The sequence below is a fragment of the Cnephaeus nilssonii genome (assembly GCF_951640355.1).
Source record: "Cnephaeus nilssonii genome assembly, chromosome: 22".
Classification (NCBI taxonomy): domain Eukaryota; kingdom Metazoa; phylum Chordata; class Mammalia; order Chiroptera; family Vespertilionidae; genus Cnephaeus; species Cnephaeus nilssonii.
Genome location: NC_137093.1, coordinates 21,747,504 through 21,809,272, shown reverse-complemented (window position 1 = coordinate 21,809,272; position 61,769 = coordinate 21,747,504). Strand labels below are relative to the sequence as shown.

Here is a 61,769-nt window from a genome sequence, read left to right as displayed (position 1 = left end):
ACGGACCTAGGCATATGCCCTCGACCGGAATCGAACCTGGGACCCTTCAGTCCACAGGCTGATGCTCTATCCACTGAGCCAAACCAGGTAGGGAAAGCGTCAGTCAACACCAAAGGAGAGGAATGTGACCATATCTAACACACCTGCATGGACATGATGAACCCTTTCCCCGACAATCCAAAATCTTTCAATCTATCCACACAGAGAAAGGCCCAAAATACAAAAAGACTCCTTCACAAAGCCAAGTGACTGCCGTGGTAGGAAACTTAGAACATACTTGTAAACTCAAATGTCTGTAAAGTCATAATTAAAACCAGACCATGGAAAAAAGTGGTGTTAGTAATTGTGCAAATAAAAACTGTGAGAACTAGCAAGAAACATTACACGGAGAGACATGCAGCCTTACTTACATTAAAATGGGAATAGCTGAAAATTATTGATCTAGAACACCCTGTTTAAGTAAAAGTAAAACCTTAATAATGTCAATAGAACAGTATACAAAAAAAGAAAGTAATGAAATAGAAAATTAGGATAAGGGTAGGAAGAAATGGCAAAGCCGTTTAATTTTTTAATAGAACGTACAATGGACAAATGTGTAGCAAGATGAAAGAAAACCTGGAATCTCAGAGGGAAAGCTGGGGTTGGGTGGTTGGGTGGGAAGAGATCAAGGCAAGAACTTGAATGCATACAGGCATAACCCCTGGGCTCAATCAATAGGGCGTTAAAGGCCTGGAGCAGGGGGGCGGGGGGCGGGCTAGAAGGGATAAAATGGGGGGGAAAAAAGAGGACAATATATAATACTTTCAATAATAAAGATTAAAAGAAAAGAACAAAGTTTTATTATAAATGAAAGGAATACATAACTATAGGACAGCAGAGATAAAATGCAATACATAAGGAACAAATTCAAAATGTGTAGAAATTGAAGAAAAACAGAGTAAATATAACATTCCCGAATCAACACATGAAGACATGACGACCCTCCGACAGGCAGGCGGTTGGTCAGTGGGCGCGGGCTCTCCATCTTCCCTGAGCAGCGCACGCGGCTCCTCCAGGTCCAGGGCGGCGGCTGCACCAGCCTCAGGGAGGTCGCCACGGAAGGCGGTCACGGGCAGCACAGTGGCCAAGGAGCATCATGTCCAGGGTGGCGGCGGCGGTGGCAGCAAGCAGTGGGCTGAGGGTGGCGTGGGCCAGGGGAGGGTCCCCAGGCTGTGCTCCCCCAGCCTCTTACCCCAGGGGAGGGCACCCACGGCCTGGTGTGCTGAGTGCCTGCGCCCGGCCACACCTGCCCAGCCCCCTCTCAGGCAGAGGATGCAGGCCGTGCCTCGCCTGTGCCCGGGCCTCTGGCCCCCTCTGTGCTCCACACCCGGGGCTTCTCTGAGGCCCCACACCAGGGCTCAGGGCTGTGCCCGGGCCTCTGGCCCCTCTGTGCTCCACACCCGGGGCTTCTCTGAGGTCCCACACCAGGGCTCAGGGCTGTGCCCGGGCCTCTGGCCCCTCTGTGCTCCACACCCGGCGGCTTCTCTGAGATCCCACACCAGGGCTCAGGGCTGTACTCCTGGGCCTGTCAAGGTTTGGGGGTTGCTCTTGGGAAACGCTTGTCACCGGACGTAGATTGCAGGGTTTGTCTGCAGAAGGCCGCCTGTAAAGAAACACCACCACCACCAGGCATTTTAGGAAGAATAAGGGGTCCTCATGGTCACCCACCTTGCGTTCCTGGCCTAGCAATCATCAAGAGGGGGAGCCATGAGCACCAGGGGCCTGGGGCAGGGGAGCCTGCAGACCCCTGGTGTCCAGTGGGGCTGTTGCTCAATGTGCTTAGTTCTTGCCTTTATTGGGGGCCGTTGGTTAGTTTCCAGACAATATCAAGCTTCTTCACCCCACCCGAACCCACCTTATGCTTCATGATGATCAGTTAGGAGAATGCCCAGGACCAACAGTCTCATCTCCAGGGGTCCTCAACTTTTTAAACAGGGGGCCAGTTCACTGTCCCTCAGAGAGAAGGAGGGGAGTCGGAGAGTGCGGGCGCACATTCCACACATGCGCACTGTGGGCCTGGGACGAGTCGGCTGCTAAGCAGGACAGGCAGTGGTGGTGGCGGCGAAAACACCCGGCGGGCCAGATAAATGTCCTCGGCGGGCCGCATGTGGCCCGCGGGCCGTAGTTTGAGGACCCTTGGATTAAGCATTCGTTGATAATGGTTAACAGGTAAGCAATGGATAAATCATCCTGTAACACGAAGTACACAATAGATTAATTAAAATGAAAAACATATTCTTTCTATTCATATGTAATGATTTGTATCATAAAATAGCAGTTTTTGTGTTTGTTTTTCCATGCATGAAGCAAACTACATCAGTTCATGGATATTATAAATACAACAGCCAATTCCACAGTGAATTGGGAAGAAAGGATATTTTTGTGCATCTTAATATATATTTGTTTAAAACGCCCTGGACCAGAATCGAACCGGAACCCTTCACTCCCAGGGCCGACACTCTATCCACTGAGCCAACCCGGCTAGGGCTGCATTTTAATATTAATGAACTCCCACAGGAAGAAAGAATTGATTACATGATGGGGAGCAGCAAAAACCTAATAGAGGCTCCTGAAGTCCATGGAGAATGACTCACTGGTCTTTCAAAACCCAAATTATCCTGTTTTTGTGTGTGGAGAATAAAAACAAAAAGAATTTTCTAGACTGCCAAAGAAAGGCCAGCAGCGCTCCGTGCTCACCTGAGACAGAGGTGGGGGTTGGGAGAAGAGAAAGGCAGACATGTGGGCAGGAGACTGAGGCTCAGTGACCCCATTAGCTTTACGAACCTCCTGCGACCTCCAATGACCGAACGTGAGAAACCCTGGGAATCCGAGCCCAGCACCTAGGACACAGGGAGGAGTCCATGACCACCACCTCCCGTGTCTAACCGTTACGGCATCAGACGTCACACCCCGTGACGCCCAGCCCCTTCGCTGCAGTCCCCTAGTGTCACGTGCAGAATAAAATCCAGAGCCCTGCGGGGGCCGAAACGGACCTGCGTGCCCTCCCCTCCCACCACCTTTACCACCTTGTTCCCTACCGCTGCCCCACTTCTGCGCAGGGCCACCCTCCCCTCCTGCTGCCTCACCCGCCCACAGGTGACTGGGGAGCACCAGCACTCACCGCTCCCCCCATTGAGCCCCGGGGCTCCCTCCACACTTCCTCGGGGCTCTGCTCAGGTGCCTCCTCTTCAAGGAGGACTCAGGGAGCACCTGTGCTAGCTAGCTGCCATCCTGCTCTTTCATTCCCTCCGAGGGGGGCCACTGGAACCACTTGTCTGTCTCACCCCCAAAGACATACGTAAGATGCCGTGGGGAAGAGAAGACGTCGCTCACAGGGGGAGACCAAGGAAGGGCCATTGGGTTATCACCGACACTAAAAGGCTCTGTGCCGACCCCCGTATGGCTATGAAGGAGACGCCTGCAGCGGGGCCTCCTGGACTGCAGGCCAGCACTTTCCCAGCACAGACCCTGAGGGCTTACTGTTCCCAGCTTACAGCCTTCGCCCAGACCTGGGCAAGGGGAGACCTTGGAATCTCCCAGCCACAAGGGTTTGATGTACTAAATCGATCATCATGGTCACCCACAAATCACAGTCTTACAGACAGGCGGTCCGTGTTCCCGGACCATCTCTCACCGAACGCCCAGCAGTGCCCGAGGAAGAGTGGTCTGCACAAGCACTGCCCTCCGGGGTGCCCTGAGGGGGTCCTACCTGGGTGCCCGCTGACCCCACTCAGTGAGAGCGCCGAGGAGGACGGAGGTTCCGGGGTAAGAGGAGAGCAGCAGGACTGCTGTTTGCATTCCGCCCGCCGTCAGAGGCTGTGAAAGAAGCATCGTTTGTTAATTTGATAAAGAACCGTCCAGAACACTATGCCCATCCACTTATTATTGTCTAAAGATTCTTTTCTTCCACAGACCATGATTGAGAGAGGCTTTGAGAAGAATGGCGTTCTCGGGTGTGCAATTTTCAGTTAAGCGTAGACACTCATTTCTGTAGTCGCTTCCTGTTGGGTGACCATCTGCACAGTCTTTCCTTCTGCAAGGGACGCTGCAACGATGTTTTCCCACTAAAGCGCCCAGTTGAGAAAACCTCGTGTGGGCTCAGTGGATCCTAATGACTTTCTCCCAAAATAATCAGCAGCAGTGATGAGCTAATTGAGCTTCTACTTCCTTCATTCTTCATCATGAAGAAAAAGGATGATTTTTTTAAAGAACGGTTTCAACACAAGAGCTTCCTCTCAGCTGACGCCCAAGTTAATGTACTTGAAGCAACATGACCTGAAGGCAGTGACATGTGTTGCGATGGTAGACATGCCTCGGAGTGACGAGGCAGTGACCGTGTATCTCAGAAGGCCGCCTCGGTCCAGGACGTCACCAAACTGCCACCCCACCTCACTTCACTCCTATTCGCCCAGTTCGGGCTCATGCTCTAAAGTCCTCTTCTTGATTCTAAGGCTTTCTTAAATCCAAACCCTCAGCAAACCAGGACACACACAGACCCAAACATCTGCAAGAGTCATGCAGAGGCATAAAAGTTCTAAGTGAACAGAGCACCAGGTGGGCCAGAATTCCTGCCTCTGAACCTCTGTGTGACCCGCTCCTTCCCCCTGAAGTTCTGTTTCTATGTTCCTACGAAATGAGTTCTGCCCTGGCCGGTTTGGCTCAGTGGATTGAGCATCAGCCTGTGGACCGAAGGGTCCTGAGTTCGATTCTGGTCAAGGGCACATGCCCCATCCCAAGTAGGGGGCGTGTAAGAGGCAGCCTATCAATGATTATCTCTCATCATTCATGTTTCTAGCTTTCCTTCTTCCTCTCCTTTCCCTCTCTGAAATCAATAAAAAAATATATATATTAAAAAAAAAGAAATATGTCCTAACTCATAAAGGTTTCACAGCCTGTTACAAACATACCTCAGGATGTAAACATGAAGGGGGAGCTACAGGCATCAGACTTGCCTGTGTAAGGACGCAGCTCAGCATCTCCTAGAGGAACACGGCCAGCAGCTCAGGGGACCACGCACGAGGCAGGAGGCCTTCACCTGAAACGTGTCCTTGCCCGAGAGGCAGCTCCGCACAGTAACCTACAGGAAACACAACACAGCATGAGACCCCGGGAGGGCGATTTCAGAGAAGGCGCGCCTCTCCTTGGCGAGTTCCATGTTACATGGACGTTGTTATGGACCCTGAGCATAAATGTGCGTAGAAGTAACCTCAGAACTTGGATCCCTACTCCTCTAAGTTGATGACTTGACCCCTGTGATTCTCAGGTTTCTCATCGCTAAAATGGGGTGATGTCTTGCAAGTCATGTTGAGTATTTGGTGCCCGACCCCCTGTCCCACCTAGCCACACACACATTAGACTGTAATTATATTATTGGCAAATATACTAACGTGACGCTGAATGCAGCAATCAAGGCTATGGACATATTTCTATGTACATTTTCTTACGTGGACAAATATTTTTAGTTGTAGAAAAGGTGAGATTGGAAGAAGAAGTGAGATTGTTGACTCATTGTTCATGAGGCTTTCAAAATGCTCACCAGCAGCAACGTTGGAGAGCGGGCGTTCTTTACACTCTCACCCACCCTGGGCATTATTCATATTAAATACATGTCAAGCTGAAAGTCACACCCATGCATGTCATTGTTATAATTTTATTTCTGTTACTGTCCCTTTTCCAGTGTTCATGTGGTAGCTGAATTCCTACTCGCCCTGATCCAGTTTCAGCCCAGATGTCAGCTCAGCTGTCTAGTTTTTCTCAGTCTCTTAGGCAACACAAATTCTTCTCTATCTGGGTTCCTATCCACAAGGGTGGAGACGGCCCTCCGAATGCATTGTGGAGTTATTTGAGTAGAAGTCTCTTTTTTAATTGTGTATTTCTTAATTCACTGGTGCTTTGCTTATCCTAGGTGCAAACTGTGCAGCTGAATGACTAGATGGGAGTATTTTTGGTTTCTTCTTGTTCTAGTTTTTTTTAAAAAAATCCATTGTCCTAGGACTTGGAGTCTACTTGCAGTGCTAGAAGGCAAAGGACCCTATTTTCAAAGGAACATAAGTTATTGCTCATTACTCACACGCACAACAGGAATGGGTTTAGTGACCATGAAACGTCCCAGGACATCCAGGACAGACATCGGGATGTGATGATGGCAAAGTACAGGTAGTTCATGCCACAGATACCCCGAGGACAGACTGGCAGCCAGGCAATCCCTTGCTTCAGAGATGAGCTCTGGCATCATGTGAATGAGGCCAACCACAGCCCAATAACTGCACCCAGAGCACGACCCCCTGTAAAAGAAAAATATAAAAGCACAGTTTTAGAAAATGGGAGAAATTTATTCTGTTAAGTCATAGCTGTCACTGCCACACTATCAAAGTGGGTGGGTTTCTAAGACCTGTCTGTCAAGAGAGGGAGGGTGTGTGAAGGGGCTGCTCCCACGAGCCTGACATCACTTCACTGTTGATTTCCAGTTCCAGGACACTACAAGGTTCCCAGACCCAGGCTGACCATTTCCATTATTATTATTACTAGAAGCCCGGTGCACGAAATTCATGCACTTGAAGGAGGGGTCCCTCAGCCTGGCCTGCACCCTCTCGCAGTTGGGAGCCCTCGGGAGATGTACGACTGACGGCTTAGGCCCACTCCCCTGGTGGTCAGTGCACGTCATGGCGACTGGTCGACCAGTTGAATGTTTGCCTCCTGGTGGTCAGTGAATGTCATAGTGAGCAGTTGAGCGGCCTCAGCATGTCATCAGCATATTATGCTTTGATTTGGTTGAATGGCCAACTGGACGACTGGACACTTAGCATATTAGGCTTTTATTATATAGGATTATTATTATTATTTGTATCTATATTTCTAAATATGTTATTTAATTTTGTGGGATAAACAGAGCTGAGCTTTGATCATTTTGACTCTTCCATTACGTTTCTGAAAATATATGGAAGCATTTAGTGTCTCTGAGAAGTCAATAGACGTGGAAATGTGTGCCCTGTATTTCCTGCTCAAGATATTCCCTTTAAGGACAGCAATATGGCAGAGAGATCAACACAGGCTTCCAATGGAGGGAGACCGGAGTCTGAATCCCTGTGACCTCATTACGAATATCAAGTACATGTGCGAGGGTCAGAGAGATGAAACTCACCACACATGTTCTGTGGCGGGAAATCATAGCAACAGGGACCACTCAAGAACAATGAAAAATTAAATGGACATGGTCCACAGTAATCCTTGTACCGTGCATTAATCACAATGTAATGAGCATATTTGGAATACTTGTGTGCTAGGCCTTCTTCAAAGCACTTCACTTATTTTATGTGATTCAACCTTGTAATCCTATATAATAAAAGCCTAATATGCTAAGTGTCCGACTGTTCGTTCCACCTTTCGACCAGTTGCTATGATGCACACTGACCACCAGGGGGCAGATACTCCCACTGGTAGGTTAGCTTGCTGCGGGGGTCCTACCGACCGGGACTGGGTGAGAAGGGCCAGACACGCCCTGGAGCAGTCCCATGGTCCCTCCCTGGCCCCGATTGTACACAGATGGAGTCCCTCGGCCTGGCCTATGCCTTCTCGCAATCCGGTACCCCTCGGGGGATGTCGGAGAGCCAGTTTTGGCCCAATCCCCACAGGCCAGGCCGAGGGACCCCACCGGTGCACGAATTCGTGCATGGGGCCTCTAGTAACCTCATAAAACACATTTCGTCGTCATTTTATAGACAGTCAAGAAATAAGCTTATGGACATGATGCGATTAAGTCACAGAGCCAGGATTGGATCCCGGCAGCCTGACCCAGACCCTGCGTTCTTCAGCATCGTCCCATGTGTAAACATCACAAACACAGACATCCCACGAGTGCCCACTATGTCTCTGCACACTTCAAATGGGACCAGGAACTGAGGCTGACCGAGACTAGAATTGGGATGGACTGTTGGTTCTATGAGTACACAAGGATGCAGCGGCTATCCTAGCAGAGTAAGCATTGACATCGTTCTCACTCGGGCAGGGAAATGCCCGCTAATTTTCACTTACCTCTTCAGTGCCTCCTCACAAAGAGGTGGGACGCGGAGAAGCACCCGCAAGTGGACCAGAGACGATTTTTACGTCTCGCTTTTATGACAACGACTGCATCCTCGGTGGGGAGATAGTTCCTAGGAGGATAACATGGCTGTGAGAGAAACATAATCAGGTAAGTACATGTATTTTACATTAGAATCTCCATTGTAGTGTAGTTGTTTCATTCATTTCCAGGGCCATTCATTGGTTCCCCCCAACAAAATCCATCTGTTTGGCCTTACCTGTGCCAATGCTTAATGACTCTAAGAAAATAGCAATAAATCAACTCTTTTGTCTATAATATACCGGAACATGTTATCTATGCGATCAAATATAACTTTTTAAAGATAATTCCAATGTGAGCGGTTTAACCGTTATTTAATGAAATATACATAAAATATGAATTAGAAATCAATGTCACACTCTTTGTTTTAATTTCTATCACATAGAAAGCCTTAAATTGCTGTACTTTGCCAGTTTCCTATCCTCACTGTTAAAACAGCCTTTGTACTAGAATGCCGAGGGAATTCGCAGACAATACTGACTTGCACACATGGTCGCTGCGGGTTCCGGCAGGAAGGCGGAGCTGGGGAAACGTTGCTGAAATGTGAAACATTAGAGCTTCTCCAAGTCCAGGGATCATGGCCCGTTCCCCTCGCTGAGCCCCAGTCTGTGCTGAGCTTTTTGCACAAATCAATCCAAGCGTCTGTGTCCCCTCATCAGGAAGGTTGTCAATGAAAACCTTCAGGAAGGTTCTATTTGAAAGGTTGGATATCTCATATAGGTTTTAAATGGACACAAAAGCATTCAGCTCTCAAGGAGAAAAAAAAACAAAAAACTAGGACGGGTTTATCTTCTGCTCAGAGCACCTGACAGTTTACAAACTTGATGCCAAAAATAAACCACGTTAAAACCAAAGGAGAGGGGTGTTTTTTATTTTGTTTTTATTTAATCCCTGCTGGAGGATGTGTTTACAGAGAGAAAGCAGGAGAGAGAGAGGTTAGGGGTGAGGGGAGACAAACATTGATGTGAGAAACATCAATTGGTTGCCTCCCGTACGCACCTACCCACTGGGGATCACACCTGCATCCTAGGTATGTGCCTGACCTAGAATCGAACCCGCAACCATTTGGTGTAGAGGATGACGCTCCAACCCATGGAGCCACCCGGCCAGGGCATTCTGTCCTTTTTCTCTGTCCCCTTCTACTCCAGGTCCTCAGGGCCCCACAGCTGCTCAGGGCCACTGGGGATCGAGCCTGTAACCTGGGCATGTGCCCATGCCAGGAACTAAACTGTGACCTCTTGGTTCATGAGTCGATGCTCAACCACTGAGCCACACCAGCTGGGCTCATTTTAAAGTGTAGTTCAGTGGCCTTAAGGACATTCACCTTGTTGTGTGCCCATCACAACCATTCATCTCCAGCACTTTTTCACCATCCCAGACAGGCACTCTGCATTCCTATATTAGTATCATTACCCAAATCGTATCATGTATGAGCCTCTGTGTTCTTATTGGACAATAGGGTTGATTGAAAGAAAACTCTTGCTTAGCAGATGCTAATGTAAGTAGAGTGACCAGTATAAAACCTAACAGAACTGAAGGTCACACATGACAACTCTCCTTGCCCCCAAATCAAACTTATACTTAAAAAAAATATTGGACTAGCTCCAGGTTACAGCATACTGATTAGACATGTATGTACCGTACAAGCAATCACTCCAGTACGACGAGTCCCCTCCGGTCAGCATGCATAGTTTTACAATATAATCGACTACATTCTTAGGCTGTACTTTATGTCCTGGGTGCTGTCACTTTAAGACGTCTCCTCCTATCAGTGATGAGCCCGTGAAAGACTTCCCATCAACACTCACTCACAGGACCTAGGGCAGCGTGCATGTCTTGTGCACTCACCTCGTCAGGTTCTTGTTTGTGAAGTGGACTTAACAGGGAGACACTATGAGAGCAACATTTCCATGGAACAGAACGAAGGGGGCTTACCGGAGGACCCGCTCTTTTTCCTCGAGAACGTGCCTCCGAGAAGGTCTCAGATGGAGCTAGGGGAACACAGAACAACGGTCAGCACACGGGTGGCTGCTCACCATGAGTTCCTTAGGGAGCTCGGCTTGCTGTGGACAAGGGGCCATGGTGTAGGGAGGGGGCTGGGTACCAAGTATGGATGAACCACTGCTGGGTCGTCGTACTGGGTGGGAAAGATGGCAAGGAAGAAGAGAAGTAAAGGTATGAATTGAGAAATCTTTTTTTTTAATGTATTTTTATTGATTTCAGAGAGGAAGGGAAAGAGAGAGTGATAGAAACATCAATGATGAGAGAGAATCATTGATTGGCTGCCTCCTGCACGCCCCCCACTGGGGATGGAGCATGCAACCAGGGGATGTGCCCTGACCGGGAATCGAACCCTGACCTCCTGGTTCACTGATTGATGCTCAACCACTGAGCCACACCAGCTGGGCTGAGAAATCTTGTTATAGATATTTTCTTACACATGGGAAACGGAATATGTGGCAGTTATTAAAAGTGTATCAAGTTAATGATGGAATTCCCACAGTACCTTGTACTTGATCCATAGGGTAGACCTGGATCGTTCGCCAGTAGAAATCCTTATGGACAGACTGGATTTCGTTGTCATCTGGATATACCTTACCTAATAATAGACAAACATGTAAATTGACTGTACCTTCGCTACGCCTATAGCCAATCAGAGTGACTATGCAAATTAACCCAAAAAAGGTGCCGGTTAATTTGCATACATAGGTGCCCAGGGCCTGTGTCCCAGGAACATCCTGGCACCCAGGTCACTGTGATGTAAGGCATGGTGCACGAGTGGACCCCCTGCGATCGATTGCAGGGAGCTGGGGGTCACTTCGGCATGGTGCAGGAGCGGACCCCCTGTGATCGATCGCAGGGATCTGGGGGTCGCTTCGGCCTGGTGCAGGAGTGGACCCCTTGCAATCGATCATATCTGAAAACAATAAGTTAGACACTTGGTGTTGGTTGAATTTGCATAGGCGCTTGGCTGACTCTAGGACAGTGGGGAATGGACAATTCTCTATTTTTCACAGGGATGTGAAGTGTTACAGCTCGTGGAGAAGATCTGGAATCATCTCCTGTGATCCCATAGCAATCCTGTGGGGTGGGAAAAGTAGCCCTAACATTATTCTTGAGGTTTCTTAGAGAGGATGAGTGACTTTCTCAGATTAACAATACTAATTTGGGATTTATCCCCAAGGGGATATTAAAAAAATATTTTTATTGATTTCAAAGAGGAAGGAAGAGGAAGAGAGAGGTAGAAATATCAATGATGAGACAATCATTGATTGGCTGCCTCCTGCAAGCCTGAATAAACACCTATCCTCCAGTGGAAGCCCCGTGAGTGAGTGACCTCGGTGAGGGCACACAGTTGACCTTTTCCTCTCCTCTCCTTACACTATCAGCTGCCTCCTGCTGTTTATGAAGATTAGTGACCACTCCTAGGGACCAGGGCTCTTGTTTCCCAAGGGCACATGCCTGGGTTGCTGGCTTGATATCCCCAATATGGGGCATGCCAGAGGCAGCCGATCAATGATTCTCTCTCATTATTGATGTTTCTCTCTCTCCCTTCCTCTCTGAAATCAATAAAAATATATATATTTTTAAAAATTCAGACATCTGCTCAAGTTCAGGATTTAAAATTCCTAGGCCATTGTTCTTTGTATAACAACCAGTTTACCTGAAGCCAACCCCACTTCTACTGAATCAGGCAAAGGTGTCAACAATGCTGTTGGTGAATGCCCCGCCCACACTCAGAGGTCACAAACACGCACAGTCATAACCAGGTCCTGACACGGTCGCGGGCTGTGTGTGCAGAGAAGATGGACCCCAGCTTCCTAGAGGAGGAGTCTTATCTATGAAAAGTCTGTATTCTCAGACCCGTGAATCAGTATCACCATGTAGTATTTCTTCCGCCCTAACAGGAGTTTTTCTGTAATGAGACAGGTGACCAGCCATAGAAAAAGCACTTGAAGGGTGAGAATGGACATAGTCAGGCATTATTTTAAGATATCCTTAAGGGAGACCCCTTTTTTCTTAGAGCTACAAATGTATATAAAACAGTAGGCAATTTTATACTTATATAACCTTTTATTTCTCTCACCTGTGGACATTACCTACTTTTGTCTGTGTCTAACCCTCTATCTATTTGATCATCTATCTGTCCCCATCATTTCACGAGCCTATTTCTCCACCTGTCATTGCTTGTTTAAAACACTGGCTATTGGTTGGTAATTAAGTAAAAACAAACACTACATTCTCATAATTGTTACCTCTGTGGAAGTAAATAAGTTGAGTGATAAGATAAAGATATCTCTTAACAGAAGAATTTTTGACAACATGGAAGGTAAAAAAGGAAATGCATTCCATGTCACCAACTGACACCTAGACACACATTCTAAGGACACGAATGGGAAACTATCACAGCAATGGAAGCAACATGCCCCAATTATCCTGAAAACAATAAACATTCCAGGATAAAACAGAGATAAGGTGGGCTAAACACAATGTCAATTTCCCTTTACTGCGTGAAATGCTTACCCACCTACACATCTCTACAATTCTGGATTCACTTAGGGCTTCTGTAATTCATGATTCTAATACATTTTTTAGAAAGTAAAAACGTACATGTCATGTTTTCCCAATGAGCATTTTTCTAAGAGCTGAGGGTGCCGAACATCACAGGACACTAGGTATTTACAACTCTACATGACAGCTGTCAGGAAAGGAATGAACACGCCGAGAAGACAGGGAGAGAAGTATCGCCTCGCCCACTGGAAGGGACAGCACGCCCTGGGCCCCCACGGACATACCTCCGAAACACGAAACCAGGTTCCCCATTCCAAGATTTGTCGCCACACAACTAGCAATGTCTCCTGCTAAACACTCAGCACAGAGAGTGGCCGTCAGGACCAGGCACCAGCTAGATATCACCCAGGACCATTGTGACAGGGCATCCCGGGCCTCCAGTGTGACGTCACAATGCACCCGTGGGCACAGCTGCTGGGCTCAGAGCCAGAGTTTCACATCCTGAAGGCCAGAGGCACCCAGCATTCCGCTCCGCCTTTGAGGACACGATGGATTGAAAAATGGCACAACCCCAAATACAGTCAATCGTGAGAATTTCAAGTTGAGAAAAAAATAAAGCAGACACATTCACTCTCCCACGCGAGTCTCAGACAATTCTTTTTCTCCAGCTATCTAAAGATTCCACTTGCAGCAGCCCCGGGGGCAAAGTTCCCCCCACTTCATCCGATAACAGTAATTTCACAAAGACCAATGACTTTTTTTTCTTTTTAATCCTCACCTGAGGATATTTTTCCATTTTAGAGAGCATGGAAGAGAGAGGGAAAGACAGAGAGAAATATCGATGTGAGAGAAACACATCAATTGGTTGCCTCCTGCAGGAGCCCTGACCAGGCCGGGGAGGAGCCTGCAACCGAGGTCCATGCCCTTGACTAAAATTGAATCTGGGACCCTTTGGTCCACAGGCCCAGACTCTATCCACTGAGCCACACCGGCTAGCGCTAGACCAGTGACTTTTAATCTTTTTATCTCAAAGAACGGCCAGCTCTGTCTCCTGTTTCCTGTCGCCCAAACCGATTTCCCAGGACTCTAGACCCTCCCCTGAGCCTGAGCCCTGTGCTTCCCATCTCAGGCTGTCACTCTTCTGTGTAAGAGGGACCCCACTCTCTCCTGCGGCTGCCCCAACCACTTCCATGGTGAACAGGCCCTTGTTGAGGGCTTGTTATATGCCAGATGGGTTTTCAGGCGCAAGGATCCAATAGTTAACTAGACACTCTTTGTCCTACAGAGAATAGATTTGTGGGAATTGAGTATTTTCCTTTTGAAAGGAAGAGGTGGACAGCATGATTTTATTGAAATGCTTTAGTGCAATGTTGGAAGAGCTTAAAATCTTATAGTCTAAACCAGTGGTCGGCAAACTCATTAGTCAACAGAGCCAAATATCAACAGTACAACAATTGAAATTTCTTTTGAGAGCCAAATTTTTAAACTTAAGCTTCTTCTAACGCCACTTCTTCAAAATAGACTCGCCTAGGCCGTGGTATTTTGTGGAAGAGCCACACTCAAGGGGCCAAAGAGAGGCTTGTGGCTCGCGAGCTGCAGTTTGCCGACCACTGCTTTGGGGGGTTAACGAATTAGATGTGCAAAGTCAGAGAGGTTCCTTATTGTGAAACGCATGCACTTAGATCTCACAACTTTAGAAGATTCAGCCCTAGCAGGTTTGGCTCAGTGGATAGAGCATGGGCCTTCGGACTGAAGGGTCCCAGGTTCTATTCTGGTCAAGGGCACATGCCCTGGTTGCTGGCTCGATATCCCCAATATGGGGCATGCCAGAGGCAGCTGATCAATGATTCTCTCTCATTATTGATGTTTCTCTCTCTCCCTTCCTCTCTGAAATCAATAAAAATATATTTAAAAAAAGAGATTCAGACATCTGCTCAAGTTCAGGATTTAAAATTCCTAGGCCATTGTTCTTTCTATAACAACCAATTTACCTGAAGCCATCCCCACTTTTAATGAATCAGGCAAAGGTGTCAACAATGCTGTTGGGGAATGCCCCGCCCACACTCAGAGGTCACAAACACGCACAGTCATAACCAGGTCCTGACACGGTCGCGGGCTGTGTGTGCAGAGAAGATGGACCCCAGCTTCCTAGAGGAGGAGTCTTATCTAGGAAAAGTCTGTATTCTCAGACCCGTGAATCAGTATCACCATGTAGTATTTCTTCCGCCCTAACAGGAGTTTTTCTGTAATGAGACAGGTGACCAGCCATAGAAAAAGCACTTGGAGGGTGAGAATGGACACAGCCAGGCATTATTTTAAGATATCCTTAAGGGAGACCCCTTTTTTCTTAAAGCTACAAATGTATATAAAACAGTAGGTAATTTTCTACTTATATAAAGTTTTATTTCTTTCACCTGTGGACGTTACCTACTTTTCTCTGTGTCTAACCCTCTATCTACTTGATCATCTATCTGTCCCCATCACTTCACGAGCCTATTTCTCCACCTGTCATTGCTTGTTTAAAACACTGGCTATTGGTTGGTAATTACGTAAAAACAAACACTACATTCTCACAATCGTTACCTCTGTGGAAGTAAATAAGTTGAGTGATAAGATAAAGATATCTCTGTAACAGAAGAATTTTTGACAACATGGAAGGTAGAAAAGGAAATGCGTTCCATGTCACCAACTGACACCTAGACACACATTCTAAGGACACGAATGGGAAAAGATCACAGCAATGGAAGCAACATGCCCCAATTATCCTGAAAACAATAAACATTCCAGGATAAAACAGAGATAAGGTGGGCTAAACACAATGTTAATTTCCCTTAACTGCGTGAAATGCTTACCTACCTACACATCTCTACAATTCTGGATTCACTTAAGGCTTCTGTAATTCATGATTTTAATACATTTTTGAGAAAGTAAAAACGTACATGTCATGTTTTCCCAATGAGCATTTTTCTAAGAGCCGAGGGTCCCGAACATCGCAGGACACTAGGTATTTACAACTCTACATGACAGCTGTCAGGAAAGGAATGAACACGCCGAGAAGACAGGGAGAGAAGTATCGCCTCGCCCATTAGAAGGGACAGCACGCCCTGGGCCCCCACGGACATACCTCCGAAACACGAAACAAGGTTCCCCATTCCAAGATTTGTCGCCACACAACTAGCAATGTCTCCTGCTAAACACTCAGCACAGAGAGTGGCCGTCAGGACCAGGCACCAGCTAGATATCACCCAGGACCATTGTGACAGAGCCTCCCGGGCCTCCAGTGTGACGTCACAATGCACCCGTGGGCACAGCTGCTGTGGCTCAGAGCCAGAGTTTCACATCCTGAAGGCCAGAGGCACCCAGCATTCCTCTCTGCCTTTGAGGACAAGATGGATTGAAAAATGACACAACCCCAATACAGTCAATCGTAGAATTTCAAGTTGAGAAAAAATAAAGCAGACACATTCACTCTCCCATGCGAGTCTCAGACAATTCTTTTTCTCCAGCTATCTAAAGATTCCACTTCCAGCAGCCACGGGGGCAAAGTACCCCCCACTTCATCCGATAACAGTAATTTCACAAAGACCAACGACTTTTTTTTTTCTTAATCCTCACCTGAGGATATTTTTCCATTTTAGAGAGCATGGAAGAGAGAGGGAAAGACAGAGAGAAATATCGATGTGAGAGAAACACATCAATTGGTTGCCTCCTGCAGGAGCCCTGACCAGGCCGGGGAGGATCCTGCAACCGAGGTCCATGCCCTTGATTGAAATTGAATCTGGGACACTTCGGTCCACAGGCCCAGACTCTATCCACTGAGCCAAACCGGCTAGCGCTAGACCAGTGACTTTTAATCTTTTTATCTCAAAGAACGGCCAGCTCTGTCTCCTGTTTCCTGTCGCCCAAACCGATTTCCCAGGACTCCAGAGCCTCCCCCAGCCTGAGCCCTGTGCTTCCCATCTCAGGCTGTCACTCTTCTGTGTAAGAGGGACCCCACTCTCTCCTGCGGCTGCCCCAACCACTTCCATGCTGAACAGGCCCTTGTTGAGGGCTTGTTATATGCCAGGTGGGTTTTCAAGCGCAAGGATCCAACAGTGAACTAGACACTCTTTGCCCTACAGAGAATAGATTTGTGGGAATTGAGTACTTTTTTCTTTTGAAAGGAAGAGGTGGACAGCATGATTTTATTGAAATGCTTTAGTGCAATGTTGGAGGAGCCTAAAATCTTATATTCTAAACCAGTGGTCGGCAAACTCATTAGTCAACAGAGCCAAATATCAACAGGACAACGATTGAAATTTCTTTTGAGAGCCAAATTTTTAAACTTAAGCTTCTTCTAACGCCACTTCTTCAAAATAGACTCGCCTAGGCCGTGGTATTTTGTGGAAGAGCCACACTCAAGGGGCCAAAGAGCCGCTTGTGGCTCGCAAGCCGCAGTTTGCCGACCACTGCTTTGGGGGGTTAACGAATTAGATGTGCAAAGTCAGAGAGGTTCCTTATTGTGAAACGCATGCACTTAGATCTCACAACTTTAGAAGATTCAGCCCTAGCAGGTTTGGCTCAGTGGATAGAGCATGGGCCTTCGGACTGAAGGGTCCCAGGTTCTATTCTGGTCAAGGGCACATGCCCTGGTTGCTGGCTCGATATCCCCAATATGGGGCGTGCCAGAGGCAGCCGATCAATGATTCTCTCTCATTATTGATGTTTCTCTCTCTCCCTTCCTCTCTGAAATCAATAAAAATATATTTAAAAAAAGAGATTCAGACATCTGCTCAAGTTCAGGATTTAAAATTCCTAGGCCATTGTTCTTTCTGTAACAACCAATTTACCTGAAGCCAACCCCACTTTTAATGAATCAGGCAAAGGTGTCAACAATGCTGTTGGTGAATGCCCCGCCCACACTCAGAGGTCACAAACACGCACAGTCATAACCAGGTCCTGACACGGTCGCGGGCTGTGTGTGCAGAGAAGATGGACCCCAGCTTCCTAGAGGAGGAGTCTTATCTATGAAAAGTCTGTATTCTCAGACCCGTGAATCAGTATCACCATGTAGTATTTCTTCCGCCCAAAGAGGAGTTTTTCTGTAATGAGACAGGTGACCAGCCATAGAAAAAGCACTTGAAGGGTGAGAATGGACACAGCCAGGCATTATTTTAAGATATCCTTAAGGGAGACCCCTTTTTTCTTAAAGCTACAAATGTATATAAAACAGTAGGCAATTTTCTACTTATATAACCTTTTATTTCTCTCACCTGTGGACATTACCTACTTTTCTCTATCTGTGTCTAACCCTCTATCTACTTGATTATCTATCTGTCCCCATCATTTCACGAGCCTATTTCTCCACCTGTCATTGCTTGTTTAAAACACTGGCTATTGGTTGGTAAGTAAAAACAAACACTACATTCTCATAATTGTTACCTCTGTGGAAGTAAATAAGTTGAGTGATAAGATAAAGATATCTCTTAACAGAAGAATTTTTGACAACATGGAAGGTAGAAAAGGAAATGCATTCCATGTCACCAACTGACACCTAGACACACATTCTAAGTACTATCACAGCAATGGAAGCAACATGCCCCAATTATCCTGAAAACAATAAACATTCCAGGTTCAAACAGAGATAAGGTGGGCTAAACACAATGTCAATTTCCCTTTACTGCGTGAAATGCTTACCCACCTACACATCTCTACAATTCTGGATTCACTTAGGGCTTCTGTAATTCATGATTCTAATACATTTTTTAGAAAGTAAAAACGTACATGTCATGTTTTCCCAATGAGCATTTTTCTAAGAGCTGAGGGTGCCGAACATCGCAGGACACTAGGTATTTACAACTCTACACGACAGCTGTCAGGAAAGGAATGAACATGCTGAGAAGACAGGGAGAGAAGTATCGCCTCGCCCATTAGAAGGGACAGCACGCCCTGGGCCCCCACGGACATACCTCCGAAACACAAAACAAGGTTCCCCATTCCAAGATTTGTCGCCACACAACTAGCAATGTCTCCTGCTAAACACTCAGCACAGAGAGTGGCCGTCAGGACCAGGCACCAGCTAGATATCACCCAGGACCATTGTGACAGAGCCTCCCGGGCCTCCAGTGTGACGTCACAATGCACCCGTGGGCACAGCTGCTGAGGCTCAGAGCCAGAGTTTCACATCCTGAAGGCCAGAGGCACCCAGCATTCCGCTCCGCCTTTGAGGACAAGATGGATTGAAAAATGGCACAACCCCCAATACAGTCAATCGTGAGAATTTCAAGTTGAGAAAAAATAAAGCAGACACATTCACTCTCCCATGCGAGTCTCAGACAATTCTTTTTCTCCAGCTATCTAAAGATTCCACTTCCAGCAGCCACGGGGGCAAAGGACCCCCCACTTTGTCTTGGTCTGATAACAGTCGTTTCACAAAGACCAACGACTTTTAATCTTTTCATCTCAAAGAACGGCCAGCTCTGTCTCCTGTTTCCTGTCGCCCAAACCGATTTCTCAGGACTCCAGACCCTCCCCTGAGCCTGAGCCCTGTGCTTCCCATCTCAGGCTGTCATTCTTCTGTGTAATTGGGACCCCACTCTCTCCTGCGGCTGCCCCAACCACTTCCATGGTGAACAGGCCCTTGTTGAGGGCTTGCTATTTGCCAGGCGGGTTTTCAGGAGGCCCAAGAATAATTACCGGTGGGAGATAATAAGCCCAATCATGTTTAATGGACTTTGAAAATTATTTGACCAGTGTGTTATTTTACTTGCAGCATTTTAAGTGACCTTCAAACTTGCACCTCATTTCAAAGGGCCCAGCAAACCAGCCCTGGTCTATTGCTGACTCCCAGGGTCCTCTCTAGGACGCCACGGAATCCAAACGCTCTCCTTTCTCTCTACATTGAGAGTTCTGTTCTCCAACAGAGATCTGAAACCTAAATAGGTTGCCTCCTATTTTAATGTATTAATGTAGCAAACATTTATTGAGGAGCCAGTGAGTCACTTAGCTAAGGGTTATAGAGAATGAAAAATGAATCAGGTGGAGGTATTTTTGTCATTAACTAGGAAACACATATATTACCTGTCACACGAAAATTATAGTTAAAATATAAGGTGAGTTCAATGAGAGAGGCTAATTTGACCTGGGAATATCAAGGTGAGCCTGAAGGGGAAGATTACATAGGAACAGAGTTTAATTGATGGATAGAATTTGAAAATTTGGGAATGAAGGTGGTATTAGAGGGAAAATCGAGGAGAGGTTAAGAGGTATCGAAATAGCAAGAATCTAAGAAATAGCAAGAATATAAGAAAAATGGCATTCATTTTTTTTTATTAACCAAAGAACTTATGCATACCTAGGCCTTGCCCATGGACACAGACAATAGGTTGGTGAAGGTCTGGGGTGGGGCAGGACCTAGGTAGAGGGGGTCAATGGGGAAAAAGAGGGGGGACAACTGTGATACTCTCAACAGTAAAGATAAAAATTTAGGCAGGGAAAAAGGGAGCTAGGGTTAGTACTAGAACATATTTGCACACACAGCGCCGGGTCTCAGGGAATTTGCCATCAGTCAGGTGGATAAGACAAGTACCAAGATAATTCTAGAACCTTATTCTAAAGCAGAAAAGAACAACAGAACATTTAAATTCTACATTAGACACCAACCCATTATTGTTTGTTGTTGTTGATCTTTTATTTTTATTAAATACTAGAGGCCTGGTGCACAGCATTCATGCACTGGTGGTGGTAGGGGGCGTCCCTCAGTCCAGCCTGCGTCCTCTCACAGTCTGGGACCCCTTGGGGGATGTCCGCCTGCCACAGAGGTGGGAAAGGCTCCTGTCACCGCAGCTGCGCTCGCCAGCCATGAGCCCAGCTTCTGGCTGAGGCTCCTCCTGTGGGAGCGCACTGACCACCAGGGGGCAGCTCCTACATTGAGCTTCTGCCCTCTGGTGGTCAGTGTGCATCATAGCAACCGGTTGTTCTGCTGTTCAGTTGATTTGCATATTACGGTTTTTATTATCCTATATAATAAAGAGCTAATATGCTAATTAGACCGAGCAGCAGAACAATTGTCCGGATGAAGCCAGGGCTGCAAGGACCAGCCGGGGCTACGAGGGGCTGCGAGGGCTGAACCCCTTGCACGAATTTCGTGCATCAGGCCTCTAGTATAGTATATTGAGGTTGACCTTGGTTAATGAGATTATATAGGTCTCAAGTGTACATTGCTATGATACATAATCATATATTGCATTGTGTGCCCACCCTTCAAATTCAGATTATCTCCCATTACCATATATTCGGTCCCCTTTACACCTGACTGGTACCTCGTACTCACTTTGTCCTTGCTTGTTTTATATTACTGTGTGTATGCTGTTTGGCCTCTCTGCGTCTCGTTGCTTCATCGTACATAAAAATTTCTTTATACGTTATCTAAGGTCTCATTCATCTCTATTTTCTTATCCTAAAAGAAAATAAGAATTTATCTCTTTATTCTGATTTTTATAAATTCTATCAGTGTGTTATCAAAATGGTTGCTCTCCATTGATTAGACTGTGTGCATGTGTGTTCCTTTGTGTGCATTTAAGGACTAACTATTTCTTGGTGCCCCCCCCCCCCCAAGTAACAAAGGATGGAAAAGTACTTCTAAATTTTGGATTTCAAAATTGGGGGTGTGTGACATGAGAGAGAAATCTCCACAGAGTGCACTGATGGGAAGAACCAGCAAGAATCGGATTCACTGCAGCCCTGAGAACGGTCCGTAGTTGGTAAACTGAGCTTCCTGCGTTTCCTCTCGAAATGGACTGAGTCTCAGATTGCTTACCCTGCCCCGGCTGCTCAGTCTGACTGCCTGGTTTTCATTCTGCGGGACAAAGCCAGCTCTGTGCGCTGAAGGATGGGAGACAGATTCCACAGATGCTCCTCTGAGAGTGAGAAGGTCCCACACCCAGGAGATGGAGCCACCGAAGCCGTGACATTAACAACTCCGTGTTTTCACTGCCAGGAGTATTTCATTTCACCGTAACTGACAAGAGGAATTTTTATCACTGGTTCTCACAAGAAAGGTAATGTCATATGATCCCTCTCTGCTGTGATTTAGGAAAAATAAAACTGATATGAATGCAATTGCTCATAAGTGTGTGTGTGTGTGTGTGTGTGTGTGTGTGTGTGTGTGTGTGTACAGGAGGCTGAATGTCATCAGTATGTGTGTGTGTATGCATGCCCACATACATGTGTGTTACAGTCACCCTTAATTTTCCCTTGGAATAATAGTTGCAGAGAGAACCCCAAACCATAAACACTTTAACAAGCCTTTTTGCCCTTCCTAAGCCAATTCCCAGCCTTATTAATCCACTTTGCCCCATTACACAACTCACAAGTGGCCACCGAGAGTTATAGGGCGACAGAAGCCGGAGTCATAATGAGCATGGGAAGCATCTCTTAGAAGTGAGTGCCTTTGAGATTAATTAACGAAAAAGTTTTCTTCTCAATGATTTCCTCAGAGAAATCTTCTAGGTTGATGCAAGTGGTAAGAAAAGTTATGCAGCCCTGGTCGGTGTGACTCAGTGAGTTGGAGCATCATCCCATACACATGGTCAGGGCATATACCTGGGTTGTGGGTTCGATCCCCAGTGAGGGTGGATGTGTCAGGCAACTAATCGATGTTTCTGTCTCTCTCTCTCTCTCAAAACAATTTTTTTAAAGTTATGGAAATGCGTTTCTTATCTGGAGTTTACCAATGTCTACTTTGAGAAGCAAGGTGTTCATAGGAAAGCACATAGAAAGTGCATGCTGCCCTAACCGGTTTGGTTCAGTGGATAGAGCGTCGGCCTGAGGACTGAAAGGTCCCAGGTTCGATTCCAGTCAAGGGCATGTACCCTGGTTGCGGACACATCCCCAGTAGGGGGTGTGCAGGAGGCAGCTGATCAATGTTTCTCTCTCATCGATGTTTCTAACTCTCTATCCCTCTCCCTTCTTCTCTGTAAAAAATCAATAAAATATATTTAAAAAAAAAGAAAAAAAGAAAGTGCATGCTGTTACCAGTAGCACAGACCATGCACTGCACGTGAGAGGTGTCAGAGCAGACCTGGGCGTGGCAGTGTGTTAGCGAGCACACATAGAACAACCATAGCACCACCAACTGGGTGTCTTAAACAATGGGCATCTATGTTCTCACAGTTCTGGAGGCCAGAAGGCTGAGATCAAGGTGTCAGAAAGGTCGGTTTTCGCTAAAGGGACAAGGGAAGGACCTGTTTCAGCCTCTGGGCTTGTACGTGGCCACCTCTTGCTGCCTCCTCCTATGGCCATTCCCCTGCAGGCGTATCTCTGGGATCATTTTGTGTGCCCAGATTCCCTCTGCTTTAAGGACACCGATCACATTGGATGAGGGCTCACCCTAAGACCCTCTGGTAATTTAGTCATCTCCATCAAGACCCAATTTCCAAACACAGTCACATTCTGAGGCCCTGGGGGTGAGGGCTTAACATATACATTTTGAGGGTGCCGTTCGGCCGATAACAGAGAGTAAGACAAACTCAGGACTAAATGCTAGCTAGAGCACGCACTACATCTATGATTTTGAGCAAGTTGCAAGCTCTCAATCACATTTTTCTAAACCGTGAAATAAGGAAATAATAGTAAAGCATTCACCTCACAGGGTTATCATGGCAATGACATGAGGTAGGAATGCAAAGGACCTAGCACAGTGATTAACACATGGCAAATGCTCTGTAAAATCTCAGCAAATCACAGCATAATTTTAGATTTTTGTACCATTTCCTGACAGTAGTTTTAGTTTGTCCTTTTTCATCTACAGTTATCTATACTAATACTAGGTATACCGGTTCATACTGTGGATTTTTTTCACTAGATGGAGTTACACATATGTTGATATATATGCGATTTGATATGTATGCTATTTTATTGTATTGACAACAAGCTTCAAAACTTCATATGTCAAATTTGCTGAAGGTATTCACATCAGAGATATTTTTATGCTTAAAAATGTTGAATTTCATGCAAAAAAAAAAGAGCATGTGAGGGAAGTTTTAATACATTATTTTGAAGAAAAGTGCTGCTGAAAGTTATCGTATACTTCGAGCAGCTTATGGTGAACATGCTCCATCTCAAGATACTTGTGAACACTGGTTTAAATGCTTTAAAAGTGATGATTTCGATGCGAAAGACAAAGAACGTCCAGGTCAACCAAAAAAGTTTGAAGACCAACAATTACAAGCATTATTGGATGAAGATGCATGTCACACTCAAAAACAACTTGCAGAAAGATTAAACGTTGCTCTGAAAATAATTTCCGATCGTTTACAAGCAATGGGAAAGATTTAAAGGAAGGAAAATGGGTGCCACATCAACTGAACGAAAGACAAATGGAAAACCGAAAAGTCATCAGTAAAATGTTGCTTCAACGCCATGAAAGTCTTTTTTGCATCGAATTGTGACTGGCAATGAAAAGTGGATTTATTTTGAGAATCCCAAACACACAAAATCATGGGTTAATCCAGGTCAACCATCAACATCGACTGCAAGGCCAAATCGCTTAGGAAAGAAGACACTGCTCTGCGTTTGGGGGGATCAGGAAGGTGTGGTGTATTATGAGCTTCTAAAATGAGGTGAAACCGTTAATACTGATCGCTACCGACAACAAATAATCAATCTGAACCACGCTTTGATCGTAAAATGGCCAGAATGGGCCAGAAGACATGGCAAAGTAATTTTGCTTCATGACGCACCATCACACACTTCAAAACCAGTTAAAGACACGTTAAAAGATCTTGCCTGGGAAGTATTAGCCCACACGCCATATTCACCAGACCTTGCTCCTTCAGATGACCACTTGTTCTGATCAATGGCACACACTTTCTGAACAGCACTTCAAAATGTACAAAGAAGTGGAAAATTGAGTCTCTGAATGGTCTGCCTCAAAACAAGAAAAGTTCTATTGGGACGGTATCCACAAATTACCTGAAAGATGGGGAAATGTGTAGCTAGCGCTGGACATTACTTTGAATAAAGCACTTTTGATGTTTCTCTTAAAATTATCATGTTTTCTTTGATTACAAATCCACATTTCTAACCGGTTAATAGCTAATCCTCATACTGGTTAAAAATGCTGCAGTGAACATAGGGGTGCATATAACTTTGTGAATAAATGTTTCCACATTTTTCAGATAGATACTCAGAAGAGGGGTTGCTGAGTCATTCTCTTAGCTTTGAATAATTGTTTTTTTTTGGGGGGGGGGGGAGGCGAAGTCCATATTCTTGAGCAAAACAATTGCAAACCAAGCGACTACAAACATTAATTCTGACTAGTGTGTTCATTCATTTCAATTAATTTGCTTTAGAACAAATGAGCAGTGTGCCAGGGAGCGCAGGGAATAAACAGAAACGGCATCTACGGTGAACACTCCCTGGAAAGCTTCCGTTCACACTCCCTCAGTGCCGCGTGGGGAGCCTTTATCTCAGCTACACTTTCTGCGTCCAGCCCACAGGCTTCCACTTGAGATGCCCACATCATAGTCTCTCTCTCTGGGGGCTGTAGGTGGGACAAAATGCAGAGGTGAAACTCAGAACAGGCATTGGTTGTGTAACAAACACAGGGTGGAGCAAAAAGAAAGGGGTCAGGGACTAGAATGGTAGGTTGCAGAATGCGTTGCAGTGAACAGAGCAGCCTTTTAAGGAAACTAGACTCCGCCCGGGGTCAGGTATCCTATGCGGATGCACTCTGAGACCATATTTGAATCCAGTGTCTCCGGTAATGCTGCCGCTCTAGCCCACTCTGCTCAGAACATACTCTGAATCTCGGCTTCAATATGTTTGTACTTCTCTGTCACCCCCCCACCCCCCCGCCCCACCGCAACCCCAGGCTTGGGCCTTAAGCCCCCGTCTATGTTCCAGGCCTGAGATTAAACATGCTGCTAGATGATCTACCTGGTTTGGGATTATGCCCATTGATTTTCTCCCCCACCAAAATTTTTTTTCTAATATCGTCCCTTTATGTCCAGAACACAGAAAAGTTTCATTCCACCATGAGACCCCACTGGGGCCACGCCTGACATTCTGGGCCCCTACATAGGCGGAAAGGAAGCTCAGATACTCCCTGACGACAGGAATGCTCCCCACATCTCTCAGAAACCCGGAAGCGAGCAGAGAAGCCAATTTGTTTAAGGAGACAGAGTCATTTTGTGCAAGGCGAATCTCCAATTCAGGGACAAACTGCCACACGGAAGGAAGAACTCTGAAAACGGGTCAAGTTAATTTAAAAAAATATTTTTATTGATTTCAGAAAGGAAGGGAGAAGGAGAGAGAGAGAGGAACATCAATGCTGAGATGATTGGTTGCCTCCTGTATGCCCCCCACGGGGGTCCAGCCCATAACCCAGGCATGTGCCCTTGACCAGAATTGAAAACGGGACCCTTCAGTCCGCAGGCCGACACTCTGTCCACTGAGCCAAACTGGCTAGAGCCAGGTCAAATTAATTTTTTTTTTACAAGAATGTTCACTCACAGATGGCATATAGTTGAGATACCCATTGAAGGAATTATGTCTCATCCCCACCACTCCCCAAAAAACAAAAGATTGAGAAGCATGTTGCTTTTCCCTATAAAACATTTCTCCCTGCAAAAGCCATTCTTCACGGGGTATGTGTGTGGGCGGAAGACAGAACAAACAAAAGCTTTCAACCCTCAACACGTCCACAGCCCCAGAAAAATATACTCCATATTTCCTGCCATAGTTCACATCTTTATCATGGGATGTCAGTTGCACATTTGTTTCTTTTCTCAGGAAGACTGTGATTCACTCTGGGAGGATCACCTCTTCTTCATCTTTGCATTCCCCACCTGTATGTAGCACAAAGTTATTCACCAAATGACATCTGTCTGAGTGAACATGAAAAGGAATTGGATAGCATCTTTTATTCTGAAAAAGTGTTCTATTTGGACCATCTGAGCAGCTCCCACCAGCAAATTAAGGAATGGGAAGAGATCTTCAAGTGGACTTAGGCTCCAGCAGGGATCCACTACATGTGAAATAACTGGAGATGCATTGCCACCTTCTTCTTCAATTTCTCATTTCCTGAGAAACAAGGAGAATCAGCGCTGAGAAGGCTTTGAGGCAGGTAGGCCAAGCGACAGGAAGAGTCCGTCTCCCCTGCAGGAGCATGTGCTGGCTCCCCACACTGGCTGGAGGCACAGACACAGCAGTGCTGGTGGGCCTGGCAGGGTCCTGGGTTGCTACTGATTCTGAGAAGGACAGACAAACTGGTCTCCACCCCTGTCCCTTCCTTTCCCATCATCCTCCTCTCAGTTTCCTTCCCTCTCCACTTCACTGTTAGAATAAATTGCAATAGTGACTACATGCCTCAGGTGTGCTAGGATCCTCAATGAATTCCAGTCATAGAAACAATAGGGCACTGCACTGAAACAGCCCGTTATTGTTCTTCTTAGCGTATTTCAGCCAAAAGAAAAAGAGGGAGAGAAAGAGAGAGAGAGAGAGAGAGAGAGAGAGAGAGAGAGAGAGAGAGAGAGAGAGAGAGAGAAAGGAATGGGGAACAATGTCACACTTTTCAATGACACAGAAACCAAAGACACAAACAATGACGCCTTGAACCCAGAATGGTGCCCTGGTTGTACTGAGAAACGCAAAGCCAAGTCCAGATTTTCTAATGTGGCATCAGACCACAGTCACTGCTCCACGAATTGCCCCACCTGCCCTTCCCACATGCTCATTGACATGCTGACCTTCTACATGTAAATAAACTTGGTACAGCCAGGGCCTACTTCCAAGTCAAAACCCAACAGATAGAATTTCTAGGTGACAACAGGCCACCAGTACCTTGGATTCACTCAGAAGAAACGTGCCTTAGGTCCCTGATAGACGTCATTCTGTTTACACAACTCCATTTCTTTCAACAATTTCCAGACCAATAAAATGAGGGTTTATTCAGTTCAGGCATTTGAGGAGATAATCAATGCAGCCAAGATAGAGTGTCAGGGTGAGGGGGACAAAGAAGAGAATAAAGGGGTGTAGGTGAATGAAGAAAATAAAGGAGAAGCAGAAGGTGCAGGTTACTCTGCCTACTGAGGCAGGCTCCTTTCTCCGTCACCAGCAATATGATGTCCTCGAGAAAGCACAGGCCCCAGACTCAGAAAACCAGCCCTCGGGGCTTCATTCTGCCATCACTCCTTACATATGCTTCACGTTCAACCCACTTGAACTCTTTGAATCCTTGGAGGCAATCATAATATATGCATTTTCCCATTAAAAAATAATACTTGTGAGAAGCATATAAAAATAGTTTATAAGTTGCAAGTGCACTTCCATTGTTGGCTACTCTTCTTTCACGACAACTGCTCAGGAAGAAAGCCCAGTTGATGTAGGACTTTCCTCAGAGACGATTTTACCTCCTTATTCCTGAGGCTGTAGATCAAGGGGTTCAGCATGGGGGTGACCAGGTTATTCAGGACCTGCACCGTTGCATCCAGCCAGGGGCTTGGCGTTGGCCGTAAGTAGATGAGGACCACCGGCATGTAGAAAAGCAGGATGGCAGTGAGGTGGGCGCTGCAGGTGGAGAAGGCATGGCGCTGGCCCTCGGTGGAGCGGATCTGCAGGATGGAGTAGACAATGCGACTGTAGGAGGTGAGGATGAGGAGAAAGCAGCTGAGGGGCATGAGGCCCACACTGATGAACCCCACCATCTCCAGGCCTGCGGTGTCCGCACAAGCCAGCTTCAGCATCACGGGGATGTCGCAGAAGAAGTAGTCCACCTCATTGGGGCCGCAGTAGGGTAACTGGAAGGTGAGCGTGGTTAGGAAGGTGGCCTGCACACAGCCAAAAAGCGAGGTCCCCGAGGCCAGGATGGCACACACTCTGGGGCTCATGATCACCTGGTAGCGCAGAGGGTGACAGATGGCCACAAAGCGGTCATAGGCCATCACCGTGTACAGGAAGCACTCAGTGCAGCCCAGGAAATGGTAGAAGAAGAGCTGGGACACACAGCCTGCATAGGAGATGGCCCGGCTGTACCCTGAGAGGTAGAAGAGCATCTTGGGGGAACTCACAGAAGGGAAAAATATGTCACACACAGACAGTTCACACAGGAAGAAATACATGGGAGTGTGCAGTCGAGCGGAGGAGCCAATGGCCAGCAGGATGAGCAGGTTTCCCACAAGAGTGAAGACGTAGAAGGTCAAAAACAGGACAAAGAGCATGGTCTCCAGGTCCTCTGTGTGTGGGATGCCCAGCAGGATGAACTCGGTCACCACTGAGGCATTCCTCATGGCTGGGCTCAGGCCAGGCCCAGGAAAGGGACTCGAGACACCGAAGTCTGAACGCCCATAGCAAATTATCAAGCCATTTGGCTGTGTTTTTAACAAGTGGAACCCAGCCCCCTTAGGAATGGCAATGTCTGTATAAAACTTGGAGTTAGTGAGAGATGCTTATGTTAGAGCCACAGTCTATCCAACCCTGGAAGGAATGTTTATGTGGAGGCAGGTGGTTGTCTTTGATGACAAGGCCAGGGGTTTAAAGGTATATTCAAAACATCCTCCTGTTAAGTGGGAAACCTTTTAACAGTTCTTTAATTCTGGATTTACTCTCTTTAGGCATATTTCTATTTTGAACTCTCACAATATCTTTAAGCAACGAAGTCACACGCTTTAATACCCTTTGGAAAATGTCAGGAAAAGAAATGGCATTAGAAATCAGAACACTTCATTTAAAACCTGGTTTTGTCACTTATTAGCTATATTCCTTTAAATAATTCACACAACATTTTTACAGACATAGTTCTATTACCTACAAAATAAAAATCATAATGATCATAAAACAACAAAAATACCCTAGTACAATAGCAAAGATTCTGAAATGTCTGTGAAAGTATTTGGCAAAAAAAAAAAAAAAGCAAATGAAAAGAGTTCCTTTCTTTTATGAATCTTAAAAGTTATTCCTTACGTGCTTTCCTTTAATGCTGGTAGTGCATCTATTACTTGCTAATAGATGCCTTATTAAACAACACTATTGAATAGACTTGGAACGTATCGTTTCCAGATTATATCCTCCCAGAACTGGGAGGTGTAATATTTCCAAATGTATCAGCAGATGTTGCTCTGGTTTTTCTGGTCCTTTTAACATTTTCTAAGAGCATTTGAGGCAAATTGGAAATGCTACGTAAGAGAAATAGTAGCAGCAAGGAAGGCACCGAATTCATGTTCCTGTGATGAAGAAAGAAATACAGGGACCCATAGGCAGAAGGTCAAAGAACAGCTCTAATGAGGAAGATTCAGCAAGTCAAGAGCAGGACAGAGGGTCTGGCAGCACAGAGACTTCCTCTTCTGATAACACATGCTCATACTAATACTAATACTAATACTAATACTAATACTAATACTAATACTAAATACTAATACTAATGCTACATAGGTGCATGTATTGATATGTATGTTATTTAATGACTATTTGCTGTATACAAAGGATTCGGCTTAACACTTTAAAAAATATGACCTGTTTTTTTAAATAATCCTGTATGAAGAAACTATTAGTACTATTGCCATCTACCAATCAGGAAACAACACCTACAAAAAGGAAGCAAGTTGCCTGCATTTACCAAGCAAGTCTGAGACACAGCGAAGACAAATCTTTTTCATGCTATTGTCCATGCCCTTCACCACCAGGAACATTGCCTTCTGTTTGCCTGTCTTTTCCAGGACAGCCTGTGCCATCGGCAGGCAAGGATACCCTTCTAGATGGGTTCGCAACATCATTTCAGACTGAGGCAGGAAACGGATTCTATTTTACTTCTTCCCGGTCGTTTCCACTCACGACGTTAGAGCACATCCAGTTAACATCTTCTTTAGTTTTTAAAAACACACAACGAGCTTATGTCTTACCTTTGACACTCTACCGGAATATCAACCCCCATGTGGGAACTGGAAGTGAAAGAGACACATTCCGCATGGGGATTCCAATCATAAGCTGTGGCAGGTGCCACTTAAACACGTATCTAAATAGAATGGCCACGCCAAAATGAGGGACTCACCTACGGCCCTAGAACTGAGCGAAAGCCACGGTGGCCGAGAGAAACAATGGCATTATGGAGGAGCAATGCTGTGACCACGGCCTTCTTGTTACTAATTCTAGCCACACGGGAGCACTCTCTCTGAGCCGTGCAAATGTCTCTTCAATCGGGAGCATCTGTCCCCAGGTCAGCAAAGGCTGTCAGAGGTCTGTGGTCCTTGCCTGTAATCAGACATCTTGATACTGGATGATTCTACAGGAAGGCCATTTTAGGAAAAAGAAGTCAGCAAGGACCAGGAAGGACCCTGGGTGTGGAGCTGGAGCTCATCGTGATATAAGGGCAGCAGTGTGGACACGCTCACAGTCTACCTGGGAGCACAGTCCAGTTTTCCAAAGTGCGGTTTTGAGGCCTGACAGTTACTGCTTCTCGGCAGAGCAGAGTGCTCTGGCTAACGGCGCCTCAGGTCTCCTATTTATAAAGAACCGAGTCTCCTAGGGTTTGCACCATCAAGACCTGCACATACTCTCCTTGGATTGCTTCCTTGGAAGTTTTCTCAAACCCCCTTAAGCCTTACTTTCCACTCATCGATGGCTCTAAGGGAGCAATTAGTTTGTGAAACTAATTCATCATCTAGTTATACGATAATAGTAATGAGATCATCAAAAAGGGTGCAATAAAGTGGGCTATATCTGTATCTCTCCAAGATAGTTTGCATGGTAGAAGCAGCTCCAATGCTATTCTTAGGTCACCTGCAGTGCTTTTTTGTGTGTTTAGGGGGTGATCAGGCTGGCAAGCAGAAGCGGGTAGGGGCAATCAGGCAAGCAGGCAGCCGAGCGGTTGGGAGCCAGCAGTCCTGGATTGTGAGAGGGATGTCCAACTGCCCGTTTAGGCCCAATCCTGTCCGGTGGGTTTACGACTAAATGGGCAGTCGGATCCCTCGAGGGGTCCCAGATTGGAGAGGGTGCAGGCTGGGCTGAGGGACGCTCCCCACCCCCACACGAATTTCGTGCACTGGGCCTCTAGCTTAAAAATAAATCATGTATATGACTCCATAGTAATTACAAATGATAACCGTTAAAATCCCAAAACTGTTATGAACACATTAAACATTTTTTTAAATTTATTTTTATTGATTTCAGAAGGGAAGGGAGAAGGAGAGATAGAAACATCAATGATGTGAGAGAATCATTGATTGGTTGCCTCCTGCACACCCGCAATTGGGATGAAGCCCATAATCCAGGCATGTGCCCTTGTCCAGAATCAAACCTGGATCCTTCAGTCCACAGGCCGACACTCTATCAACTGAGCCAAACTGGCCAGGGTTGGGTCAAATTAATTTTATTTTTCTTACAAGAATTTTATTTTTTTCACAGATAACACATAGTTGAGATACCCATTCAAGGAATTATGTCTCATCACCACCACCCCAAAAAACAAAAGACTGAGAAGCATGTTGCTTCTCCCTGTAAATCATTTCTCCCTGCAAAAGCCATTCTTCATGGGGTATGTGTGTGGGCGGAAGACAGAACAAACAAAAGCCTTCAACCCTCAACACCTCTTTTGTGAGGTCCCTCCACAGCCCGGAAAAATATACTCCATATTTCCTGCCATAGTTCACATCTTTATCATGGGATGTCAGTTGCACATTTGTTTCTTTTCTCAGGCAGACTATGACTCACTCTGGGAGGATCAACTCTTCTTCGTCTTTGCATTCCCCACCTGTAGCCCAAAGTTATTTACCAAATAATATCAGTCTGAGTGAAAATGAAAAGGAATTGGATCGCATCTTTTATTCTTAAAAACTGTTCTATTTGGACCATCTGAGTAGCTCCCACCAGGAAATTAAGGAATGGGAAGAGATCTTCAAGTGGACTTAGGCTCCAGCAGGGATCCACTACATGTGAAATAATTGGAGATGCATTGCCACCTTCTTCTTCAATTTCTCATTTCCTGAGAAACAAGGAGAATCAGCGCTGAGAAGGCTTTGAGGCAGGTAGGCCAAGCGACAGGAAGAGTCCGTCTCCCCTGCAGGAGCATGTGCTGGCTCCCCACACTGGCTGGAGGCACAGACACAGCAGTGCTGGTGGGCCTGGCAGGGTCCTGGGTTGCTCTCTGATTCTGAGAAGGACAGACAAACTGGTCTCCACCCCTGTCCCTTCCTTTCCCATCATCCTCCTCTCAGTTTCCTTCCCTCTCCACTTCACTGTTAGAATAAATTGCAATAGTGACTACGTGCCTCAGGTGTGCTAGGATCCTCAATGAATTCCAGTCATAAAAACAATAGCGCACTGCACTGAAACAGCCCGTTATTGTTCTTCTTAGTGTATTTCAGCCAAAAGAAAAAGAGGGAGAGAAAAGAGAGAGAGAGAGAGAGAGAGAGAGAGAGAGAGAGAGAGAGAGAGAGAAAGGAATGGGGAACAATGTCACACTTTTCAATGACACAGAAACCAAAGACACAAACAATGACGCCTTGAACCCAGAATGGTGCCCTGGTTGTACTGAGAAACGCAAAGCCAAGTCCAGGTTTTCTAATGTGACATCAGACCACAGTCACTGCTCCACAAATTGCCCCACCTGCCCTTCCCACATGCTCACTGACATGCTGACCTTCTACATGTACATAAACTTGATGCAGCCAGGGCCTGCTTCCAGGTCAAAACCCAACAGATGGAGTTTCTGGGTAACAGCAGGCCACCAGTACCTTGCCTAGGTCCCTGCTAGAAACTCCATTTCTTTCAACAATTTCCAGACCAATAAAAGGAGGGTTTATTCAGTTCTGGCCTTTGAGGAGACAATCAATGCAGCCAAGATAGAGTGTCAAGGTGAGGGGGACAAAGAAGAGGTCACAGGGGTGTAGGTGGATAAAGGAGAAGCAGAAGGTGCAGGTTACTCTGCCTACTGAGGCAGGCTCCTTTCTACCTCACCAGCAATATGCTGTCCTCGAGAAAGCACAGGCTCCAGACTCAGAAAACCAGCCCTTGGGTTTCATTCTGCCATCACTCCTTACATATGCTTCACGTTCAACCCACTTGAACTGTTTGAATCCTAGTTCCCACATTATAAAATGGAGGCAATCATAATATGTGGACTCTCCCATTAAAAAGATATTCGTGAGAAGCATATAAAAATACTTTATAAAACCTAGCCGCCTTGGCTCAGTGGATAGAGCATTGGCAGCAGACTGAAAGGTCCCAGGTTCAATTCTCGTCCAAGGTTTATGCTTGGGTTGCAGGCTCAATCCCCAGTAGGGGGGTGCAGGAGGCAGCCAATCAATGATTCTCTCTCATCATTGATGTTTCTGTCTCTCTCTCTCTCTCTCTCTTCTCCCTTCCTCTCTGAAATCAATAAAAATATATAAAAAACAACAACACACAAACGAAAAAATAGTTTATAAGTTGCAAGTGCACTTCCATTGTTGGCTACTGTTCTTCCATTACAACTGCTCAGGAAGAAAGCCCAGTTGATGTAGGACTTTCCTCAGAGACGATTTTACCTCCTTATTCCTGAGGCTGTAGATCAAGGGGTTCAGCATGGGGGTGACCAGGTTATTCAGGACCTGCACCGTTGCATCCAGCCAGGGGTCTGGCGTTGGCCGTAAGTAGATGAGGACCACCGGCATGAAGGATAGCAGGATGGCAGTGAGGTGGGCGCTGCAGGTGGAGAAGGCACGGCGCTGACCCTCGGCGGAGCGGATCTGCAGGATGGAGTAGACAATGCGACTGTAGGAGGTGAGGATGAGGAGAAAGCAGCTGAGGGGCATGAGGCCCACACTGATGAACCCCACCATCTCCAGGCCTGCGGTGTCCGCACAAGCCAGCTTCAGCATCACGGGGATGTCGCAGAAGAAGTAGTCCACCTCATTGGGGCCGCAGTAGGGTAACTGGAAGGTGAGCGTGGTTAGGAAGGTGGCCTGCACACAGCCAAAAAGCGAGGTCCCCGAGGCCAGGATGGCACACACTCTGGGGCTCATGATCACCTGGTAGCGCAGAGGGTGACAGATGGCCACAAAGCGGTCATAGGCCATCACCGTGTACAGGAAGCACTCAGTGCAGCCCAGGAAATGGTAGAAGAAGAGCTGGGACACACAGCCTGCATAGGAGATGGCCCGGCTGTGCCCTGAGAGGTAGAAGAGCATCTTGGGGGAACTCACAGAAGGGAAAAATATGTCACACACAGACAGTTCACACAGGAAGAAATACATGGGAGTGTGCAGTCGAGCGGAGGAGCCAATGGCCAGCAGGATGAGCAGGTTTCCCACAAGAGTGAAGACGTAGAAGGTCAAAAACAGGACAAAGAGCACGGTCTCCAGGTCCTCTGTGTGTGGGATGCCCAGCAGGATGAACTCGGTCACCACTGAGGCATTCCTCATGGCTGGGCTCAGGCCAGGCCCAGGAAAGGGACTCGAGACACCAAAGTCTGAACACCCATAGCAAATTACCAAGCCATTTGGCTGTGTTTTTAACAAGCAGAACCCAGCCCCCTTAGGAATGGCAATGTCTGTATAAAACTTGGAGTTAGTGAGAGATGCTTATGTTAGAGCCACAGTCTATCCAACCCCTGGAAGGAATGTTTATGTGGAGGCAGGTGGTTGTCTTTGATGACAAGGCCAGGGGTTTAAAGGTATATTTAAAACATCCTCCTGTTAAGTGGGAAATCTTTTTACAGTTCTTTAATTCATGGATTTACTCTCGTTAGGCATATTTCTATTTTGAACTCTCACAATATCTCTGAGCAACAAACTCGTACTCTTTAATACCCACTGAAAAATATCAGGAAAAGAAATGGAATTAGAAATCAGAACACTTCATTTAAAACCTGATTTCACTGTACTGGTTTACGTAATTTATACAACAATTTTTCATTGACATAGTTGCATTACCTAGGATATAAAAATCATAATGATCATAACTATAACATGAAAAACAAAAATAACCTAGTACAATAGTAAAGTTTCTGAAATGACTGTGAAAATATTTGGCAAAAATATCTAAATGAAAAGATTTCCTATCTTTTATGAATCTTAAAAATTATTCCTTTACGTGCTTTCCTTTAATGCTGGTAGTGTATAATTATTTGCAAATAGATGCCTTATTAAACAACACTATTGAATAGACTTGGACCATATTGTTTCCAGATTATATCCTCCCAGAACTGGGAGGTGTAATATTTCCAAATGTATCAGCAGATGTTGCTCTGGTTTTTCTGGTCCTTTTAACATTTTCTAAGAGCATTTGAGGCAAATTGGAAATGCTACATAAAAGAAATAGCAACAAGGAAGGCACCAAATTCATGCTCCTGTGATGAAGAAAGAAATACAGGGACCCATAGGCAGAAGGTCAAAAACAGCTCTAATGGGGAAGATTCAGCAAGTCAAGAGCAGGACATAGGGTCTGGCATCACAGAGATCTCCTCCTCTGATAACACATACTAATACCAATACTAATACTAATACTAATACCAATACTAATACCTATACTAATGCTACATAGGTGGATGGATTGATATGTATGTCATTTAATGACTATTTGCTGTGTACCTAGTACTGGGCTTAACACTTTAAAAAATATGACACTTAAAAAAAAAACAAAAACCTGACACTACACCTGAATATCAACCCCAATGTGGGGGCTTTGAAGTTATAGAGGGACATTCACCATGGGATTCCAATCATAACCTGTGGCAGGTGCCACTTAAACACATATCTAAGAGAATGGCCACGCCAAAATGAGGAACTCACCTACTGCCCTAGAACTGAGCAAAAGCCAAGATGGCATCTGTCCCACGTCAGCAAAGGCTGTCAGAGGTCTTTGACCCTTGCCTATGATCAGACTTCTTGATACTGGATGATTCTATAAGAAGGCCATTTCAGGAAAAAGAAGTTGGCAGACCAGGAAGGACCTTGTGTGTGGAACTGGAGCTCATCTATCTATCTATCTATCTATCTATCTATCTATCTATCTATCTATGCAACTGTTAGGACCCAAGGACCGGAATGATCAGAGCGACTGGCCGATCGGCCTGTAGCTATTATGTGCACTGACCCAGACCTTACAGCTGGGGCCCTGACATCCCTAAATCTGTTTTACCCGCACCTAGGACCCAGATAGGAGGGAGGAGGGAGCCCAATTACTCATGGAACCAGCTGTTGGTTAGCTTGCTGCTGGGACCAACCTTCCTCGATCTCTCTCCCCCCAGCCGCCGGCCCCTCTCCCTACTGACTCCGACTGCCAGCCAGGCCAAGGGATCCCACCTGTGCACAAATTCTTGCACCGGGCCTCTAGTAGTCATATAAGAGCAGCAGTGTGCACACACTCACAGTCTACCTGGGAGCACAATCACGTTTTCCAAAGTGCGGTTATGAGGCCTGACAGTGACTGCTTCTCGGCAGAGCACAGAGTGCTCCGGCTAACGGCGCCTCCGGTCTCCTACTTATAAATAATCGAGTCTCCTAGGGTTTGCACCATCAAGACCTGCCTAGACTCACTCTCCCTGGATTGCTTCCTTGGGCGTTTTCTCAAACCCCCTTAAGCCCTACTTTGGACTCCCTGATGGCTCTGAGGGAGCAATTAGTTTGTGAAACTAATTCATCATCTAGTTACAAGATAATAGTCATGAGATCATCAGAAAGGGTGCCCTCAAGTGGGAAATATCTACATCTCTCCACAGTCAGCTAGCCTGAGGGTCAAACCCACCCATCGATAAGTCAGCAGCCATCAAGACTTACTGACAAGAGTGCTCACAGAACCCACACGAGGGACATCTTTGGAGCACCTTGTTCAGATAATAAAAAAGACTGTGCCACTGAGTTTTACAGGACATCTATTACATAAGTCCATTCTACCTAGAACAGAAGACATAGAAGATCTATCTAATACACAGAAACAAATACAGAGAGGCAGCCCAAATGGGGATATATTTAGAGAGCCCCAAATAAAGACCTTCCTAGATTTAAAAAAAAAAGAAGGCTAAAGGAGTTTATTACCACCAAAGTAGCTCTGCAAGAAATGCTAAAGCGACTGTTGTGAGAAGAAGAATAGAGAGAAAGAGAGGAACACAGGCATAAAGAACAAAATGACAATAAATGAGTACCTGTCAATACTAACCTTAAATGTAAATGAACGAAATGCTCCAATCAAAATAAACAGAATAGCTGAATGGATAAGAAAACATTATATATATGTTGTCTACAAGAGACCCAACTCAGAACAAAAGATACATAGGATGAAAAGGAAGGTATGGAAAAAGAAATTTCCATGCAAATGGAAACCAAAAGACAGCAGGGATAGTAATACATATATCTGACAAAATGGGCTTCAAAACAAAAGCCATAAAAGAGACAAAGTCCACTACGTAATACAAAAGGGTGTGATCCAACAAGAGGATATAACCCTGCTAAACATATATGCACCCCATATAGGAGCACCTAAATATATAACATATCTCTTGGAGAGCTTTAAGGGAGAGATCAACAGCAAGATAGTCACAGTAGGGGATTTGAACACCCACTGATATCACTGTATAGATCTTCCAGATAAAAAATGAACAAGGAAACAGCGACCTCAAATGAGAAACCAGATCAGACAGAGTTGATCAACATTTACAGAACATTTCACCCCAAAGCTGCAGAATAAACAGTCTTCTCAAGTGCACATGGGACATTCTCAAGGATAGACCACATGATAGGGCACAAAGTAAGTTTCTACAAATTAAAGAAGACTGAAATAATACCAAGTATCTTCTCAGATCACAATGGCATGAAACTAGAAATAGTACAATAAAAACAAAACGTTCCGACACACTGAAGTAAAATAGCATGTTATTTATTAATCAATGAATAGGTTACCAATGAGATCAAGGAAAAAATTTGAAAACTTCCTGGAAACAAATAAAAATGAACACACAACAACCCAAATCTATGGGACACAGTGAAAGCAGTCCTGAGCAGGAAGTTCATAGCATTACAGGCCTGCCTCAAGAAACAAAAACAATCTCTAGTAGACTATCTAACCCTACAACTAAAAGAATTAGAAAGAGAACAACAAGAAAATCCCAGAGTAAGTAGAAGGAAGTAAATAACAAAGATGAGAATGGAAATAAATGATATAGAGTATAAAAGAACAATACAGAAGAAAAATGAAACCAATAGCTGGTTCTTTTAAAGATAAACAAGAGTGATGAACCACTAGCCAGACTCATCAAGAAACAAAGAGGACCCAAATTAATAAAAGCAGAAACAAATGAGATGAAGTAACAACAGAAATACAAAGAATTATAAGAAAATACTATGAACAACTATATACCAACAAACTGGACAACCTGCACAATATGGACAAATTCCTAGAAACATCCTATATTCCAAAACTCAATAAGGAAGGATAAAAAAACCTGAATAGACCAATAAAAACTAATGAATTTGAATCAGTAATAATAATAAAAATTCCCAGCAAACAAAAGTCCTGGACCTGATTGTTCCACAGGGGAGTTTTAGCAAACATTCAAAGAACTAACACCAACTAAAATGTCCATAGTACCCAAAGCAATCTATAGATTCAATGCAGTCCGTATTAAAATACCAGTGGCCTATTTCACAGAACTAACACCTACTCCAAAAATTTCAACAGGAAGGAAGATTCCCAAGCTCTTTTTATGAGACCAGCATTAGCCTAAGAAATCAAATCAAATCATCCAAATTGGAAAGGGGGCAGTAAAACCCTCAAGACTCCACAAAAGACCTAGTAGACTTAATAAGTGATTTTGGCAAAGTAGCAGGATACAAAATTAACATCCAGAAATTGATAGCATTTATATACACTAATAATGAACTCTAAGAAAGATAAACTAAAAAAAAAAAAAATCCCATTTACCATAGCAACAACAACAAAATAATGATACCTAGGAACAAACTTAACCAAGGAGGTAAAAGACCTGTCCATAGAAAACTATAGGACATTGAAACAAGAAATGGAAGAAGATACAAACAAGTGGAAGCACATACTCTGTTCATGGATTGGAAAAATGAACATGATTAAAATGTCCAAAGTACCCAATGCAATCTACAGATTCAAGGCAATCCCTATTAAAATACCAATGGCATATTTTACAGATCTAGAACAAATACTCCAAAAAAATAGAATGGATAGGAACCAAAAAAGACCCCAAGTAGCTGCAGCAATCATGAAAAAGAAGAACAAAGTTGGAGGGATCATAATACCGGATATCAAACTATACTATCAAGTCATCATAATCAAAACAGCCTGGTACTGGCACAAGAACAGGCATATAGACCAATGGAACAGAACATGGAGTGCCACGCCCTGAAGGTGGGCTTCAATAAACATGTCTGTTGATGACAAAGACTGACACTTGTTTAGATTGAAGAGATTTACAGTTGGTAGATTTCACAGCATGAGAACTCAAATGGAAAAATTAGTGGACTCTGCATTATAAAGAAGATAGAATCAAGATTATTGTTTTTTGTTTGTGTTGTGTTTTGCTTTAGAAATCCCCAAGCCAAATCCCAGCCTGGAAGCTAAGGGGTGAGCAAAGGGGAGGTAAACAATAAATGTAATTAATACATGCTCTGAATAATCAATGCAGAGGGCCAGCTTTTGTGTGCAGAGGGTAGTTTTGCACATTTCATGGTCCTTAGGAAACTCTCTTTTGTCATGACATCAATACGGTAGACTTGGATACCAGCCTACCTCATGCAAAGGCTAACTTCAACTTTCATGTGCATCAATTACCTGGAGGCCTGTGTTAAAAGGAAGACTTGAATACAGGAGTTCTTGTGGTTGCCTGGAAGCTGCATTTCAACAAGCCCTCCGCAGGTCACACGCAGCCACCAGCAAACTTGGAAGAAAGTCCTTGGGAGATGAGTCTCACTAGGAAACGCGGGCACATCTTCCTAATACCAGTTCACTCAAATGTCATGGAACTCTGGTCTAGGCCATCCTTGACCTTAGCGGATAGATGATGAGGTCTTGCTCAGAAGTCCTGAGGATTCTAGGGGAAAGTCAGAACACAGTTCTAATTTCATCGTTTCCTTTTACAGAGGGAGACACTAAGCTCCTGAGGGATTAAATCATGTGTTTATCATCACGTAACTATGTAAGGGTATGGCCAGGGTTCTCATAGTGGTTTTCTGACTAGTGCCCCTAGGAAATCAGCTTGCAACAGAAGGTATGGGGACAGGACACCGTATGAACAGTGGAGGTATCAGAAAAGTTGGGCGGGCCCTAGCTGGTTTGGCTCAGTGGATAGAGCGTCAGCCTGTGGACAGAAGCGTTCCAGGTTTGAGTCAAGGGCATATACCTGGGTTGCAGGCTCAATCCCCAGTAGGGAGCATGCAGGAGGCAGCCGATGAATGATTCTCTCTCATCATTGATGTTTCTCTCTCTCTCCCTCTCCCTTTCTCATTCTCAAGGAATGAGAAAACCCACGCAGATTCAATGAATAAAACAATACAATATCAGATACAACAAGGTGTCATTTTAATATTGATACAGCAGTATGTTAGGGAACAACACATCCAATAGGGTCCTTTCCACTAGGATGGTGTTTGGGACTGAAAGGTCAGACATGATCCTGGGGAGCCCCCTTCTTTCTCTTGGGGTGAGCGGTCCAGGTTTCGGGTCTCAGGCAAAGCTGCCTTTAGACCTGCTTTTGATGAAGGTATACTAGCTCAGAGCCCAATTCAGAGGCCTCATGGGTTCAGGCCAGGACGAAGGATCCCATGATTGCCCTCTTAGTAAGATGCGTCCTGATTAAGAAGAAACATCTGTCTCCCACAGGCACAACTCAACCCTTGGGCAGTGAGAGGGGAGGCGTGCAGTATAGGCCAACACGACTCAGGCAGAATCGACCAAGAAGTTCCCCAACAGTGCCAACCCTTGAAGGTCATGTGGAGGTTATATGGATCCCAATGTTGGCTGTCAACCGCCCCTCCACCTCTTTATGCTACCTAAGAATAGAAAACTGGATTGCTCACCAGTCTTGTCATCCTAAGTCCCTAAAAGCAATCGTGAATAGACAAAAAATAGTGCAGGGAACTTTCCAATCCAGCCATTCCGTAACATCAACGCAGCAACCTTTAGCCTAGAGTCCACGCCACTTGTTTCTCATGTTGTCTCTCTGAAAAGCCCGGGAGGGACCTGACTGCCTCTGAACTCCTTCCAGAAAGAGAGCAGGTCTGGGCCCATGATGCCTGGCTGAGGGCACATGCTGGGGAAAGCACGTCATATCCAGAGGGAACCTGGAACATGGTGGGAAGGTGGGGCGGGCATGGTTGACTTTTATTACAGGAAACCGACAGGAGAGGTATACAAAACAAGATCGCGTTCCGGAAGACGGAGTGGACAGGAGCAGGAAGGAGGCACGTGTGTTTCTGGTCGGGATCCTCAGGGGGCAAAGACCGCAGGATCCACCGAGGACTTCAGAAAGCCCACGGCCGCTTTCACCAGCCCATCCGTGGCGGAGCCTGTGAGGAGAAAACAAAAATGAGGGCTGAGGGACAGCAGTGAGAGTAAATGCCTTTCTCCCAGTCTCCCCTAAACCTCCCCGATCCTCTCCCGAGTCCTGCTTGTATCTAACATGTGAGAAGAATAAATGCCACTTCATGTCCCTTTTCCAACTCACACTCCCCTTCGATGCCCCTTTCCCTCTTTACACACCTCCCATTCCCCCCACTTGAAGACTGCACCCTCATCCTGCCCAGGGAAGAATTAGCTGGGAGACCCGAAAAGGTCTAGACCAGGATGGCCTGGAGGCTCAGTGTGCGCGAAGATGCGGAGCTTCCCAAGGAGGGAAGGAGATGAGGTCTCAGGATGGTGCTCCTACCTGCATGGCTGTGAATCCAGGCCACAGCTTTCCTTTCCAGGAGTTCCCACTCGCATTTCATGTCCTTATGCTTGTCATGCAGCCAGACCACCGCCAGGACCGTGGCCCAGCCTGAGGAATCCACGCTCTACAACAGACGGAGACGTTCCTGAAGCCTGCATCCCCTCCTCACCTACCAGGTCACCCCCCACATTGCTACTAAATGAGATGAACCTCCTCCATGACTTGTAAGGCATAATGCCAGGCCCTAAACCTCAGGGCAACAACCCAGTGAGTCTTTTTTTAAAAATATATTTTATTGATTTTTTACAGAGAGGAAGGGAGAGGGATAGAGAGTTAGAAACATTGATGAGAGAGAAACACCGATCAGCTGCCTCCTGCACACCCCCCACTGGGGATGTGCCCGCAACCAAGGTACATACCCTTGACCGGAATCGAACCTGGGACCCTTCAGTCTGCAGGCTGATGCTCTATCCACTGAGCCAAACCGGTTAGGGCTCCAGTGAGTCTTAAGGTAGAAATGTCTTAAATTTTAAATCCAGTGTAACCACCAGGACATTGCTTGAAACTCCTAAGATACCCCCACCGAGGATCAGCCAGCTGTGATAAAACAGCAACAAAACGCACGGTGGCTTTCCATATTTCCTAAAGCATCTTCACGTGTGTGTTTTTATTTGAACCCTCACCAAAACAAAAACATATTGAGGAATGACCAATCGCCACATATTTTAAGAGAGAAAAACCGATTCATACAAAAGTGAAATGATTTGCCCACAGTGAGTCTTCTAGAAGCACGTGATGGAGCTGGGACTGGAGACCAAACATTCTGATTCAAGGTCATAGTGCTCATCTAGCTCGACAGAAAGTCATCCATAGACCAGAAAAACGTGACTTTTCACCCGAGCCTCCCAATTCCAGTTTTTAGAGACAACAGATTAAAATACATTCTTTTATCTCATGAGCGTTAACATTTGGAAACAGCTATCCTGTCCTCTGAGTAGACTTGTTTCAGATCAAAAGTCCCAGTTGCTTTAATTCTCCCTTAAGAGGACTTCTGTCTAAGCAGTAAGAATCCCATGTTTGTTCTCTTAGTCTAAAAACAAACAGTGATTTCTAAAATATATCTCTTTAAATGGTCATTTCTGGAGGTAAATATACTTATAAAATCCCATCCACCAGCCCCAAATTATATAATACATAAAGTTTTCCTGACAAGCCTTTTACCCGCAACTAATCATGTTTCCAATATGCTGATAGATAATAAGTTGGTGGTCCTCTAAAATCTCTAATTTTCATGTGCAACCGCTAAATCATTTGGCTTCTATTCTCTACCTGTATAGTTGAGAATTTAGAATGAAAAAGTGTTGATGCCAGCTTTTTTCTCTTTTTTTAAATTCAAGTCATTGTTCAGGTCTTTTGGGATCCTGATTTTCTTGTCTACTACGCCATCTCAGTTTTGTCACATACAAATAGGAACGTATTGGTCTACATCTTCACCTAAATACTCATTGAAAATATGGACCCCCAGAGAGTCAGAGACTGGCGAATCTGCATATCTGTTTCATTTGAATAAATTCATTATTCAGTACCATGGGTTTCCAACTAGTTTGTAATCAGTCCATATACTAATCATTAAGAAAAGTTCAAATTCCTTAATGAAATTCAGATACACCAGGGCTCTTCATTCCCTTGATTTATTGGCTAAGTTACCATGTCAAAGAAGAAAATGTTAGTCTAACATGTCTTTTCTCAATGAAACCAAGTTAGATTTTTTTTTTTTTTTTTTACAGAGAGAAGGGAGAAGGATAGAGAGTTAGAAACATTGATGAGAGAGAAACATCGATCAGCTGCCTCCTGCACACCTCCTACTGGGGATGTGCCCGCAACCAAGGTACATGCCCTTGACCGGAATCGAACCTGGGACCTTTCAGTCCGCAGGCTGATGCTCTATCCACTGAGCCAAACCAGTCAGGGCTAAAATATATTTTTATTTAAATATATATATGTGTGTATGTGTGTGTATGTGTGTATATATATATATATATATATATATATATATATATATATATGTGTGTATATGTATATATATATGCATATATATATATATATATATATATCAATTTGTTGATTTCAGAGAGGAAGGGAGAGGGAGAAAGAGACAGAAACATCAATGATGAGAGAGAATCATTGATTGGCTGCCTCCTGCACGCCCCCTACTGGGGATCTAGCCTGCAACCAGGGCATGTGACCTAACTGGGAATCAAACCATGACCTCCTGGTTCATAGGTACACACTCAACCACTGAGCAACATCAGCTGGGCTAATCTAATATATTTAAAATATTATGTTAACCTATAATCAATATAAAATAATTAATATTTTACATTCCTTTTTATATGAAGTTTTAAAAATCAGAATGCATTTCATAATTATAGCACGTCTCAATTCAATTAAAAATGTAGTTCCTCATTTGTACTGGCCATATTTGAAGAGCTTGATAGTTACATCTAACTAGTAGATACCGTATTGCTGTTGTAATTACAGGATATCTGAGGTTTATTGAATCACCTTCCAGATTTTGTAAATTCAAAACGACACTGCCTTTCAGGCTTTTGGCATTTGTCTTATATTTCACAATATCTTGGTTCGCAAGCTACCTTGAAATTCTGGGACGTAATTTGTCCTCATCAGCAGACTTGAACGCATTTGCAATAATTACATCACCCCTGTTTATACTTCACATTCCTAACTTAGATCTTGCTCATTTCTGGACAACTTCCTCATTAAGAAGAGGAGCAATAATCTGTGTTCGAAAGATAGTCCTAGAATTGAACCCCACTCTGCCACTAACTAGTTAGGTAAACTTAGACACATTATTATATTTCCCTGGGTTTCAGCTTCTTCATCTATAAACAGCAACATAAATAGAACTTACCTTTTTTCATTGTTGTGATGAAAAAATAAGATCATGAAAGTTAAGTGTTTATCGCAGTAACTGCTCAGTGAACAGCTGTTATTATCACTAAGATGGGTGGCAGGGAATCAGTCAAAGGAAAAGAGAATTTTTGCGTTCCCTTTGTCATCCATCAACTCCTACTAGCTGGACCATTAGTTCCTTGTTCCTTCAACCTCTATTTATTAGAGATTTATTTAGTGTCTGACTTCCTATACTCTGCTTCCTCGGGCGAGTCATGATTCACCCAATTCTCTTTACTGATCCCAACTTCTCAAAAAATAGACAAACTCCTTTTTTCTTCCCCGAGTCTCACCTTGACAGGGAGTGCAGCCTGTATATCTCCCAAGCTCATACCAAGGACCACGGCCAGACCTTCATTCAGATCCCAGGAACCATCTGCCTTTTGGAGGGAAATCAGCTGTACAAGAGGATCATCTTCAAAGATTTTGGAGGAGGAAAAAAAAAAAGAAAGAAGATGAGAAACTAGGAAGTTTAATTTGGCCCCTTGGCATATGTCGGGGAGGGAGTCTGAATCCAGAGAAAGGCTATAGCAAGAGTACAGATCCTACCAAGCTCCCCATTTCAGCCCTTCCGCAGGAGACATGACGATGTAGGCCACCCCACTGTTGTACTGCCACCAGGAGAGATACACTTAAAAATTCAGAAACGAGAGAAAGATATAGGGTACTAAAGAACTCACATGATAGTGCTACTTAAAGTCTTATCCAGTCCCTTGGCAATGACCCTTAAAACATTAGGTATATTAAAAAGTTATAGATAGCCCAGCCCTGGCCAGTGTGTCTCAATGGGATGAGCATCCTCCCATGCACTGGGAGGTCGCGGGTTCGATTCCCAGTCAGGGCACATGATCGATGTTTCTCTCTCTCCCTCTCCCTTCCTCTCTCTCTAAGAATCAATAAAAACATGTTTAAAAAAGTAGTCTAGTGTCCAAACCCAGTGGTATAAAAGCTGCTTGAAGACCACAGAATTTTCATAGACAGCATCTCACATCTGGATAGCTATCCAATGGGATGATATACTTAGTGCAACTTAGAAACTAGTAGGCAAGAAAAACAGTTCTACTCTAATGGGAAAAAGAAAAAAAACTAAGAGTCTGCGTTTGAATCGCAGGTCTGCCTGCACTCAAAATCTAATAGTTACTGAACCCACAGAAATCGCAGCCTTCTCTGTAAATGGGAGACAGTAATACCTGATGCATGAGGAAAAACATCTAGTACCCAGAAGGCGCTTAAATGCCTCCCAGCAAATAGTAGTTGCTGGGAACTCTTCTCTCTACATTAGTAAGAGGCTCCAGAAGAGAGGAAGCTCATTATAGCGGGGATATTCCTAGTTACTAGGTTTTAGGACAGCGCAAGAAACCAGCACGACAGTATCTAATCCGTGAGAATCTACTCCGTGGATCACATGAAGGAAGTCCTCATGAGGAGGTGCATGATAATGCAGCCGAGGAAGCTAAGGCTCTAAAACGTTACCGTGCCCAGCCGGTGTGGCTCAGTGGTTGAGCATTGACCTTTGAACCAGGAGGTCACAGTTCAATTCTTATTCAGGGCACATGCCTGGGGTTGCGAGCTCCATCCCCAGTAGGGGGTGTGCGGGAGGCAGCCGATCGACGATCCTCTCTCATCACGGATGTTTCCATCTCTCCCTCTCCCTTTCTCTCTGAAATCAATGAAAATATTTCTAAAAACAAAAACAAATAAAAAAGTTAACTAATTTTCTTAAAACCCCACAGTAACTGGTAGTACAAGAGATTTGAATCTACCTTAGACCTCGAAGCCCTTTATTTATTAGCAGCCTATGAAGAATGCATAAAGAGAGAGTAAGTGGCAAAGATGTTGGAACGATGAAACGATTGTACACCATAACCCCCTGCTACAAAACCGTGAAGAGACTAGACAGAAGTTGCCTTTAAGTCTATTCTAGGTAACATGTACTTTGACTACCCAGCTGTTTGGGACACAAGGCAATGAAATGACCAAGGAACAGCTTGTAGTGACAGAAAGTCATCAGATAGCATTAAAAAAGGTCGGTCTTCAACCCCAACCTGTAAGAGAATGATTAATGCAGCTGGGGCCCAAACAGGCTGGCAGGTGGGTTCTGCAAGAGGAGGACCCCGTCAGTAGACAAGGTGTATGAGCTGAGATGGCAAAGGGGCTCATCCCGAACTCCACTGGGGCAGGCTTCAGTGTCCTGTGTTGTAGACTACAGAAACGGGGCTGACCCTGACAAAAAGACTGGGGAATTTTACCCTCCGCCCCGACGCTTTTCCAACCGACCACCTCCTGGGTAGAGGAAGCCACAAGACAGCAGAACACTGAAGTTGAGTTCTTCAGTTCCCATGGATTAGAAAAGAGAACTGAGGGTCATCTCACCTGAATGGTTAGTTTCCAAGTCGGCCATGTCGGTGGAAGAAAAGCCCACTGTCATGTCGTCGTAAGCATCATCCGAGAGAGTCTGGCATTCCATTGATCTAGTTCCACCACCTCGGAGTCTGGATAGTATGGGTCCTCCTATATGTGTGACAGACAAGCCCTGGTGAGAAAAATATCCCAGGAAAGATGCTCACCTCGAGAATACAGGCTCTTGTTAATTGTGGACCTATGGGGATCCTAACCATTCTTCTGGTATGACATGCCCCGGTGTGAGTTGGGCAGAGATGCCGGAGGATGGTAGGAGAATAGGGCTTTGTATGAGCTGAAAAACAACGCTATAGACATTGACACTGAGGCACCCTACGCTCTCTGCTGTAGGCACAGGGCCCTGACAATTTGAGACGTATGCTCCTATCCGGGTCAGCCTCGGTCATCATCTTCATTGTGCCTTTTTTCCTTCTCCCAGGAGCCCAAATCCTGCACCCTCCGAGCCCTTCCGACGGTGTCCTCCTGAAACATGACAACGATCTTTTCTGCATCTTTGGTTTCATTATTGGAGGCTTCCTTCAACTACTCATCTCAACTTAAAACTAATTTTTCCTCCTAGAAATCTTTTCTCCCTCTATCCTTCTCAAATGGTGATTGCCCCAGGTACCAGAACCCAAGCATCCCGGTTTGAGAGGTGAGGTAGGTGGGGCTGGCAACCTCTTCAGTCCCAAGGGCCACATCCGTATCATGACTCTTCACCTTCACCGGGATTACCTTCCTCATAGCCTCCCTGCTGTCAACCTCCAACTTCTTGGTCACTTTCCTACATTCACTGAAGTATCTGAAAACTAGACCGAAGACTTTCACTTCCTTGCAAAGCCTGCCATCCTCTTTAGAGATTAAGCACCCATGTACATAACCTATCCAACACCCTAATTCAAAGCTTCTTGTCTTCCTCCAATCAAATGGCTTCAACCTCCACTCTACTCCAGCCACTCCCTCCCAAGCCAAGATATCTGGTTATCAAGCAGAATTGTTCCATCTGTAAAAAACTAATTGAAAAAAAAATAAAATAAAATATATATATACTTTAAAAAATATCCAGAAATTCCAAAACAAGATGGCAGTGTAAATAAATGCAGTATACTTGCCTCCTCCCACAACCACATCAAAATTACAACTAAACTACAGAATCACCATCATTCAGAACTGCCTGAAATCAAGCTCAATGGAAGTCCTATAACTATGGAATTAAAGAAGAAGCCACATCAAGACTGGTAGGAGGGATTGGTGCCACACCATGTGGGGGCAGAAAAAAACTAGGGGGGATATCTCGGCTATAGAGGTACCCCCTGAGGAGCAAGGGGTCCCAGCCCCACACCAAGTCCCCAGCCCAGGGTACCAGTGTTGGGAAGAAAAGTCCCATTAACTTCTGGTGATAAAAAACAGCGAAGGACAAGGCTGAGGGAGACAGAGGCTGCAGGAGTCCCAAGCAGTTCCTCCTAAAGAGTCCACATATGGACTAACTCGGACTCACTCCTCAGAGCTCCAGCATGGGGACAGCAACTTGAAAGGCACCTGAGGCATACAGGGAGGAATTGAATGGTCTGGCATCACAGCAAGAGCTGGATGGGCAGCTTTCTTCCAGACAGAAGTACTGGTAGAGGCCATTGTTCCTTTGCCCAACCCTCCCCCAAAGAGCCTGCAGGTGGCCACCATATCTGAGTCTCCATCAACCTGGATTAACATTGTTAGCCCCACCCTGGTGATTCCCAGAGGCCCTGTCCACACAGGCTGTTTCTAGTGGCTTTACCATCAGAATGGCCTATCTTGGCTCATGCTTCATATTTTCCTAAAATCTCTCAAATAAGCAGCATCTGGCCTAGTTCCTGTTGCTATGTAACTCTGGGCCTGGCACTAGCCACAGCCAGCCTTGGTTTGTAGCTTGGCTTCTCCTAGGCACCTCCAAGCTCAACACAAGTAGCAGCCATCTGCAGATCATTTTGCAGCTCATGCGGGGTGGCCCTGGGGCAGAACAAAGGCAGTGGCTGACCTTGGCCTGAATCTCCCAGGAGTCTCCAGAGCCAGTGCACCCAGTGGACAGCTTCAAAGCATCACCACCCTACCACCTCCACAAGCGACACACTCATGGGGTGGACTCAGCAGGTACCAGAGCCTCATTGAAGCAAATCCTGTGGGGTGGGACGCTACATAGCTTATCCTCCATGGCGATCTCAGTCAATCCTTGCAGCTGATCGGCCCCTCAATATTCCTTAACAAAAGCTCTATTTCTCCCTGAGCTTTTCACTCTCCAGTTTTGGCCTCATGTCTGAGACAGCCCAACAATCAGCACCCATTTCCTAACACTACCAGGTTGTTTGCCGGCCATTTGTGTAATCATCAACCAGTATCAATAGGATACATCAGCTTCAGGTTTAGGCAGTGTAACTACTCAATGTGTATATGCACTTTCAGCTTCATTTCCCGCCCCCCCCCCCCTTGGAGTACTTTACATTTTCTTGCTAAATGGTGTAATTTCTAGTTTTCTAGGACAGAAAAGTTTTACAGCAGTCAGAGATCCTAGATGTGGAGAGACGAGGGGTTGGGGGAGGGGAGGGACTTTGCATAAACATTTGCTTTAAATGATATATACAGGGCCCCTTGTTTTATGTGAGTTTGATTAGAATAAAACTCACCACCTTTACACCTTTTCGGTGACATCGAAACAGAAGCACCAAACATCGGAGCAGAATTACCAGGCATCGGAACAGATGCACTACAAAGCATCATAGGAGCACCAAACATCCTAGACTGAGCAAACAGCATTGGACTTGGAACATCACTGCGAGCCAGGGGTCCCTGAACCGGCTTGTTGAGATCCTTGTTGATGGCGATGAAAGCCGTGTGGGAGCTTATGACGCCACACTCCAAGCTTATCTTCAAGATGTCTTTTTTATCATTTGCTGGAGTCTCCTGGAAGCCCATGTCCTTGGTCTGGATGAAGGACTTGGCAGCAAGGCGATGAATGGTGAGGCTAATGGAAAAAAAGAATTCCTGTGGCTCAGGGAGAAGCACGCTGTGCCGCTACGCAGAGCCCTGACAAGCTAGGGATGGCGCAGGGAGGAACATAAGGATAGGGGGGAGATGAAATCTGAGTGGCCGGAAAAGGAAAAGTGATTTTAGGGAAATCACTGAGCCCAAAATGAAGAGCAGGAAACTGACCCCCAAGGAAGGCAGAGACAAGAAGAAAAGGGAAGGGGAGGGAAGGGGAAGGAAGGGAAGGAGAGGAAGTAAAGGAGAGGAGAGGGGAGGAGTGGGGAGGAAAAGGAGAAAGAAAAGGAAGGAACTAGGAAAGAAAAATGGAAATCTTACTTGGCATCCGACTTGGGCTGTAGAGAAAACGCCACTGGATTCTCAAACGGCGTGCCCTGGAGGGTGTACTTGAGGCAAACTTTCCCTGTTGCCTCTGCTGGCTAAAAAGTAGAGAAGAGTAGACGTGAGGGAAGGGAGAGATCACCCAGGGAGAGATGTCAGAATTGGGGCAGCTCCCCAACCCCGCACATTTAATGTTTCTGGCTAGAAACCAGGTAGTTCAGAAAACCGGAGACTTGACAGGATGGCGAGGGGAGGGAGGCTGACCCTGTCGGGCAAGCATCCGGAGCAGAGCTCGGGGCAGCGGCGACTCTGGCTAGAGGAACAAGCAAGAATGGAATCTCACCGGCATCGTCCCAGTCAGCTGGGCATAGACGATTAACCTCTGACCCCGGAAGATGACAGTGGGTTCTGGGGAAAGCATTTTAGCAGACAGCCCGGCAGGCAAATCCCAGCTCAGAGAGACATCCTCTACCACAGGCTGCAGAGAGCGCTTCAGGGCCCGGAGAGCCTGGCGGAGGGAAGAGAACAGAATAAGCGCCACGAATACATAATGGCAACCACACCCACTACTACCTGAGTGTTCATCACGCCCACGGAGCTATGCAGCCCACGGAGCATGGTAGACCTACTCCCTAGTACTCTACTAGCAGATGGGTGTTCTTACTTTTGCTTTACACCTGAGGAAGCTACAGCAGAGAAATGTAATAAATGTGAATAAAGTAATAGAGAAGTAGGCATTCGGTAAGAAATGGCAGCAACTGGGAAAGAGGAACGTAGCAACTCTAACCAGAGGTGGAGGATGCCTCCTTGTGCTTACTCATCAAACGGAGTAGCCGTTTACAGACATAGTACAGGCTGTCCTTCTTGTTTTTGTGTGTTTTTTGTTTTGTTTTTGTGGTTGTTAATACTCACCTGAGGATATTGTTCCATTGATCTTTGGAGAGAGTGGAAGAGAGAGGGAAAGACAGAGAGAAACATGGATGTAAGAGAAACACATGGATGGGTTGCCTGCTGCATGCGCCCTGACCAGGGCCCAGGCCGGGGAGGAGCCTGCAACCAAGGTACGTGCCCTTGACCGGAATGAAACCCGGGACTCTTTGATCAATGCTCTATCCACTGAGCCAAACCGGCTAGGGCCGTCCTTCTTGTGTTTTTTTGTGTCATTTGCATGGAGGAGAGGCTGAAGGACCCGCCGGGTCCTAATGCACACACCTGGAATGCCAAGCTCGGCAGGCAAAATTCTTAAGTTCCTCTGTTTCTTGTTTTAAACACGAAGCCCTGACCTCTTCCAGCATCTTGTTTCTGGGACTAGATGCCATTTCTCCAGAAACTACAGTGGGCCCCGCTCACATAAAGACAAAAGTAGTCCCATTGAGTCTGTAGCCCAAAGCCTTGGGAATATAAAGAAATGAATCCTAGAGGCAATAGGTTGCCTCTGCTCTTGCAGCGGGGTGCCCCCGGCCCCCCACTCCCTCTGGATCACCCCCCTGGACACAGGCCTGCCCCTCACCTTCGACTGCATCCTCTCGTTGCCTGTGATAAATTCTGCCGCGCCCCCCGATGCCCGGGCAATGCCTTTGATGAGGCTGGTGGAGGCTCCTTCGCCAATACCAAATGAGAAACACCTGCGATGGTAAAACAGCCTGACGTTAGAGACAGGGACTAACGGGTGACATGATAACATCATGGTAAAAAAACCACACACACATAAAAATACATGAAGAGATCGTGTACTAGTTAGTAGACTTCTGAATAACATAGGTTTTATGAAGAAATCATAATGATAATTAGAAAGTAGAGAACACCAATGGAAAATGACATATCCAAATTTAGGATTCAGTTACAGTTATGTTTATAATTCTAGTTCTGAATACACATGTCAGAAAAAGAAGTCTAAAGTTCAACCACCTGAACATCCACCTCCAGATCTTAGGGAAAAAGCAGCCAACAAACCCAAAAATTTTAAAGAAAAGAAAAGGAAGATAGGGGAAAATGTTATTGATACAGAAGACAATCCTACAAAAGAGAGGCTACACAAAAAGGGCTGTTTTTCGGAAAAGATTATTAAAATTGACAAACATGCCTGGCTGGAGTGGCTCAGTGGTTGAGCATTGACCATGAACCAAGAGGTCACTGGTTCAATTCCTAGTCAGGGCATATGCCAGGGTTGCAGACTTGATCTCCAGTAGGGGGCGTGCAGGGGGCAGCCAACAAATGATGTTTTTCTCTCTATATATCTCTATGCTTCTCCCTTCCTCTCTCTCTGAAAATCAATAAAAAAATATTTAAAAAACTGACAAACATTTAGGGCAAGAACAAAAGAGAAGGCACAAATAATCAGTGTCAGGAATAAAAAGGGAATACTACCACCGATTCTACAAAACTTAATAACATCATCTGGCGACATTGTTGATAACCTCATGCAAAGAAATTTGAAAACTGAGATAAAATATACAAACTCCCATAAGAATCAAGAACATATAAAAATATGAATAGTTCTATTTCAATAAAGAGATTTAAAAATCTTCCCACAGAAAAAAATCTCCTCGTAACATCTAGTAAACATGTAAGAAAACCTTTTCCATAATAGAAAAACAGGCAATTCTTCTCAGCTCATTATATGATACCACCGTAACATTGATATTAAAACCCAACAAGAATATTATTAACAAAAGTATATGCCAATATTTCTCATGAAAAAATATTTTTAAATCCTAAAACGATTATTGGTCAACTGAATAAAAAATATATGAAAAATGTTAATAGATCACAACTAACTTGGGTTTATTTCAGAAATGCAAGATTGGTCTAATATTTAACAACAGTCATTACAGTGAACACATTGAAAGAATAAAGGATAAAATCATACACTCATCTCACCAGATACATAAAATGCATTTGATGAAATTCAACCATTCATTACTATTTTTTTAATGTAAACAAAAATAACTCTCAAAACAGAAAAATCCTTAATCGGATATAGGATATCTACAAAAAGACCTAGAGCAAACAACCACACTATTAACCCTTTGCACTCGCTTGCTTTTTTTTCGATTCCTTTATTCTACTCGGGATTTAATTTTTTAAATACCCCAGATTTTACAAAGCGCGGCAGTAGAATAAAAAACTGGAGTTTCTTTTCATACAAACTTATTTATTTGGATTTTTTTATATTTCAAATTATTGACACATTCAAAGAGTAATTTTAATCTCGACATCCGAGTGCAAAAGGTTAATGCAATGCTAACCATGTTCCTTCTGAAAACGGGCATTCCCAATAAATCCACAACCATGTCAATTCAAAGATATATGTGTGTGGACACATGTGTAAATAAATCTATATATATATAAAACCATAATATGCAAATAGACCGAATGGCAGAACAACAGGACAACCAGTCGCTATGACGTGTGCTGACCACCAGGGGGCGTGCATGGAACATGGTGGGCGTTGGCAGTAGGCGGCAGAGCACAGAACATGGCTGGCATTGACCCCCGGAGGGATGGTAGAGCAAGTGAGTGGGGATGCCAGACCATGGCAGGGTGCCAGTGGCTGTCATCAGGGCGAGCCTCTGGTGGTTACTGAAAACTCTTTGCTCGAGCATGGGAGCTGCAGCAGGAGTGGGGCTGTCAGCAGACAGGAGACAGGGGCCATGGCGGGAGGGGCAGGGTGGGGAAGCGGAGGATGGGCCGAGACCTGACCCTGTGCCCACTGCAGCCTCTCGGCCCACAGTTCCTTTCACGGTGCATGAATTTGTGCACTGGGCCCCTAGTATGTATATATGCATATATAGGTGCACACACAAGTGTGTGTATGCAAAAAAATACATGTATAAGAATGCAAGGATATTCATAAAAGCATTATTTTAAATAGCTAAATGGAAGTCCATCAGCAGTAGAATCCATCAATAAATTATGGTTTCGCCATCCTGTGGAGTACTATCCACCAGTGAAAATTAACTACGGTTCCATGCAGAATATGTGTGACTATATACTGCTGAGGGAAAGAAGCAAAATACATAGCATAAAAACTGTGTAACATGAATTTTTATTCAAAAGGAAGCAAAAGTAACCCCATAGTATTCCTGTCCATCCTTACTTGTCAGCACTTGGTACCACACGGCTCTAGATTACATGTGGCACTACCTGGGCCAGTCACCCAGAAATGGCATTGTCTGCATACCTGTGCCTCTGCCCATTGCTTTTCACTTCTCTAATGACACTGAAGGTGTCGCTCACTTCTCCATCTGTGAAGACAAAAAGCTGAACACAGAAGACATTGGTCAAGTCTCTATGAAGTTCACTTTTTTTTTTTTTTTAAGTTCACTTCTAAAATACCGCAATTTGCCCTTGAAAAACTCGACTACTTCATGCCGGAGACACTGATGCCTCTTCAGACCCGTGTGACATCCCCAGTGGGCCACTGTCCCTCGTTTTCACGCGGTTTGTTCCGAATCCTGGGCATTTTCGTCACCCTGCCAGTTTCACCTCCGGCTTTTGTGCCATCCCACAAGACAGCTTCCACCTCCATAGTTCAGAGCATGGAGCTAAGGAAGAGGAATTCTACGGAATGCCTCTTGTCTTTCCCCCTTTACCACAGGACAGACAACTCTGAAATGCACACCATGTTGCGACAACCCTACAATGAAACTCAGGGCGATGCATTCTGGAACCCAAGTTTCGTTCTCTCCACCCCCTTTCTGTGAGCTCTGTTCCAATTCTTACCTGGAGAGGGTGGCCTGGGATGGAAGCTCTGCTGTAAATGGCCTTGAGTGGTGCCAAGATTTCTGTGCCCCCGAGGTCAGCGTCCATACTCTTCACTCTCTTCAGCGCCTCCTCCATGGTATCCTGAGTGTACTTCACGCTCTCCCTGAGAAAAGCAAACACCCTCAGGGACATAGCTGGCTGACACTGCCCAGTATCGCATTCCCGCATTGAGATTCGCCCCACTGTAAACAACCTCACCTGAAACCCCCAATGCCAAAGTCAATTCTACCGTAACCCCTTTAACAATATAGTCCTTTCTTTAGAGCAGTGGTCGGCAAACGCATTAGTCAACAGAGCCAAATACCAACAGGACAACGATTGAAATTTCTTTTGAGAGCCACATTTTTTAAACCTAAACTTCTTCTGACGCCACTTCTTCAAAATAGACTCGCCCAGGCCGTGGTGTTTTGTGGGAGAGCCACACTCAAGGGGCCAAAGAGCCGCATGTGGCTCGCGAGCCGCAGTTTGCCGACCACGGCTTTAGAGGATCTTTTTTTTTGAACTCTCTGTAGCCTTTCTAGAAACTTACGGAAAGAAGGCCTCAAAGGTAGATCCAAATCCATAGATGTTGAAATAACAGCCTAAAGGCAAACTCTTCAGCAGCCAAATCAGTGTTTCCTGAAGGAAGAGAGTATGAGGAACGAGTGAGAGAGGATCCTTGAAGACACACAGACCCTCCCAATCTGACTCTTGAGGGTGTGGGCCGCCTTCACCCAGAGCGTGCCTCCAAGTCTTATAGTCCCCGGAGTGGCCATGTGAGCTGCAGTGCAGCTGGAAACACGGATCCAGATGACCCAGATGGACTCTCACTTAACCCCCGAGACTCATCCTTACTTGGGCACATGACCAGAAAAAGAACGAGTGTTACCTTGGCCGCCCCTATGCGCAGCTGAGATGGATCCTGATTATTCATGGGACAATGCATACTTCCCGAGCGGTCCATGAGGAAGACAAATTCTCCACATGCAGTTGGTGACTGAGCCTCTGGGATATTTGGGTAGAAACTCACCATCGCGGATGGATCTCCCATCAAAGAATCTACTCAGAAAGAATAAGGACACTCTGAGATGAAAAGGAACTAAAAAAAATACATACTGTTGTGGGAGTACTTCTTGGGCACACAAGGGGGAGCTCGCCCAAAGGGAAGGACAAAACCAGGCCACTAATGTACAAAGACAGAGCCCGGAGCTTCATGGAACAGGAGCTGGAGCAAACGTGGCTGAGGCTGGGACCCCCTCTAACAGGTTTAGCGTGGACAGCCTGCCCTGCGTGGGGGGAAATGGTTAAACAAATGAAGGCAAATTAAGGAGTTCCAATTTGTGAGCTGGAGTGTGAAGTTACTGTAGCCAAACGTCAACAATGAGATAAGAAAAATGGCCTACTGAAGATCAACTATAGCTACTTCTCTTTAAAGCAGTAGTAGTTATGGAAGTTAAGAGCCTACTCATGGTCGGCAAACTGCGGCTCGCGAGCCACATGCGGCTCTTTGGCCCCTTGAGTGTGGCTCTTCCACAAAATACCACGGCCTGGGCGAGTCTATTCTGAAGAAGTAGAATTAGAAAAAGTTTAAGTTTAAAAAACTTGGCTCTCAAAAGAAATTTCAATCGTTGTACTGTTGATATTTGGCTCTGTTGACTAATGAGTTTGCCGACCACTAACCCAAGACATTGTGTTTTGATTATGATTGTCCCCAAAGATGCTTCATTCCACCAAAGTGCGAAATGCTTCAGAAGTGTCAATATCTTTCCAGTGATGCTTCATGGTCTCTGCGGTCCTGGGCCATGGCAGCTCAGGGAGGCCTGAGACAGCGGGCCCTGACATGAGTTACACCGGAACAATTACAAGTAAAAGCACACAGGCCGGCTGGTGTGGCTTGGTGTTTGAGCAGCGACCCAGGAACCAGGAGGTCATGGTTCGATTCCTAGCCAGGGCACATGCCCAGGTTGTGGACTCGATCTCCAGTAGGAGGTGTGTAAGAGGCAGCAGATTGATGGTTATTCTCATCATTGATGTTTCTCTCTCTCTCTCCCTCTCCCTTCCTCTCTCTGAAATCAATAAAAACAAATAAACAACAAAAAAAATAAATTAAAAGGAAAAGTAGATATATATTAAGGAAAATTTGGAGAATAAGATAAATTAAAGAAATTTAAAAACAAAACCTAGTAAGAAACTAAACTTAGGCTTAGAAACTAAGAAACTAAGGTTAAGATGAAAAAAACTCTGAAGATGGATAATGGTGATATTTACAACATGGTGAATGTACTTAAGGCAACAGAGCTATATCGTTAAAAATAATTATAATGGTAAAATTTCCGTTATGTAAATTTTATACCAAAGTATTAGTTTTCTTTTTACTTAAAATTTATGTCAGATAAATTTTACCACAATTAAAAAAAAGAACAAAGAAAGAACTCTAGGTGAGATTACATGTTGGAATGATAAATCAGTCAATAAAAGTTATTTATTAGATAAAACAAAAAATTTAGAAAGTTAGTCGTAATCTAACCATAATTATTACATGCATATTTCCTGTGGTTTTAAATGTTTTTCTTAATTGACAGGTTATTTTTTATAGTAATCTGTTTGTATAACTTACTTTTCTTTTACTTAATCCTCATTGGAAGCCTTTTTTTTCCATATTATTTCAATCTGTCAACATACATGATTTTAGTAGCTGCATAATAACTCATCAAATAATCCCAGCATAGTGAATTTAGCTACTGTGAAACATTTTGATTATTTACTAATCTTTGATATTAAAGTGGCCATTTCAGTGTATATTTTTACTTGCATTTACATTTATTTCCTTAGGTCAGATTCCTAAAATTGGAGTCACTAAAATGAACATTTCTTTTGACACATATCGCCAAATCTCTTCTCCAAAGTTTGATACCAAATTATTGTTGCTTACAGCAATCTGCGAGGGTGCCAAATTCACCTCACCTTTTAAAGCAGGAGGTGTTCCCAGATTCGGAAATCTTTGATCATTTGAAAAGTGAAAAAGTCACATCATTTACTTTTATTTATACTTGTAGAGGCTGATCATTGTCCCATATTTGTAAACTAGCTGCATTTCCCTTGTCAATTTTTTTTCATGTCCTTTGTCTAATTATCTACTAATTCACGTAAATTTACATATAGGACACAGTCACATGATATTCATTGGCCTGGACCATTTTTGCATGCCACAGTGTAAACTAGTCCCGTTTTTGTTTTGTTTTGTTTTTACCCATTACTGAATAGAAAAGAAAAAACAAAAGTGAGGGTAATTCAACGACCTTAGGAGGTAACTACAAAGGGAGAAGGAACGTACCAGACTTTGTTGCGGGCGCCCCCATCTCCACAGCTACGCTGGGGGTATGCACCTCACTGTAATAAACCAGGAGCTCCACATCTCGATCAAATTTGTGTCCGTCAGCCAAGGAGATCTGAGATGGGAGCAAGCAAAGAAGCCATGTTAGAACATCCTGCCTCTGCCTTGGGCTGAGGTCTACCGGCTCCTTCCACGCGTAAGCAGAGCCAGGAGCAGGGGCGAGAACAGGCAGGAGGCTCTGGAGATGAAATAAGGATAAAGAAGGGGCCCAGCCCTAGCCAGTTTGGCTCAGTGGATAGAGCGCTGGCCTGTGGCCTGAAGGGTCCCGGGTTCGATTCCCAGTCAGGGCACATGCCTGGGTTGTGAGCTCGATCCCCAGTAGGGAGCATGCAGGAGGCAGCCGGTCAATAATTCTCTCTCATCATTGATGTTTCTCTCTCACTCTCCCTCTCCTTTCCTCTCTAAAGTCAATAAAAATATATATTTAAAAAAAAAAAAAAAAAAAGAAGAAGGGGCCCAGTGTGAATCCCCCGGGGTTAACAGGGGGAAAGTCAGCAATGTTTAGGAGATGGAGTGAGGAGGAAGATCAGGACCCAAAAATAGGGGCGCTGGCAAGCACAGTGCTCTCTCACTCCTTACCTGAGCAGACGTCTTGTCTTCAAGGTACTCGATGGGATTCGCGGGGCAATTGCATTGGACGCTCTTGATGCCATGCTGTGAGCTGATGGTGGCAGCCAGGCTGAGTGTGTAGGGCACGTCCTTCGCAGGGACGACAGGAGTGATCATTTGAAGGCTACCGCCCTCAGTTCCTCCTATGGAAAGCGACCTTAGTGGTGTGTCCCCTCCCCACAAATATTTAGCCCCCCGACAACCTTGAGGGGGGTTTTCCCCCCGCTGGTATTTGAAGGAAGAGCCTACTCACGGGCGAGTTGGTACCGAGGGTTCAGGATAGCGGGGAGCACGTAGCGCAGGGCCCCATCTGCCTCCAGAGGCAGCTCCTGCACGTACTTCAGGGTGAGCGCCGCCTTCGACCCGGGGGGCAGGTTCCCCACATTGCAAGAGAAGGTGTCGCCAGCCTGATCGTCCTCCTCCAGCAAGAAGGCTTGTTGGCCCTGGCTGATGGCGTTCTCATAATTGGTGCGGGCCTAAGGAGGACAAGGAAAGACAGGTGACACGACATGAAGGGTGACACGCTCGGGGAGGAGACGGGTGGGGCGAGCCTGCGATCGGTCTTGCCAAGTTCACAGCCAAACTCGGGAGCGCCTCCGATGGGTGTTTCCCTCCAAGGGTTTTAGGACAGTTACCGGTGAGAGGGGAGTAGAGGACAAAGCATTCGACAGCAACATTTCCGGGAAGTTGCGTTTGATGGAGACCCTAACGAGTATGCATTACGGGCATAAAAAGGGAGGAAGTCATGTACGCATCGCCGGTACCTCCGACTTCTCCTGCAACTCTGCCACGATTTTCTTGCCATCCACCACGGCCTCGAAGCTGTGGACGGCCGAGTCTTCGTCCATGGGGAAAACAAAGAAGGCCTCCAACGGAACTGTCCGCTCGTTCTCATAGTTCAAGGTAGCAGACACCCCGGCCACAAACTCACGAATGGACAGGGTCACCGCAATGCTCTTCAGTGGCACTAGAGAGAGACCAGGGTTCAAGAGGTCGCCAAGGTTCGCAGAATGCCTCCCGCCGACCGGGGCACCGTGCGAGGTGCCGAAGGTCCAATGGCAAGCCAGAGTCACGAGTCAGGCTTACCTGGCTCCTTTTGGCGGGTCAGCAGGCCGCAGGGAGGGGACACCATGGTGACACACAGGGTTCCTGTGGAAAAGACACATCATGAGTGGGGTGCCATGTTGGGGATCACCTAAACACCAATACCAATGGGCTTCTCTCTGGCATCAACGTCGACTCAGAGGGCTCATGATGGGCCCAGGAAGGAGGAAGAAGCGGAACAGAAGGGGAACAGAAGGGGATAAAGGTGTCAGTAGCAAGACTGCTTCTATGAAATGCCAGATTCAGGTGAAAAGCTGAACAGGAAACCTCACCTATGGCTGGTTCCAACACCAGGCCCACTTTTTTTCTTCCAGAAGTGTACTTATCATACCACTTTTTAGGTATAGTCAGGGAATGTAATTAACGCCTCGGAACCTCAGTATTTCTAACATGAAAAATCATATGTATAAGCACCGATGAATGAGTATAGATGAAGTCCTTAGAATGCGGCCTGGCCCATCAGAGGCACTGAATCAATGATGACAGACATGCGTGTTGCTCTTGTCCCTGTCGCTAAATAGACCGTGGCTGTTGCTTTTGTAGGTGGCCGTTGGACAGACATGAGCAGAGCAAGGACGATGGGGCCAGGTGCAGAAGGTCACCAGGGCGGAAGGCCCCCGTCCCAGCAACGGACATGTGTAGGGCGGGACCTCATCCCCGGGATGACCTTTCCTCCCCTCGCATATCCTGGTCAT

The 61,769-nt window shown here is 45.4% G+C and overlaps 2 protein-coding genes across 8 annotated transcripts in view; both read right to left on the bottom strand.

Annotated features, from left to right (window-relative positions):
* Window positions 1-1,269: 1,269 nt before the first annotated feature.
* Window positions 1,270-36,403, bottom strand: OR10D3 (olfactory receptor family 10 subfamily D member 3). Of its 5 annotated transcripts, XM_079763150.1 has the most exons (11): window positions 34,168-36,403; window positions 28,063-28,449; window positions 10,665-10,757; window positions 10,094-10,149; window positions 8,071-8,206; window positions 6,110-6,323; window positions 3,954-5,116; window positions 3,749-3,855; window positions 2,737-2,879; window positions 1,895-2,229; window positions 1,270-1,642 (listed from the first exon to the last, which is right to left on the bottom strand). In XM_079763150.1, exons 1-5 carry the CDS (start codon window positions 35,041-35,043, stop codon window positions 8,152-8,154), a joined length of 1,467 nt encoding a protein of 488 aa, XP_079619276.1. In that variant the 5' UTR covers window positions 35,044-36,403; the 3' UTR covers window positions 1,270-1,642; window positions 1,895-2,229; window positions 2,737-2,879; window positions 3,749-3,855; window positions 3,954-5,116; window positions 6,110-6,323; window positions 8,071-8,151. The 5 variants fall into 5 exon arrangements, with proteins under 5 accessions (XP_079619276.1, XP_079619277.1, XP_079619278.1 ...); XM_079763151.1 differs by lacking the exons at window positions 1,270-1,642; window positions 1,895-2,229; window positions 2,737-2,879; ... (2 more) ...; window positions 6,110-6,323; window positions 8,071-8,206 and having other exon boundaries at window positions 9,799-10,149; XM_079763152.1 differs by lacking the exons at window positions 1,270-1,642; window positions 1,895-2,229; window positions 2,737-2,879; ... (4 more) ...; window positions 10,094-10,149; window positions 10,665-10,757 and adding an exon at window positions 25,851-26,734.
* A 4,739-nt stretch (window positions 36,404-41,142) lies between these two features.
* Window positions 41,143-61,769, bottom strand: part of VWA5A (von Willebrand factor A domain containing 5A) — a 24,527-nt gene continuing 3,900 nt past the window's right edge. For 2 of the 3 annotated variants that reach the window (XM_079763148.1, XM_079763147.1), the window contains exons 2-18: window positions 61,057-61,119; window positions 60,735-60,937; window positions 60,224-60,446; window positions 59,941-60,113; window positions 59,302-59,416; window positions 56,857-57,026; window positions 56,518-56,606; window positions 55,947-56,091; window positions 55,405-55,484; window positions 52,732-52,846; window positions 51,565-51,729; window positions 51,219-51,319; window positions 50,543-50,880; window positions 47,859-47,996; window positions 45,779-45,900; window positions 42,510-42,636; window positions 41,143-42,150 (exon numbers count right to left, since the gene is read on the bottom strand). In XM_079763148.1, the coding sequence (XP_079619274.1) occupies window positions 42,071-42,150; window positions 42,510-42,636; window positions 45,779-45,900; window positions 47,859-47,996; window positions 50,543-50,880; window positions 51,219-51,319; window positions 51,565-51,729; window positions 52,732-52,846; window positions 55,405-55,484; window positions 55,947-56,091; window positions 56,518-56,606; window positions 56,857-57,026; window positions 59,302-59,416; window positions 59,941-60,113; window positions 60,224-60,446; window positions 60,735-60,937; window positions 61,057-61,102 (2,430 nt within the window). In that variant the 5' untranslated portion in view covers window positions 61,103-61,119 and the 3' untranslated portion in view covers window positions 41,143-42,070. The remainder of the gene's footprint in view (window positions 42,151-42,509; window positions 42,637-45,778; window positions 45,901-47,858; window positions 47,997-50,542; window positions 50,881-51,218; window positions 51,320-51,564; window positions 51,730-52,731; window positions 52,847-55,404; window positions 55,485-55,946; window positions 56,092-56,517; window positions 56,607-56,856; window positions 57,027-59,301; window positions 59,417-59,940; window positions 60,114-60,223; window positions 60,447-60,734; window positions 60,938-61,056; window positions 61,120-61,769) is intronic. The other variant, XM_079763149.1, reaches the window with a different exon arrangement.

Bases quoted from the DNA above. Each gene is read 5' to 3' on its own strand.
- OR10D3 (XM_079763150.1), bottom strand. From the start codon at position 35,043: ATGAGGAATGCCTCAGTGGTGACCGAGTTCATCCTGCTGGGCATCCCA. The intron at 10,150-10,664 runs GTACTGTGGGAA...GTGTTCCCCTAG, and splicing joins CCCTATGGATCAAGTACAAG to CTCCATCTGAGACCTTCTCG. The intron at 8,207-10,093 runs GTAAGCCCCCTT...TTTCTCTCACAG, and splicing joins GAAAAAGAGCGGGTCCTCCG to CCATGTTATCCTCCTAGGAA.